Source organism: Taudactylus pleione, unplaced genomic scaffold (genome assembly GCF_031769625.1).
Source record: "Taudactylus pleione unplaced genomic scaffold, aTauple2 ptg001628l, whole genome shotgun sequence".
Lineage (NCBI taxonomy): Eukaryota > Metazoa > Chordata > Amphibia > Anura > Myobatrachidae > Taudactylus > Taudactylus pleione.
The window spans coordinates 1348880-1405074 of NW_028286025.1; the positions used below are offsets into that span (position 1 = coordinate 1348880).

A 56195-nucleotide genomic window follows, 5' to 3' on the forward strand; every position below is an offset into this window, starting at 1 on the left:
CGGTATTTTCTAACAACTAGTTCTGGGAACAGTAAGAAATCGGTGAAATAATTTCCGAAATGAAAGAGAAATAAGCCGCTGCAGCCTTCTATCAACTTGTAGCTTTAGATGAGCATCAGAACCTTTTATTATAGATAAAAAACCAACTACTTAATATACATGATCTGCACCCATTAATCTTCATTGTAACATCTTATCCTGCAACACATCATGTTGTCGCTGCCTTTGGCTGTAATGCAGGGTGGGGGCTTCACTGCTGCTCAGCTCCTCTCAAATGTAACATACACTGAGCTATTGTGCATCATCTCACTGTATTGTATAGGGCCCAATACCAGGAATGTGAAGAACACACCTCCTCCCTCTCCCTGCTGCGGGGCGGAGGGAAGTCAGCTGCTATTGTGCTCTGTGCCAGCCCAGCTGTACAGTAAGTGTCACACGCAGACCAAATATATGGTACCCTGACGTCCACTGTACAAGAAGTCACTATGGAGCTGTGGGGTCTTGTAGCTCAAGCTGCTGTTCTGCTCCTGGCTCTGGCTGTCATCTGTTTCCTCCTGTTCTGCGGATACATACACTACATCCATATGAAGTATGACCACATCCCCGGACCCCCCAGAGACAGGTAAAGGACCCTCTGCATTCTTTGGGATTAGCGTCCTGTGCTGAGGAGCCTGTTATAGATCTGGCTGAAGTACTGTATGTCCCTAGATGTGATATCAGTAATCTATAGCTAGCTCTACCACATTACAGTGAGCAGAACTAGTTCACTTTCTTGATCATCCAATAACAATAGTGCAGGTGTTTTAATCTGATCATTGGACGCAGAGAAAGCCTTTGATAGGCTGTCCTGGCCCTTTATGTTTCAGGTGTTACAGACGTATGGTTTTTGTGGTGGTTTCTTGCAGGCAGTCCGAGTGTTGTATTTTAACCCGACTATGACTGTATCAACTCATAGGCTTCTGTCTCCAACATTCAAAATAAGTAACGGCACCAGACATTGCTGTCCCCTTTCCCCTTTACTCTACGTCATAAGCATCGAACCCCTGGCGGCCAAGATTCGGGAAAATCCGGATATCTAAGGTATCTCTGGAATAAGGAATACAAATTGTCAGTGTTTGCGGAATGTGTATTGCTGACCCTCTCCTCTCTCTTGACCTCACTCCCCAACTTGGAGACTGAAGTAGCCTTGCATGGTACATAATCTGGGTATAAGGTTAATGCAGAGCAGGCCCTAGGCATAGGCAACTAAGCAAATGCCTAGAGGCGTCCAAGCCCACCTAGGGCCGGTGGAGGTTTGGGGCAGCATAGGCAAACGCAGGGGGGGTTTCCGGTTGCCTGGAAACCCCCCTCCCCAGCCCATAACCACAGTAGAAATTGTAATATAATAGAATTTTACTGAATGTTCTTCTCAGAATGACAAATGAAATAAATAGCACCCCTTGTTGATCTTTTAATGTGTCAGCCAGTATTAAATACACCTGTGCACCAAATAGGAGATCTGGAAAACATGCACTGTTAGGGGTGCAATGCTACAGACCATCAATAGGGTAAATTATTAATACAGTATAATACACTATTCAGTGCATAAGAAGACCAATATGTAAATATATGTCCAGGGCAGTGCTAGGCTCTTCTGCTGCACCCCCAGACTCCCAGACTTGATCCAATGCTTCTGAAATAAAAACATTCAGCTCAGGCAGGATGGACCTACTGCCAAATTTAATGGCTTACTGTGATCGCTGGTCTTGGATATGCTGGAATTATGACACACGATATACTTTGTATGATGCATATTAAAGCTGGATAATTCTACCCTCTTCATGGACTGGCCACACTCACTCTAAAATCAAGCATCTGGAAACCCCCCTCTAAAAATCCTGCATTTGCCACTGGGCAGGCATGAGAGAGGCACCTGTTGCTGGATGGCAGCTGTTATTGCCAAAGTGCAGCGTCCACAGTTCAAGCTCAGCTGATAGCTCTGATAGGGCCGAGCAGCAGTTGACATTGAGAGGGCATCGGCGGTTTGTGTGGGTGGGGCACATGGAAGGTGTCTAGTGGTTAGCGCTGGAGCAGCATGCACTTAGACGCGGCCTGCCACCATGAGCCAGGAAAAGTGGGTACCTGGAGTAGGGCAGCTCTGCCGGCTGCAGCCTCTGCACTCAAGTAAAGTAAGTATGGAACTGGGAGAGAGCCGGGGTGCTCTGGTCCTCACTGCTCGGAGACGGGTGCTGTGCTGGGATAGGGGTGCTGGGTCAGGTGAGGGGTGCTAACACCATGCTGTGCTGGGAGAGAGGGCGCTGTGCTGGGTGAGGGCCAGGGTGATGGGTGATGTGCTGGGAGAAGGGTACTGTGATCTGTGCTGTGATGGGAGAAGGGTGCTGTGATCTGTGCTGTGCTGGGAGAAGGGTGCTGTGATCTGTGCTGTGCTGGGAGAAGGGTGCTGTGATCTGTGCTGTGCTGGGAGAAGGGTGCTGTGATTTGTCCTGTGCTGGGAGAAAGGTGCTGTGATCTGTGCTGTGCTGGGAGAAGGGTGCTGTGATCTGTGCTGTGCTGGGAGAAGGGTGCTGTGATCTGTGCTGTGCTGGGAGAAGGGTGCTGTGATTTGTGCTGTGCTGGGAGAAGGGTGCTGTGATCTGTGCTGTGCTGGGAGAAGGGTGCTGTGATCTGTGCTGTGCTGGGAGAAGGGTGCTGTGATCTGTGCTGGGAGAAGGGTGCTGTGATCTGTGCTGGGAGAAGGGTGCTGTGATCTGTGCTGTGCTGGGAGAAGGGTGCTGTGATCTGTGCTGTGCTGGGAGAAGGGTGCTGTGATCTGTGCTGTGCTGGGAGAGCTTAACAAAGGAGAGAGAGGAGGATCTGTATATGGTACACTGTAATTTAAAACATAACTTTTATTAAATCATATTTAATATAAATTGAATTTAAAATAGCGAAATATATGTGACAGAATAAAGTAAGTGAAAAAAGTGCAATTAAATGTGTAAGTGTATATTAAAATACACAGCGTGCCTGTATAAATCTTCTTATTCTAGATCTAAATTTAAGTCCCTAATCTTAATTAAAGGAACAGAACATTTGCCAATGTAAAGAACACATAGGTAGATAAGAATTATATGGATTTGTATTTATACACACACATTCTCTTATTGTCTGTGGATAACTAGCGTCCAAATTCTGGATACAAAATTATCTTATATAAGATACTTTTGCAACAAATGTAGCTATCATACTTTTCTTATCATTATGCAGTCAGCCCACTCTCTTTACATGAGGATGTAACCTCTTTCCTGCCTTATTAGATTTCCATATATTGTGTTGGAATATAAGTATAATCTTAATAAATATACACATCTATCCAGCTAGGTTTATACACTATAATGCGTATGCATCGCAGTGAGTGTGTGCGATCTAGTCATTGCGATCAGGACTGACTGCAGTGACTACGCAGACCCATCGCAGAATGATTGACAGGAAGTGCCGTTTGTGGGTGGTGACGGTAAGTCACGTCTCTTCAGGGTTGATTTGAGCATCTCTGCACTTATAACCCTGGTCATAAAGGTGCTGTTTCTATTATATATTCCCTATTGGCAAGGCCCCCCCCCTCCCCCGAGTTCAAAGAACCATTCAAGCTAGCATGGGAGACTGACCTGGGGAGGAATCTGGATGATGAAGAGTGGTCAGATATTCCACAGATGGTTTCTCTGACCTCCATTAATACCAGCCTTAAGGATAATGCTTGATACTAGATGGTATATGGTCCCTGAAAAACTTCATTCTATCTACCCACTGACATTTAGACCTTTGCTGTGTGGACATAAAGGCTCCTACTTACACATATGGTGGGACTGTCCACTGATTTCTACATATTGGGATGATGTTTTATCATTGTTGGGCAGTATCTTCAGCTTTGCACCTAATAAAGGTCCATTACATGTCTTATGTAAATCATTTCCTGACACTTCTAAACCCTATAACAAACTATGTGGTCATGTGTTTAATGCTGGTAAAATCCTGATTTCCACTAATTGGAAACACCCTAATGCGCCTCCTATTCCTTCACTAATCAATAGAATTTGTTACACTGCTTCCATGGAGTATATCACTGCTCTCCATGACAAAATTCCCAAAATTTCATGAAGTATGGACCTCTCTGTATTCTCACTTTAATAGGCCCCTTCCATACCTGGTTTGACCCTTATCTTAGAATATCAGAACCGAGTGTTACCCTTCTCCACTCTATTAAAATTGTTTTTACTTTTGATATTTTGACTCCGCTGCCTTGTGTCCCCCCTTCCCCACTCCCAACTCACTTTCTCTTATTTTATATCCATTATTGTATTTGCCAGATGTTACTGGTTACTGCACCCTAATTATTATTATTTTTGTCCGAAAAAAAAACAAAAACAAGGTATTTTGACGTCTTTTCTTTGTGTATCGCACATTATAGTTTCTGAGGGGGTGATTAAAAAAAAATTATAGTTGGGAACTAATTGGTTGGTAATTTTTTTTTTTTTTTTATGTTAATACATTCCCCTTGCTGTATGTCATTTTCTTTTTTTATTTTCCTGTCCCTCCTATCTTTTATATATAAAGAGATATATAAAAAAAAAATACAAAAAACGATGTATGATCAGCGAGTTCTTGTTATACACATAAAATTATGGGTAAAGCTGGATTATAGATCGGGTAACCCAGTATTGGTTTTCACAAAATTTGCGGCTTCAGTGTGTTTAGACCTTTTTGTCAGATGTTACTATGGTATACTGAGGTAACATTACAGCATTACATAAGTGTCAGATGTTACTATGGTATACTGAGGTAACATTACAGCATTTCGTAAGTGTCAGATGTTACTATTGTATACTGAGGTAACATTACAGCATTACATAAGTGTCAGATGTTACTATGGTATACTGAGGTAACATTACAGCATTACATAAGTATCAGATGTTACTATGGTATACTGAGGTAACATTACAGCATTACATAAGTGTCAGATGTTACTGTGGTATACTGAGGTAACATTACAGCATGACATAAGTGTCAGATGTTACTATGGTATACTGAAGTAACATTACAGCATTACATAAGTGTCACAGGCTTTTATTGACAGTTACATTAAGTTTGTGCTAAGAGTGAATATTTGCAGTGTTGACCCTTCTTTTTCAAAACCTCTGAATTCGCCCTGGCATGCTGTGAGTCAACTTCTGGGCCACATACTGACTGATGGCCGGCCATTCTTGCCTAATCAATGCTTGGAGTTTGTCAGAATTTGTGGGTTTATGTTGTCCACCCGCCTCTTGAGGATTGACCCCAAGTAATCAATGGGATTAAGGTCTGGGGAGTTGCCTGGCCATGGACCCAAAATTTGGATGTTTTGTTCCCCAAGCCACTTAGTTATCACTTTTGCCTTATGGCAAGGTGCTCCATCATGCTGGAAGAGGCATTGTTCCTCACCAAAATGTTCCTGGATGGTTGGGAGAAGTTGCTCTTGGAGGATGTTTTGGTACCATTCTTTATTCATGGCTGTGTTCTTAGGCAAAATTGTGAGTGAGCCCACTCCCTTGGCTGAGAAGCAACCCCACACATGAATGGTCTCGGGATGCATTACTGTTGGCATTGCACACCCTGCACCCATCCTTTTTTTTTTTTTTTTTTACTTACCTCTCCAAAGTCCAACGGAGTGAAGCTGCACAAAATGCCTGGAATATGGCCCCGGCGCCCGTTGTCCCAGTGTTATGTGCAGTAGGAAATCACCGGGAAAATGGCTGCTGCGCTATTTTCTCAATAACCTGTGCATGCGAAGTAGACTTTGGGCACGCACTAGCGCCCGGAGTCAGTTTGCTGACTGCAGCCTGGGAGGGTGGAGGGGGCCCTGGATGGTGAAGTGGGGGCTCCCTCCTCTCTTAATATGCCCCTGCATAGATGCAAGCAACTCTGCATACGGGCAAATATCTGCATTTTAGCATTGTAAGTGTAATTGTGGACAACTTGTGTGCAACTCTGAACTGACCCACTGTGAGGAGCACTGCCATGCAGGGTAATGAGGATAAAGGCAGAGGCGGTGTGTAAGATTTGTTCTCTAGAGAACCTCTCATCCTGAAGCATTGTGGGTGAATGTCAGACTGACAGGGATATCTGCACATGTAAATGTCTATACAGAAGGTAACCTTCAGGTGTAGACCACGTTTGCCTATGCAAGTGAACTCTAGACCTTGTATTGTGTTTGGAAAACTCGTCCTCCTAGTTACAGCAGCTGCTAAACCTGAAATGCTTCAGCTATTGCAATTATGCAGCCTTATTTGACAGCTTTACCTACAGGCAGCCCGGCTCTGCGCTATATATTTATAAACTCCCTATCAGCAGATGTGAGGTTGCACTACCCTCACACTTAATGAAATAAGTTCATAGGTCGTTCTTTATTTAACTAAAATAACGAAACGTAAATAGTGAGAAATGCCTTTAAATTGGTCAACCACTTTATTAAAATTTAACAATGAAATTCAGTATGGTGGCAGCAAGAAAGACCGGCCAGCTGCTCAGTGACATTACGTCTTAAGCCCAAAGTAATGCCCACGACATTTGGGTAACTGAGCCAATTACCCGTTACCAATAAAAATGATCAGGCTCCAACTCTCCCACCAATACACTATAATGGAGCCAGCCAGTGCCCCTGCCCCCCAGTAAGGAAGCGCAGACTAAATTAATATATTGGTATGGAGAGCGCACCTCAAATACGGCCGCGCAATGCCCACTGGACTGTCGTTCTTTCCCACTGCTTAGAGGATGACAAACCCATCCAGCCAAAGAAAAAGAAAAAATAGCCAATCATTGGGGTGAGCGGGAGGGGATTGATGAAAAAGAGGCAGCACCTATTTACTCTAAGCCACAAAATGTCTGCCACCCCACCCTAAACCCGCCCCTAACTGATCCTATAGGCCACAGGTTCTCAAACTCGGTCCTCGGGACCTCAAACGGTGCATGTTTTGCAGGTCTCCTGACAGAATCACAAGTGAAATTAGCTCCACCTGTGGATCTTTTAAAATGTGTCAGTGAGTAATGAACACACCTGTGCACCTGCTGGGTGACCTGGAAAACGTGACCTGTGTGGGGTCCTGAGGACCGAGTTTGAGAACCACTGCTATAGGCTATTCCCTAAAATAAAACTTAACCCTATTTTCTCCTGTGTGATTGTATGCAACCACACCCTCCTTAAGGGTTTAAGCTTGCTTGCGCTCATTCAAGCACTCGCTTGTCATAAAGCAGAGCTAAGCAACCTGTGGGTCTCCCAGCTGTTGTAGATCTACAAGTCCCAGCATGCCCTGCAACATACTTGCCTACCCTCCCGATTTGGCCAGGAGCCTCCGGAAATTCTGGTGCCACTCCCGGCCCCCCGGAAAGGCAGGCAAACATTCCGGCGACCGCCGTAGGGACACGTTCTGTCAGGACTGCGACTATTTCAGTACATAAAGATTACTTTTTCCAAAGTTCCTTTGTGGTCGTTGGAGTAGCTATCCTGCTTGCTGGCATTCTTCACATACAGGGGATAGTGAGTTAAAGTGATCATCTGTTTCCAAGGTGTCAGGTTGTGGGATTCCTAGATTGCTCATTATTTCTAACCTGATTCCATTTGGGTCACATGTTCTGAACTTCCTATGGATCACAGACCTCTAGTATAAAGCCTGTTACTAACTGTGTCTCAGTGTCTGTGCAACGTTCAGGTCTTTCTTGGACTCCTGCCAGATCCCTGCTGTGCCTGTGGGTTGCTGTGGACTTTGCGACATCTCCGCTCATGTTCCAGCTAAACTTCTGATGCCAGTTACAGCCACACTACAGAGCTCAGCATAGCCAGTGCCTAAGTATTGCTTACTGCTCCATCACTGTGGTCTCCCCTTTTGCTGCACTATTTACTTTGCCTGTTGCTTCTCACTCCTGTGGACATCGTATCCATCTTCGTTACAGTTGTCAACTGCACCATTACAGTTTTCATCACCGCATTGCGGGGCTCAACCCCGTTCCGGATCCTAGTCACACCGCAGGGCTCAAACCTGTTCCGGAAACCACACCGCTTCACAGGGCTCAACCCTGCTTCAACCTTCATTGCATCGTGGGGCTCAACCCCACTCCAGATTCTAGTTACACCGAAGGGCTCAACCCTGTTCCGGAAACCACACCACTTCACAGGGCTCAACCCTGCTTCAACTTTCATTTCATCACGGGGCTCAACCCCGCTCCGGATCTAGTTACATCACAGGGCTCAACCCTGCTCTGACCACACCGCTTCACAGGGCTCAACCCTGCTCTGATCTCATCGCATCACAGGGCTCAACCCTGCTCCGACCTCACCGCATCACAGGGCTCAACCCTGCTCCGACCTCATAGCATCACAGGGCTCAACCCTGCTCCGACCTCATAGCATCACAGGGCTCAACCCTGCTCCGTCTTTCACCGCATCACAGGGCTCAACCCTGCTCCGTCTTTCACCGCATCACAGGGCTCACTCTGCTCCGGATCTCCATCACTACAGGGTTCCACCCTGGTGAAGCTCCTCTATACCATCCTGAGGTGTTAGCATCATACTGGACTCGGGGTTCCTTACCATATTCGCTCTTCTGTGTTAAAGACTATATGGGGGGTTTTCTCCTATACTCATTATTGCTTATGTGAACCTCTGTGTTGTTGAGACTTTATGTGAGATGTTGCCATTATATTTCTCCTGTGAATAAATTCTATTTACTTTTACTTTATGCTATCGAGATTTCATGAAAAGGTAATTCCTAAAGTCACCCCAGTTTATTGTGCCTAGTAGGCCTGCCTCCTCCCAGGAGTCTCAAGTGTCGGCAGCCGTGACACGTCCCATTTGACTTTTTAGACATTTGGACACATGCACAGTAGCAAAAAACCTGGCCAACTACGATTACACGGCTTTTTCATGTGCAGCAGCAAATTCCCACTGTGCACAAGCAATTAATGGGATGGCATTCACAATGTCTCCGTGATGGCAAGGTCCTGAGCAGACCATGAGCGTTCCTGGGTGAAGTCAGGGAGGTGGGCAAAAGTGTTTGCAAAAGGAGACCGGCCCATGGGTGTGTTATAGGAGTTCCAAGGGGGTTGGGTATGGGATGCCGGTGCTCGGCATCCCAGTGGTCGAAACCCAACACTGGCATCCCAACAGAGTTAGGATATCATCACCTATCGGTAGGTATCCTAACCCTTCTCCTACCTCTGCCCCTCCCTCCCCGGTGCCTAAACCTGCCCTTCCCTTCCCCAATGCCTATTCTTCCCAGCACACTAAACCTAACCCTCCCCCCTTAGTGCCTAACTCTAACCCTCTCCCTAACCCCACTACTTACCTTTGGGATACTGGTGCCAGGATTCTGTCAGGTCTTGGGATTCTGGCGTTGGTGTTCTAAGTGGCGGCATCCCCTTTGCAGAGATATTGACCGGATCCCTTCCAAGGGCGTATCTGTGCTCACGGCAGCTTTCCCAATAGCAGAACCACAGTCTCAGAAAAACAGTTGACCTGGAATCTGCACTGCCCAGGACTTTCTTCCGATGTGGCCTCAATGGTGGTGTGTTCTCGCCCCCCGGAGGATCTGCACACATAGATAGGGGAAGAGGGTGTGGCAACATTTGTGCAGTGTGTAGCGCACTGTGTCAGGCAGTCTGTTAGCAGGCATTAGCATATTTTTGCAAATACACTGCAAGCGCGAATGCAATTGAGAATGCAATAGCATAGAGCTCTGAATCGGGGGCCATAGAACCAAGATTCACTGAAAACTGAGGGCCTGATTCATTACGGATCACAGCTGTAACAGCGCACGCAGATCGACTGATGGTGCATGCTGCATGTGCATTGCAGGGGGTTAGTACTGCGATCACCTACGCAGATAGGAATCCATCGCAGAGTGAGTGACAGGTAGTCAGTGTTTGGGGGTGGTGACGGGGGAGTGGTTGGAGAAACGCAGGCGTGCCTGTCCATTTGAACGCTGTTGTTTGGGAGTGCATAAATTAGCCACTGCGACGGCATACGCAGCTTGAGTAGTCGCTGCATACAACGAGGCGAGCAATTTCTGAGACAGGTCAGGGCTGCTGTAATTGTGCGTAAGGGGCCGATGTTACTGATGTATACGCAGGACTGCAAGGTATTACGGATGTGAGTAGTGGGTGTCTCTATGCCGGCATGTGATAGCATAATTATGCAGCAGAACTCCGTGCAGAATCGCAGCTGCGATCACATTAGCGTCCGTAGTAAATCAGGCCACCGAGAACGCCATAGCATAAGAATGGAATCCTGGAAAACTGATTTCACACCTAACCTAAGATCTGCTGTCAATCATAAGGGACCATGTGATGACTAAATTCTATGGCAACTGAAAGATCTGGGCTTGGATTAGAGGTCTCCCTGCGTTCAGCGCATGATAAATGTATATAGTTACTTTGCTTTCATTGCTCAATATCACAATAAAGAAAAAAAACATTATTAATATCTATATTTTGATTTATTTTGCAGCTTTCTGTTTGGACACTCGCCTACAATAATTAAGATAATGAAGACTGATATGGTTATCTACGATAAATTCCTGGAGTGGTACGTTATCACTGGATCACACTATCATGTACAACTGACAGAGAGAGTAAAACTGCTACTGCAGGACCGGCTCCAAGGGTCGGAGCACACTGTGGGCCTGATTCAGAGCCGCTCGTAAGCGGCCGCTCGTTCGCTCCGAGCGATGTTCGCACAACTGCGCATGCGTATGGGTTGTAATACGCATGCGCGAACCAGTCATTGCGGTCGGAAATTGTGTGCTCGCAAAATAGCGAATGCCTGGTAATTTGAGTGACAGGATGAGGCGTTTGTGGGTGGTAACAGGGGAAGGTGCTTGAAAACGAGTGGAGATCCAAACGCAGGCGTGCCAAACGGTCAAAACGGGCGTTTTAAGGGTGTGCATAATTAACAAAGCGGCGTCATCGGCCACGTCAGTTGGGTGTCTTTTATCCTGAACTGTTCGCATGATTGCGGTAGGAAAATGCTACCACAAGCACTGCGAGCAGTTCATACGCCTTTCGATGTACTCGATTAATCTAATAAATAGTGGAGATGACGTAGGATGCGAGCGGCCAGGGGGCGTTTTTTTAAAAATAGCGAGCGCTTGTTTCGTTCGCTCGTTCAGACATAGAGGCGTCAACAGACCGCAAAGAGCGAGCGCTCTATTTAAATATCCGGCCCCTTTTTCTGAACGAGCAAGCGCAAATAGCGTCCGGCTCTGAATCAAATGTCAGTGCAGAGATCTATACGATGGTTCTGCAGATAGAAGTGACTGAACAATGCCCTAAGTGTTGTAAATATCATTTATGTGGTGCGTGGGCTGACCGGTTGTAGTGAGTAACGATGGCGTGCGGTGAGGTCAGTGGCTGGTGAGGCGCTGGCTAGTATCAGATACTCAGGGACCCGAGAGAGGCACATTACATCCACCATTCAGTTGGCAGGTTGCATAATAATATACATTCCCCAGTATCTCCACAGAAGTTACAGCACAGGAATAGTCACACCCAACAGCACAATAACTAGAAATACATTCACCTGTATATGAACAACTCAGGATTTATTGATTCTTGACAGTGGAATAAAATAAAGCAGATACTTATAAGTATCTTCTTTTGTATTATTATTTTCATCATTGATCTGTTTCTTCTGCCTCCCCTGACTGCACGTCCCTGGTGAGTAATATAATATAATTCATTGTAGTTCTACTTATATATACAGATTTACTAAGAAAGGGCATGATGGCTGAGTAGTGATTAACCCAAAGTGCTATGCTGGGAACACATTAAACTGTGTGTACCCAGCGATGCGACCGGCAAACCCCCCCCCGCCGATGGGCCAACATATCAGGCGGCCGGTACACACTAGACAATCTGGTACCCGACCACCCGATATGTCAGCCCCTGACGCATCCTGTTGCATGGATTCATCAGCCGCATGGTCAGGTTGGCCTGCATGTAGGGCCGACCTGACAATACGGCTGATGGCCCCACGGGAGTGCGCACCGCACGACAGAGTGCGTACACACTAGACTATTTGTACGATTTGTCGTTCCGAAGCATTGGAATCGGGCAAATCATTACAAAAAATCATCTAGTGTGTACGCACCCTTACTTAAGGCCGCAAAGTGATCACGAGATCATTCACTGCTCCCTAGCCCTATGTAAGCAGCAGGTAACAGCTGGACAATGGGGCGGTGGATCCCCAAATTTTCCTATATACACTCTGTGTCTTCTTCACTATAAACATGGACGGGAGAAAATTTATAAAACCTGTCAGATCAGAAAGCAATATCGCATCCACAGCAACCATAGCGTTTATGCTCTACAACGCATTTTGGTGTTTTTCTAAAATTGAATAATAATTTGCCTGTAACATTTATATTCAACCCTTGGCTCCCTAGCCATTGTGGAACTGCAAGTCTCAGCATGTACTGCCAGGGAGGGCTTGCTTGGGACTAAAGCACACTTACACGTTATTATTAGGAGGGTCACATAAAGCCACATGTATTTTCTCTTCTTTTGACCTATCAATAACGCTCAGCATTTATTTTCTAGGGTGGAGAAGTACGGTCCAGTGATCCGCATTAATGGACTGCACAGTGTGCTGGTGCTAGTTATTAGTCCTGAAGGAGTGAAGGTAGGTGCCTATACACATATAAATAGAATGGGTATATATCTCAGGGGCGTTTTATGTACTTGGGTGCCCCCTCTCACTATTACCACGGTGGGGAGAAAAAGTAACAAGGAGTTGGAGAAGGAAGCACTGAGGATGCCATCGGCACTATGGAGTGACGGGATCGGTATGAAAGCGTCTGGCGGTTCAAATCCCGACGCCGGAAGACCTGCAACAGAAGATCCCGACAGGTGAGTATTTTTTACTATTACTAACCCTACCTCCCCCCCCAGGTGCCTAAACCTAACACCCCTTCCCGGCAGCCTAAACCTCCCGGGGGGAGTGCCTAACCCTGATCTCCCCCCGGGGGTGCCTAACCCTAAGTGTCCGTTCCGGGGGGTGGGGTGTCTAACCCTAAGTGTGTGTGTCCCCCACTAAGGTTGGGGCCCTCTTTGGGTAAAAAAAAGGTATAGTATTCACCTCATGAAAATCTGAGCAACAAATGAAAACTGTAGGTCTTTTCCTTCCCCCTAACCTCTGCCAACAGAACATCAACAACACCCACAATTAATAAATGAGCCCCCCCCCAATTAGTCAGTTAAATTACTAGCCATCGCATTTTAAAAAAGGAGTGCCCATATTAATCCCACCTGCTGTTACATTACAGGAATAATTCCCATGCCATTCCATTAATACCTACCATTTTGTTTCAATAGCACCACCAGCTCCCAAACTACATTTATAGTCCCCGCATAACATGAATAGCCCCACTGCATTACATTAATAGTCCCCATATTACATAAATACACCATCACCATGATTGGGCCCATGTCCTCACTGATTGTGCACCCAGCAGCCATCTTGCCCTAGGCTGACAGACATTTAGCTAATCAGGAGAAGGGGTGAATCCCTTTTTCTTTAGCAACATGTTATCAAATATAGTGAGTGGTCCTTGGTAAGAAGCCAGTCACAAGTAAGGACCTCAAAGACCAGGACTGACAGCTAGGCCCCCCTTCTCTCAGTGCTAGCACAACTGTATGTGGACTTTGAGCCATTGACCCATGGTGGAAGGGATTTCGGAGTACAGCAACAATTTACTAAAGGTCGATTTTAATCAATCGCATAAATCGATGTTGTGGTTCTTGGGCTAAGTCACACATTTACTAACACTTTAAAAAAAGATAAAAAATAAATAAAAAATAGTTTGTTAATAAATGTGTGATTTATCCCAAGAACCACAACATCGATTGAAATCAAACTTTAGTAAATTTATTGGTTGTGTCCAGATCCCCTTCAGCTAAAGGACCCGGACGTGACGCCGAGTGAGGGCGAAAGTGCGGTACCATGCCCGAGTGAGGGCGAAAGTGCGGTACCAAGTGCGGTTTTCCCGACTGTCATATCCCGGCAAGGGTCTAAAGACAGGCGTCGATATGCCGACGCCTGTCATTAGACATACGCCGGGAGCCCGGCATCCCGATCGAAGGGACGCCGAGTGCGGATAGCCGCGGGGGGGGGGGGGAGGGTTAGGTTTAGGGTTCCCGGGGGGGACTTAGGGTTAGGCACCCCCCCGGGAGGTTAGGTTTAGGCTAGGGGAAGGGAGGGTTAGCGTTTGGCACCCCTGGGGGGGACAAAGGGTTGGGCACCCCCCGGGGGACTTAGGTTTAGGCAGCGGGGAAGGGGGGGTTAGGTTTAGGCACTGGGGGGAAGGTTAGGGTTAGGCACCCGTAAGGGAGGGTTAGGGGGTAGAAATAGGTTAGCATATACTTACCTTTGACGATCGGGATTTCCTCCTCTGCCGGGATGCCGCTGTCGGGATTCCAACCGCCGGGCATGGGTCTGGCGGTAAAACATATGATGCCCTAGCCGATACCTAAATTTACCTAGTTGTATTTAAGAAGCTACACTGAATGGACAGTAGGTGGCGCTGTGTGTTTAGCTGTCACAGTATACAGTACAGTATAGTTTTCTCTATGTACAGTGTGTGTGTTCTTCCAGAATCTTATTTAGAAATCTTCCATGCTATGTTATGAAATTGTAACTGTACTGGTCACATGTTTATCCTATCATCTTTATGTCCAGTAAATCTAATTCTAATGATGTTACAAATGATTGCATAATTCCCACCCACAAATACTTTGGTCTCTCATCGTGCACTGTACAAACTTTAATTTATTTATTTCACAGGAATTCTTGATGTCGCCAAAATACACCAAAGACCGTTTCTATGAGCGTATTAGCACCATGTTTGGAGTAAGGTACAGTATAAAGGGTTTACAAATGTATATAAATCCTGGCTTGTTAAGATGGGATGTAGTTATGAGACCGCCAGCTGCAATGCCGCCGGTCTCAATACTGACATCCAAAGCCCGACAAGGGAATTAAGATAGGCATCGAAATACCTACGCCTATCTTAATACCAACGCCGGAACGCCAAGCCGAACGAGGTAAGTCTGGGCCGCCCTTAGCTTTGTCCGCGGGGGAGGGTTAGGTTCAGGGAGCGTAGCGGGGTTAGGTTTGGAGGGGGTGGGGGGTTAGGGATAGGCACCCCTAGAGGGACGGTTAGGCACCATCGGGGAGATTAGGGTTAGGTACTATGGTGGGAGAATTAGGTTTAGGCACGAAGCAGGGGGTGGGGGGGGAATAGGGTCTGGGATGGGCAGGGTTAGAGTTAGGCTACAAGAAGGGAGGGTTAGGGGGGGAGAAAGGGGGGGAGGGTAAGTATACTTACCCGGCCCTTGTCGGAACACCAACCATCGGGATGCCGCTGTCGGTATTGTGACGGAAGGCATCCCGACAGCCGGCATTTCATACCGATTCTGTTAAGATCTTTCTGTCATTAAACTTTTATGTTACAAAAATATATAATATTGATAAGAAAAATGATAAGCCAAGTTACACCAAAAAAAAGTATTAGTGAAAGCATTTTTCTTAGTTTGTTCAACAGAAAAGTCCTCTTTACTACATACACCCGGCAACATCTCCGATTGGAGAGTCAGGAAAAATTGTACAAGGCCCCAGATCATCCTAACCGCAGTCAGCGGAGGGCCCAAGCCATGCCCACTTCAAGTGAGATCCGAGGGTCTGTTAAATAAGCCTTGGATGGAGATAAAGTAAACGGCGATAAAGTACCAGACAATCAGCTCCTAACTGTCATGTTATAGGCTGTGTTTGAAAAATGACCGTTAGGAGGTGATTGGTTGGTACTTTATCTTTATCCATGTTATCACCCTCCAAGGCTTAGTACATCTCCCCCTAAATTAAAAAAAAAATAGTTATTGGTAAAGGACAAGGATAATTATCTCAACTGCTCTGCCTCAGTGATATCACAAGTGTCTAGTGCACAGTTTCTCAAACTCAGTCCTCAGGACCCCAAACAGTGCATGTTTTCCAGGTCTCCTCACAGAATCACAAGTGAAATAATGAGCTCCACCTATGGAACTTTTAAAATGTGTCAGTGAGTAATGAGCACACCTGTGCACCTGCTGGGTGACCTGGAAAACGTGACCTGTGTGGGGTCCTGAGGACCAAGGTTTGAGAACCACTGGTCTAGTGTATTTGTAGGCTGCCCTGCTGGGACTATTAGTTCAGCCAACAAAACTTCTGCTACCTTAGGAAGATGTATCAAAGCGTGGCGAGAGAGAAAGTAAAGACCAATCAGCTCCTAACTTTTATTTTTCAAACACAGCCGGTAAGATGGCAGTTAGATGCTGATTGGTACTTTATCTCTCTCCATTTAATCTATTTCCAAGGTTTGCTACATCTGCCCCTAAGGCAGTTCAATTTGAGGTGAAAACCCATTATCAGCTATAAATTATCGCCGATGACGTCATTTTCACCTGTTTCAATTATCCCTGTATTCAATTTCAAAGACTTTTTTGCTGGTGTGAAAAGTCTTTGTAAAAAAACGGGGATAAGTTTTCTCCACAGAATAGGTGACGGGTAAAAGTGCAGAATTGGGGTTTAGGGGTGCAGGCTATTTTTTTTTAAGCCTGCACCCCTAAACCCCACTGGGAATGTCCCTTAAAAGTAATGTGTGTCAAAAAAAAGTAAAAAAAAAATTCGGGACACCCCAAAAAATGAAGTTTAATTTTGGGGGTTAAAAAAAAATGGGGGACAAATTTCTAAAGTAGCGAAATTGATTCCAGAGGGGTTGCCAAGTATTCGGCAGGTGTTTTCTTCATTGCGGGTGATAGCGGCAGGTGCATTTTTGAAGAATTTAGAAAAATAATTTTAGGGACTTAAAAATATGCTTGTACCCATTTTCATGTACCCCAAATTTGATGACCATAGTTATTTTTCCCCCAAAAAATTGCTAAATGCTATTCTTCACCACTTCTTCAAAGCCGCGTTTATGCACCTGTCGCGGCTATTTAAAAACCCGACTTCCCTTCAGCAGGCCAAATCGGGGGTACCCATAGTGATCCCCCATGTCTGGACATCTTTAGGGGGGTGCCAGGATGATTTCCCGAAAATTGACAGGACTTTTCGCCTGTTTCAGTTTCGGCGGGTCCCGTTTTCGCGTCCTAAGAAATTGAATATGGGGATAAGCGGGCACGCACGCGATACTTTTCCGCCTGCAAGACAGGCGAAGTAGGCGAAAAGTCTGTGAGACGAGAAGTCCAGACTTTTCGCCTCAAATTGAATACGGGCCTATGTCTTACACTATTTCAATTTTTTGGTGTCTGAGGCAATAGCTGTAGTGTGATATCCTGGCAGTGATTATCTGCTACAATAGAATATTAATATATCAGTCAACATCAGGGTAACCTTGTTGGATGGAAAGAGTATATAAGTTCCTTTGCTGTTTCACCCCAGGATGTGAGAGCATAACAAATCTGTATACTGTTATATTGTTCTGTACATGCAGAATCTGCCCGTGTCTAATAATCGGCTTCTCTTTTTTACCTACAACATCTTTTATACTAATAAAAAGAAAAGGTCCATGTTTTATTGCAACTTGCATTTTACACCTGTGTCACTTTTATTCCTGGATTCCAGATTCTTGGGAAAAGGATTAGTGACGGATCTGGATTATGATCACTGGCACAAACAGAGGAGGATTATGGACCCGGCATTCAGCAGGACGTGAGTGCAAGACGTTAGGCAGCAGTTACAATCCGGCTTCAGTTGTGGCAGAATAGGAAGCATTCCTATGTGGGGCACTCATGAACCTCAAATGATATTATTAACCAGCACACCTCCAGTCATTAGGGAATCTGACCAATTGTTAAAATATAACCTTTAATAAATGTTAAACAAAAATAATGCCAACGAAATATTAAAAACAAAAGACAAGAATGTGACACAAACAGTGAAAGTTAAATAAAAATAAATAAGATGCTTTCAAGACTCTTAGCTGATTAAGCGAAACGCGCGTCAGGGAGACAGCGCATTTAATGTGATTGCTCAGACTCTCTCCGTCTTTTAATATGTTTAAACACATGAATCATAACAATGACTAAATGTCATTAATCGCAGGAGCAATGTATGTGTGGCTACTGTTACTAATATCTGAATGAAATATCAGGATTAGCTCTTGTGACTATATGAATCCACTTTAGACAGTGAATCTATTCTGATAGTTATACTCACAAAGCTGCATGATTGGAGTGTGGGACAATCCTGATTACCAAAAGGAGCTGATGTTACATATTTATAAAAATAGATTCTTTGTTTCAACATAACAAGTAGCAATTGCTACAATAACAAATGAACATCCAAGGCCCTTTATTAACAAGATGTTGAGATTCCTATATCAAGGACGTGTTTATTTAAAAAACAAGTGTATCTGATCGCACAGACCGTGACAGTGATGTAATATCTGACTGAATTAGCATGTCAGATACATTCTAATAGTGAGGTGTTTCACAACCCTATATGATAAGTACGGTAATAGCAGAGTATGTTTGTGATATTCCATAAATACAAATATACTAGATGATATTCATGACATTGCTAATCATATGTAAATGTAATGCAACTATTCCAGTATACATTTGTTTAGGGAATCAAAAGAGAATTATAATAAATAAAATGAAAATGGATCCTATCATGTTATTCATTGTGTCATTGGAATAGTATATAGATAAACCAATGGATTTAACACTGTCATTTTCTGACTTACAAATAGCCACGACCAACAATATTGTGATTAATCGAGTACTATTATCACCGAAGTCACTGTTTCCTAAGATCGTTTGAATCTTAATAGAGGCCCCTCTATAAGAGTATTACATATAACAAAACACTGTGATATATTACATCTGAATTGATATTTGTTTCATGTGTAATTCGAATGAAATATTGAGGAGCTAATATTTACAGCTAAGAGTCTTGAAAGCATCATATTTATTTTGATTTCACTTTCACTGTTTGAGTCACATTCTTGTCTTTTGTTTTTAATATTTCGCTGGCATTGTTAAATAAAAATAATTATTAAAGGTTATATGTTAACAATTGGTCAGATTCCCTAATGACTGGAGGTTTGCCGGGTAATAATATCATTTGAGGTTCCCGAGTTCCTCACATAGAAATACTTTGGTTCAATTTTTCTTCTTTTTTTGGTGTATATCAATTTATTCCTGAGTGCACCTCCCTATCAAGATAATTAAATTATAAAAAATAGAATAGAATAGGAAAGAACCATTTAGATTTTGAATCTGTGCGGGTGTTTTTGCTTCTTTTGCAGAATAGGGTGACTAAGGAAGTGTGGCTGCTACAGGGCCCTTAGGTGAGGGGGAGCCTGGGAATGCCTGCCAACCCGATTCTGCCAAAGGCCTCCCTTTTGCGCCCAAAACGAGTTGGGCGGAAGCCTCTACTGAGCTTGCGCTGGTCTAATTGGGCAGTTCGGAATTGGTATGAAATACGGCCGGCGGTTCGATTCCCGTCAGCGGCAGCCCGACAGGAGCAGAGTGCGACGCAGCGGAAGCCCGACAGCGCTGGAAATCCCGATCGTGGATAGGTAAGTATTTACTAACCTAACCTAACCCCCCTAACCCTAACCCTCCTTAGGGGTGCCTAACCCTAACTTCCCCCCCAAGTGCCTAACCCTAATCCGCCCTCTAAGTGCCTAACCCTAACCACCCCCTTCCCCGCTGCCTAAACCTAAGTCCCCCGGGGGGGTGCCTAACCCTAAGTCCCCCCCGGGGGTGCCTAACCCTATCCCTCCCTCCCCCTAGCCTATCCCTAACCCTCCCGGGGGGGTGCCTAACCCTAAGTCCCCCCCGGGAGCCCTAAACCTAACCCTCCCCCCCCCAGCGGCTGTCCGCTCGCGGCGCCCGGCATCCCTACGATCGGGAAGCCGGCTGACAGTATTTAGGCAGTCGGCTTCCCGATTGCCTCCCCTTCAATTCACATCTGTTCTTCCGAGCTTTCCTATGCAATAATACTTCCAATAACAGCTGTTCTATGCAATAATAATTCCGAGTAGCGCTGCCCTATGCAATAATAATTCCAATAAGGGCTGTCCTATGCAATAATAATTCTGAACTGTCCTTTGCTTGCGAGTATTTCCGGGAGTCCTATTGCTTATACACAGCCATCGGCCTGCGCATTTGCAAGCCATGGGGAGAGGGATCCTTCAGACTCCTCTCAGGGGAATTGCACAGAAGGGAGCCTATAGGCAATGACATCTATAGATGGTGTCTCCTATCGGGCATAAGCTCAGGAAAGTCTCGCTTTTCTGGAGCTTGGTAAATACTGACAGACCACAGCCCCATAGAATTCTATGGATACTGCAGTGTCGGCGGGCAGCAGCGTATATCTGTGATATCGGCTGAAGGACCCCTTTTATTGCATATGTTGATTGCAGCAATCCTCCGAAAACTGCATTTTTTTTTTGAGGTTTGACTGCATTTGTGGCATTAATACATCCCGCCTATAATGTAGATTTACGTCTCCAAGGAGTTATGAGACCATATGCCTAGCTGCAATGGAAATCCAAGGTAACTTCTAATACCTGCAATAATTTATTGAAGGGGGAGCAGTTATTCCTTGTTATAATACACATACTATAATGCAGAGTTTACCTATTACAGTCAGGTGCCTAAATATTGGGACATTGACCGAATTTTCATATTTTGGCCTCTATTCACCACCACAATGGCTTTGAAATGAAACAAACAAGATGTGCTTTAGCTGCAGACTTTCAGATTTAATTTGAGGGTAATTACATCCAAATCAGGTGAACGGTGTAGGAATTACAACGGTTTCTATATGTGCCTCCCACTTTTTAAGGGGCCAAAAGTAATGGGACAAACTAAACAATCCTAAATCTAACTTTCACTTTTTAATACTTTGTTGCAAATCCTTTGCAGGTAATTACAGCCAGAAGTCTGGAACGCATAGACATCACCAGACGCTGGGTTTCATCCCTGGTGATGCTCTGCCAGGCCTCTACTGCAAATGTCTTCAGTTCCTGCTTGTTCTTGGGGCATTTTCCCTTCAGTTTTGTCTTCATCAAGTGAAATGCATGCTCAATCGGATTCAGGTCAGGGGATTGACTTGGCCATTGCATAACATTCCACTTTTTAGCCTTAAAAAACTCTTTGGTTGCTTTTGCAGTATGCTTCGGGTCATTGTCCATCTGCACTGTGAAGCGCCGTCCAATGAGTTCTGAAGCATTTGACTGAATATGAGCATATAATATTGTCCGAAACACTTCAGAATTCATTCTGCTGCTTTTGTCAGCAGTCACATCTTCAATAAATACAAGGGAACCAGTTCCATTGGCAGCCATACCTGCCCACGCCATGACACTACCACCACCATGCTTCACTGATGAGGTGGTATGTTTTGGATCATGAGCAGTTCCTTTCCTTCTCCATACTCTTCTCTTCCCATCACTCTGGTACAAGTTGATCTTTGTCTCATTTGTCCATAGGATGTTGTTCCAGAACTGTAATGGTTTTTTTAGATGTTGTTTGGCAAACTCTAATCTGGTCTTTCTGTTTTTGAGGCTCACCAATGTTTTACATCTTGTGGTGAACCCTCTATATTCACTCTTGTGAAGTCTTCTCTTGATTGTTGACTTTGACACATATACACCTACCTCCTGGAGAGTGTTCTTGATTTGGCCAACTGTTGTGAAGGGGTTTTTCTTCACCAGGGAAATTGTTTAGTTTGTCCCATTACTTTTGGCCCCTTAAAAAGTGGAAGGCACATATAGAAATCGTTGTAATTCCTACACCGTTCACCTGATTTGGATGTAATTACCCTCAAATGAAATCTGAAAGTCTGCAGTTAAAGCACATCTTGTTTGTTTCATTTCAAAGCCATGGTGGTGGTGAATAGAGGCCAAAATATGAAAACTCTGTCAATGTCCCAATATTTATGCACCTGACTGTATAAGTGATAACAGCATTAACTGTTTATATAGAAATCTGGAGGTGGTTTACATCTATGAGCATCACTCGTGTTTTATATATGTCACATCTTCCTTTCCAGCTACCTGATTGGCCTAATGGGGACCTTTAATGAGAAGGCGGAGGACCTGGTGGGGAAGCTGGATGATGTGGCAGATGGGAGATGTCAGGTTGGGATGCACCAGATGCTGAGTGGCGTCACGCTGGACGTAATTGCTAAGGTGACCCTGATATAATCCATGGGGTATTATTCTTCTGGTGAATATACCTACATAGGCAAATGCAGGGGGGGTTTCCATCTGCCTGGAAACCCTCCCTCCCCAGCCCACACCATGACCACAATAGAAATAGTAATGTAATAGAATTTTACTAGTGCTGCATGTTCTTCACAGTATCATAAATGAAATAATTATCACCACCTGTGCAACTTTTAACATGTATCAGTCAGTAATAAATAACCTGTGTACCAACTAGGAGATCTGGAAAACATGCACTGTTAGGGATATGCTGCTATAGAGCCCATATGTACATATATGTCCAGGGCAGTGCTAGGTTATTCTTCTGCTCCCAGACCCCCTGACTTGCTCTAATACTCTGGAATGGTGCCCACATCCAGGGCTGCCATTAGAAATTGTGGGGCCCGGGACTGTCACAACAGGCAGGGCCCCCCTCAACCTTCACAAACCCCCACCACTTCCCACAACCCCTCTTTACCGCTACCTTACCTATACACAATATATATATATATATATATATATATATATACATACACACAGTATGTGTGTGTGTGTGTGTGTATGTATGTATGTATATATATATATATATATATATATATCTATACTCTGCATGTTTTAGTTAAGTCAGGGTACACACACACTTTAACTTACCTTACCTCGCTCGCTCCATACTTTTGTCACTGTTCATGCTCCGGGCGGGTCCTCAGTCCTCACACCACTTGTCCTCTGCAGCTCCTCTGTCATTCAGCGACGCGGCGTGTCGTTGCGCGCACAAGCTTCAGGGGTATTAGAGAAACTTTATTGACAACAGTAGGCACACTGCCGTTTGGCCAATCAAGGAAGGTGGGAGGCGGAGCAGGAGGACGACTGCCGGGCCGGGCTGGGTGAGGTGGCTCACAAGTAATCTGTGTCTAATGTGCGACAGCGGCGGGGCCGGGGGTACAGTAGAGGATGCAGCCAGGCCTGTCACTTACAGCCAGGAGGTTGTAGCGGGCAGGCAGTATGTTGCAGGCGCCGGGCGGGCCCCCCGAGTATCCGGGTCCGGTACTCCAGTACCGGCAGTCCCCCCCCTGATGGCAGCCCTGCCCACATCTAAAATACAAACAGTCAGCTCAGGCAGGATGGTCCTACTGCCACATCTAATGGCTTATTGTGATTGCTGGTTCTGTATATGCTGGAATTATGACACAATATACTTTGTATGATGCATATTAAAGCTGGATAAGTACTAATTCTACCCTCTTCATGGACTGGCCACACTCACTCTAAAATCAAGCATTTGGAAACCCCCCTCTAGAAATCCTGCGTTTGCCACTGACCTATAACACCCCCAAAATGCAACGTATCCCCATTGCGTTCTCCAGTGTGTCTCCATCTAAACCAGAAACTGACTGATACAAAACCTGTATAAGTATTGTGCAGTTGGACAAAACACTTACAAAAAATATACTATACAGCCCCATACATCACAAAAATATACTATACAGCCCCATACATCACAAAAATATACTATACAGCCCCATACATCACAAAAATATACTATACAGCCCCATACATCACAAAAATATACTATACAGCCCCATACATCACAAAAATATACTATACAGCCCCATACACCACAAAAATATACTATACAGCCCCATACATCACAATTGGATCTTCCAGAATGGATTTGATCAGAAAGTTTAAAAAAATCAGTCACCTAGGAGAGCGGTTCCTAGTTTTTTTTTTTTTTTTTTCTCTCTCTCCCCCCCCCCCCCCCTCCCCCCAGTCTCTCTCTCTCTCTCTGCTTTATGCACTTGGTGATTGCACCGAATAACATTATGTTGCCTGAAAATTAACTTGTAAAGGCTTCACTAGAGCTCACCCGGAAATCAGTCCCGTTACGTCTGTGTTTTTCCAACCACCCCCTATTACCGCTCCCCAAACACTGACTTGAGCCTGTCACTCACTTTGCACAATTGTTAATTGGTGAAGACAGACATGGTAGTGGAAACCTTTATTAATAATGTGTGCTATCCATCTCGTGTTATACTGTGTGTAGGTCGCCTTTGGGATGGAGCTAAATTCACTCCGCGACGATCAGACACCGTTTCCTCGCGCTATTTCTTTGGTGATGAGTGGTATGGTGGAAACGAGGAACCCTATGTCAAGGGTTTGTATCACATTGAATGTTTTTATCAATGATATTATTATTGGGGAAGTTTCTGAAGTGGGTTTATGTCCTTTCTCTTTCCATGGGTGGGATGTACTATGCAGCGCCTATTATCGGCTACATGCCAACGATAACAGCGCCAGTATGTACCTAGAAATGTGACTAAAATCGCAAAGGACAGCTCTCCCAGTAATAGCTTTCCTTTGCGATAGAGGGATTTCTGGGTTCAACACAGGATAGAGGGCAGGGTGTCGCTAGGACTACTGAATATAACAGCTACTGTACGTGCTCCTTATAGTTTAATCCCAGGAAGTGGACCTTTATTAGAGACGTTCAAGATAATATCAGGCTCCTCAGGGAAACCGGCAGGAAGTGCATTGATAAAAGGATGAAGGCAATGCAGGATGGAGACGACATCCCAACAGACATCCTGACGCAGATCCTCAAAGGGGCAGGTACGTTAATACATACTACTTCTGGGCTTCTTGTTAGGGTAGGAGGCTTAAAGGGACTAGAAACTGAATCGTGGGGGGGTGACCACACCGCCCAACTGAGAGGTACTCAGCCGCTCTGGCTATACTGGGAAGAGTTATCTCACAGCTTTGTTGGACCAGGTCCAAATATTTGTAGTAAAACTTAAAGAATACATCATTTAGAATTCGGTTCCGTTACTATTTTTAAAAAAAAAAAGAAAAATATTTAAAAATAAATAAAACTTTAGATGTTACCTAGATGTCTTTATTCAAGGAATAGAACATTTTTATTGCTTTTCCCTCTGCGAGATGGGGACTGATAAGTATAGTTGCAGAGATTCTCATTGCAAAAACTAGGGATAGCGGAGAATCTCCACATACTTCCAGGAACATCTATAGTAACCCGCTGAAATATAGCATTTTTAGACATGAAGCATTAAAGGTAAAGTATGCTGTTCATTGTTATTCTGATTTTTCCGCTACGGCTTTACTAAACTTTTTACGTATTCTCCTTCTTCATCATAAATAGCTATAGTTACCCCACAGCTGTTGGGCAGCGCAAAAAAGGTATTTTATTTGAGACCTAAAGTTCAACTATTAACCAAAAGCAGTAACTGGTCACCTTGGCATCAGTGGTCGTACACCAGTGTATAACTGTACATAGCTGCTGTTATGTAAGTCAGTCACACAAGCCCTGAGTGATGTAAGACACAGAAGCACCACCCTATAAAGCGGTGTAAGCATTCTCAAAAGAATATAATGACAGACGGCATGACCATGTGATCGCACGTACTGTAACCGCCCTGGCATGTGGGAGTGTCGGTGGTGTGTATCGTACGGGGAAGGGAAGCCGGTTTCTGACAGATCTGCTGTACCCAGCATGGGGCTGGTGTACGTTCCGATACTAATGATGTTTGTAAAATGACAGGAGCTGATTGATTGGTACTTTATCTCTCTTCAAGGCTTAGTACATCTCTACCTAATCCTAGAGAGAGAGTGTGTGTGTGTGCGGTGTAGGGAATATAGACTGTCATCTCTTATGGGACAGGCCAAGGACTGACGCAAATGATTAAATATTCTCTATAAAGCGCTGTGTAATACGCAGACACTTTGGTAATAAATAGAATATGTCAGCCTGAGCTAAGACCGTTCTGGTCTTGTACTAATATGCCAGCCAGTGTAATACACAATACAGTATTCGCCTCATCTCCTGTCCTTTGCGGTGTCTTTGCAGAGCTAGAAGATGGCTGCAATATGGAGAATTTAATAGACAACTTTGTCACTTTCTTCATTGCGGGTCAGTAATTATTTTTTTCTACAACCCAGAAAACGAATAAGCACTTCCACCCCAGAGATCTGTCCCTGGTTTACCGATGGTGTATCTTTCAGGCCAAGAAACGACAGCCAATCAGTTATCATTCGCGGTGATGGAATTAGCGCGGAACCCTGATGTATTGTCAAAGTGAGTTCAGTCTCATGCAGGGAAAACCACCTTTTATAGTGCAGTGTCTGTATCTTTATATCTCCCCGACCACACACACTGGCATATTTGTGAAAGGGAGACATGCACTATTGCCCGTACAAAATTTCAGTTTTTGCAACAATAAGGCTCATGTAGGTTGTTGGGTAACAGAAGAGGTATTGCAACAGTACAAGATAAATATGCTTCCATGTGGAATCATGGTCAGATTGATAATGGGGTGGGTGGGCTCCAGGCCTCTACATGAAAATAGGCCCATCACCATGACAGCATAATGATAAAGACCAGTCTCCCACCTGCTAAGTATTACAATTCATTCTGATTTTCCCTCACAAAATGATACAGTTCTTCTACTTTTCTGTATGTATGGAGACCTTGGGGCTTAAGCTGGGCACACACTAGACGATGTGTCTACCCAGCAATGGCACGATATATCGGCGGTCTGCACACACTGCATGAGATGGTGTACGACCTGCCGATTATATCGTTCCCCCGCCCCATCCAGAAAAACGGTGTTGTCCGCCGGATCTTCAGATTGGCCAGCACTGCAGGTCGGTCTGGAGATACGAGGAACGACGCATGGGAGCGCTCAATAGTGTGTACACACTGGACGATGTGGACGATTTGCCATTCCAACACGTCCCAAAATGACAAATTGTCCCATATATCGTCTAGTGTGTACCCAGCTTTATAGTGTAGAGGGTGTACACGCCCACATGGCACTGGCCACGCCCACATTGCATTGGCCACTCCCACACCACACTGGTCACACCTCCTCCGCTTCTCACAGTAGGCCCTCTTAATCCGGCCGTGCGGGGAATCAGCTCACCAGTGATAGCTGTGTTAGCACTGGCAGTAAACCTTTGGTGTACAAGGCAAAAGGAGAAAAAGTAATAATGCGCCAGTTATCATCGCATTGTGATCATTATGGCAGCAGCCTGAGGTGCTCATGTTTAACCGTCGGCTGCATCACAATTGGTAGTATTGATTCAGAGTATGCAACTTTACGGGTGCTGGAACCAAGCTGTTAGCAGCGTCTTCTATCAGGAAGTTTATAGTTACATGTTGTGGGGTAATCTGCTGACGCTGTTGGGCTCTAAATTCAGACATGGCATATTCTGTCGACATTTTGAATGTTAACAGCGTAATGTCAACAATCAGTAGGTCAGCATATGTTAAATGTCGACAATGGGATTTCCTACTCACTCATACTTTAAGCCTAACCCTAAAATGGTGTGCTGACATTCTGACAATGTCGGCAGTAACGGCATACCCTACATTTATATTACTTCCTTATTTTTTTCCATTGTATTCTGCAACCGTAACCCCAAACTTCTACTATATCAGATATTCTGAGAATATTTGAAATATTTCAGGGCCCAGTGTGAAGTGGATGAAGTTATTGGTTCCAAGAGAGACATCGAATATGAAGATCTGGGGAGACTTCAATACTTGTCCCAGGTATTCGCACAGTAATGATCTTTCAGTGACGATGACTTTAACACTCAGTATTTAAATGTCCCAATTATCTACAACACAGCCCCCTACCCAATACCGCGTTTAGCACACTTCCCACATAACGCAAATACAAACATTGTTGCTGATTTTTTTTTAAATTGAACTTGAATTAATATCAATGTATGATTCTGGCTGGTTTCATCTTGCAGTCGTATCTTAGTGCTTACCATACCATGGGTAGTCGCACAGACAGATTTTTGGTTGTTTTCAAAAAAATATTACTGCGCAAAGATTTCCCTCAATAAAAAAATCAATGATGCTGGGACTTGTAGTTCCAGAACAGCTGAGACGCCCATTCCTGCGCTATGCAATAGTCTTTCTGACACAACCTGCTTGTACAGCATCTCAGATTGCCGGGGGGGGGTGGTATATATTTAGTTTTGATTGCCATACATGTCCATGACTTCCGTACACATTATGGTTAATTATATAGATTCTGTTGTCGCGCAATCATTTCATTGCATGAGCCAAGGTGTGCGGCTACGTGGGACGCATCTCCTGTTACTGAGCTGACTGCGCATGCGTCTAAATTGCAAAAAATGGTGTGCACATTTCTGGGCGAATATAAAGGCGCACAGAGCGGCTATTTCTGATGGGACTGTAATGGCAGTGTCGCAGTCGTGTATCTAAACCTCCACGCTATTTTGGGTCGTACATACGCAGTAGGGAAGCCGGTCTCTAACTGATCTCTTGCAGCTAGAATGGCGCAGGTGCAATTGCCCCTAGGAGTGATGGCGGTTGTATCTGCGGACACTAGAACAGCGGGCGCCATAGTCTTGCATTTTCAGACATACATACAGTAGATTTGCTTCTTAGTTTAGCCAATTGTCGCATTAGCATATGAAAATGAGTACAATGCCGCGGCCGTGGGGAAAAGCGATTGCCGAAGCTTGCGACTCCCCAGAAAGACACCTAAGCTTTTAAATTTACCGAAACATATTACCATCGCCACTAATGATTCTCGCATCCACATTCACCATACTTACGCTATTGCTGCAAGAGACGTGCATTGCGCAATCTTAGATGTAATTATCGCGTCGTATTTTCTAACAGACAAAACTCATCTGAGCGATTTCTCCACTAGGTCCTAAAGGAAACTTTACGGTTATACCCAACCGCGCCTGGCACGTCAAGGGCGGTGGAAGAGGAAGTGGTCATTGATGGAGTGAGGATTCCACCTAAGACCACTCTGATGGTATGCCTGACACTCTGCGCCATGAATATAATACTAGGCTTAGCATTACTTACTGGAACATGGCAATGAAACCATAGGAAGGTGTGATGGGGATCTGTCATAGAAGTTTTATTAATTGCCGTATTGTGACACATGGGATATAATAAGAGCCCCATGTTTGGCTAACCACGTACAGACTCCGCTTCCCATGCAGGAATATTTATTATTATCCTTTATTTATATATGACGCCACAAGTGTTCCGCAGCGCCATACATAGAACTAATAAGTGAACAAGAAACAAGTAACTTACAGTACATTACAGTGCAGGACAAGGACACAATTTATATACCGTACATTGCTGCAATAGCGATTAAACACTCACAATAAGCAGCCGGGAGTTGGCAGTCCCGTGTTAGGTGCCCTTATGGGGAGTAAAGAGTAGAAGAAATGTAAAGAGAAGCACATGAGGGAAGAGGTCCCTGCTCGTGAGAGCTTACATTCTAAAGGGGAGGGGCAGACAGACAAGCGTGACACAGAAGGGGAGGGGCAGACAGGCGTGACACAGAAGGGGAAGATAGAGAGGAAAGAGCATGAGGTGGGGTAGGATGAGTGCTGGAAGGCCATGATGAAGTAGTGGGTCTTGAGAACCCGTTTGAAGATTTGTAAAGAGGTGGAGAGTCTGATAGGGAGAGGGAGAGAGTTCTAAAGGTAGGGAGCAGCACGGGCTGCTATATTCTGCATGATAATGTGAAGACTGCTGACAATGTGGTTACCTGCTGCCCCATCCTCAGGGGATAAAAATGGAATTGCCGGGCCCCATATAGCACCATATAGGGGGAGTGTATGACAATTCTGATCTTCCGCCAAAGAAACTGCCGCGCACTTTGCCATTTTCTTTTACCCTTCTTTACAAACCTAGGGCCTGATTTAGAGTAGAACGCAAATCCAATGGTTTACGTACAAAGCCGATGTTTGGAGATCTGCCCATGTGCAGGATCTGTACTCTCCCCTGTGCAGGATCTGTACTCTCCCCTGTGCAGGATCTGTACTCCCCGTGTGCAAATCTCCTTCTGTGAGCTCACATGACCTGGATGCTGCAGAGGGATTGACAGGCAGTGGCCATTTGGGAGCAGAGCGGGAGCGTCCCAGAACACTGGGGCGTCTGCCGAATTCCTGGGCATGCTGCAGCCAGTGGTTGCGTCCTGGTACTCCGCTTCACTGGCTTGAGCTGTATGAAACTACCGGCCATCCTAAATAACCTGAAGGTAACTCATATGACCGATGGTCATGCGGAACGATCCGTTGGCTGCATCCTCGGACACCGCTGCAGAACACAGAAGCCGGCAAGAGGCGTTTATCTACACAAGACGCCTCCTGCGGGATTAGCTTTTTATTACTTCCAAAGACACAGCTAGTATGCAATAGCTTCCAGCCCTGGACCGGGTCCCTAATCCGTCCCCACGTCATGTCTGGTAACTTGTCCTGTTTTGCAGTTTAATACGTACATCATGGGGCGGATGGAGCAGTTTTATCCGGATCCCCTCGTCTTTAACCCAGACAGATTCAGCCCCGATGTCCCCAGGTTAGTGTTTACATTCTGTAATAATTATGTCACCAACATGAATACAGCAATGATGTTTATTACTGTGTAGCACGTATTCATTATAGAATTGTTTTACACCAACAGGCCTGCGTATACCTATTTCCCATTCTCTCTTGGGCCACGATCTTGCATTGGACAAGTGTTTGCTCAGGTAAGTTCATGCAAAGCCTGAATGTAGAGGTACAGTGGCATAATTAGTTCTTAGGGACCTGTTTATCAATAGACCCTGTTCTTTGGCCGTAAGACGCAACTTATTGATATGTGTGTGTGTGTGTGTGTATATATATTTATACAAACCACCCTTATCCTGCGCCTATACAGAGAACTAAACCTAGCAGCTACTCCTACAGAGTCCCCTGTTAGTGGGACTGGATAATAGAGATAGAAAAAGGTCTGTGAGAGAGAGCTTAAGTAACTTCTACAGTTTTTACTGGAGAATTAAGAAAAGGCCGTTCTGGGTAAACACTTCAAAATACTACTATTGAAGTATAAAAACATTCACATATAAAAACCTAGTAGCTGTGTCAACCTAAAGCTGTTGACACCCTTATAAAACATAATACAATTTATTACAATAAAAAAAATGTTTTACAGTACCAATACTATTTTAGACGGTGCTGATTAGGTTCCACATTTGAACATGTATTAAGTAGTGGTGTAGTCACCGAATTAGGATCCAAAACAGTTACCCTACGTGTTTCGTCTCCTTGGAGACTTCTTCAGGGGTTAATCTCTGTGCCGTCACATAAAGGAATACATATTGTAAGTTCCAGTTGGTCTCAAATATACTGGAACGATGGATATTCTTAGGTAACACTTGGTTCTCAGTAAAAGACGGCAGATTTAGCACCTCAGAAATTAAAAAAAAGTCCAAATTCTGTATATACTGTATATGATTAATACTGGGTAGTTGAATCCCAACTAGGTAAACAGAGCAGCACATTTACCTGCTCTCCTTAAGGAATATATATATATAATATACACACACAATGGAGCTGATAATTAGTGCCTACAGTGCTTTTCATATACAACAATAAATAAATACATGTGTAGGTAACCCAGTGACTTAATTTCAAAAATAAAGATTAATAGTATATAAAAGATATTTACAACCAATATTAAAACACAGTATCACAATACCTAACTATATAAGTAATTAGTATAAGGTATAAAGTACTTGGTAGTGATTTCACATAAAAAGTGCCTGGTGCATAAATAAACAGTGCAATAAATAATTCTCCTGTATATATCAGTAAAGTGCTAAGTGTATTAATCGACTCAGCACTGCCGACAACTCATTGTATTGATAAGAATAATTTAATTTAATCAGATGTATAAACAAAAAGCTACCATATAATTATCTCTGTTAAAAACATGCCAATATAAACTCATCAAAAATTTAAATGTGCTAAGTCCATATAAAAGAGGGCAAGGGGAATGGATAAAAAGCTTATCTTTAAAAGGATAGACCAAAGTTCATGTAGGTAAGCGGGTGGAGTCTCCCAACGTGTTTCGTCAACTTCAGGACTTCTTCAAAGTCTAGGGGGTAAATTTACTAAAGTGAGAGTTTTTAGAAGTGCGGTTTAAAAGTGATGTTGCCCATAGCAACCAATCAGATTTTACTTAACATTTAAATAGCACCTTCTAGAAGATAATAGCTAGAATCTGATTGGTTGCTATGGGCAACATCACTTTTAAAACTCCCTTCTAAAAACTCTAGGACTTTATCAAGGACCCCTTGATGAAATCCTAGATGGATGAAACGCGTTGGGTAGCAGCTCCTCAGGGCCGGATTAAGATTTGTGGAGGCCCCGGGGCAACTGAGTTGTGGGGGCCCCATCAATAAAATTGCCAGGGGGATTAGGGGAAGGGAGAGAGAGACAGACAGGGAGAGAGAAAGAGAGGGAGGGACAGTGAGATAGAGAGAGAGAGGGACGGAGTGAGATATATAGGGGTCTATTCAACGTCACTTAATTTTTACAAAAGCAGAGGAAAATTAACGTCTTCACCTGGAATTGTAGAAATTAAGTTATCGGGCCATTCATCAAGAAGGTAAAACAGGAGATATCACAGATATCTCCGGCTTACCTTCCTCTTGCGGAATGGCCCTCTGTCCCCATACACTAGTATGGGGGCAGAATTCATCAAGCTCCGAAAATACAATATTTTCAGAGCTTGAGTGCGGGAGCATTTGACATCTTCAGATGGCGATCGCTCCCTCTTGGGGCTCACAACACGCTCCTTCCCTATGAGAGGAGTCCCGGGTTGTGAGGAGGACTCTGGGCCTGATTCAGAGCCGCTCGCTCTAAATCAGGGCAGGTTTTTTTTTTTCTTCAGGCCGCTGGCTAAGCTGTGGGAGATCACCTACAGCTTTTGCGAGCGGCCTGGAGCCCATTGGGCTTGCGAGGAGACCGTGGTAGGGTCTCGGCTCTCGCAAGCCTGAGTGGACTCCCTGCTCTAATAGAGCAGGAAGTCCACTACTGACATCACGAGTGATGTCAGTAGGGCCACCCACAAATGCCAAGTATTCCTAAGGGAACGCCTGCATTTGTGCAGCTACCCCCCCCTCCCCGCCTACCAGTGGGGCGAGCTGTCACTCACCATCGACAGCCGCCCCGTCTTGTAGCGAGACCCGTAGAAACTGAAGTTCAGTCGCTCGGTGGGTCTCGTGCATGTGCACGCCGGAGGCAGCGCATGCACAGTAGGGGACCATTGACATGCTTTCGAGCGCTGTGCACTTGCGAGCGGGTCTGAATCAGGCCCACTGTCTGTCTCCTTCCACCGGACTTTGGGGCTCTAGTGTGCATGCGTGACCCGTAGGTCATGCATGCGCACTTGTCTCACTGCTCCGAAAGGGGAAAGTCTCACTTGAAACACTTTGGGGAGACAGATGATTTTCGGATCAGCTGTCTCCGCATTGGAGCAATGATGAATTGCTCCGGCGCTCGCGTAGAGTTAGAATGCTAATTATCGGGGTCCATTCAGACCCTGATAATTAACATCGTGAATAGACCCCTAAGAGAGGGAAAGAGGGGAGAGATGGAGGGAGGAAGGGACAGGGAGGGAGAAGGGGAGAATAGGAGAGAGAGAGATCGAGATAGATAGAGAGTGAGATAAAGGAAGAGAGAGGGAGGTGGACAGGATTAGGGGACAGAGAGAGCAGTGGAGGTAGTGAGGAAGAGAGAGAGATTGAGAGGGAGTAAAAGGAGTGTGTGCACGCTCTCCGAGGGGGTCTCGGGGTCTCGCACCAAAGGGGGCGTGCTGTCGATGGTGAGTGACAGCACGCCCCCTTTGGTGGGCATTCTGGGGGCGTGGCTGCCAGACGGGGGCGTTCCCATGGGAACGCCTACCGTCTGAGTCCGGCCCCCCTGACATCACTAGTAATGTCAGTGGGAGTGATTTTGGCTCTGATAGAGCCAAAATCACTCCTGGGCTAGCGGCAGCGAGACCCTAGCACAGGGTCTCGTCGCAAGCCCGATGGTCACAATGGTCTTGACCATCGCGACTATCATCATGGACGCTCGCTATAGCTGTGGGTGGTAACCCACAGCTATGCGAGCATCCATGAGGACGCTCCAAAAACAGGTAGGAGGGCCCTGATTCAGAGCGAGCGCTCTGTTCAGAGCGTCCGGCTCTGAATCAGGCCCTCAGTACCAAACTCTTACCTGTTGTAGTACCAGCCGGACACACTACCAGCTTTTCTAAAAGGGGCGGGCACTTTGCGGAATTAGGCCCCGCCCCCTTCCCACCCGCGAATCGCGGCATTAGTTCATCAAAAGGGGTGGGGCTTTACAGTCAGCCACGGTCATCAAGGGTGCTGCTGCACTGACTGTGGCTGCTGTGTGCTGCGTGATGCTGCCAGGAGGCGGGATGCGAGAGCCAGCCAGTGAATTTTTAGAGTGGCCAGTTTCTGGCCATTGTTAGCGGCACTGTGGGGGCCCCTGGACGACCTCCCCGTTCGCCCCTCCAGCTCCTATTGCCTCATGAACTATTTGCATCTTATCCAGATAAGCATTGATTTTTTTTTTTTTTGTAGAAAGATTTATTTCTTCTAAACCTTTTAAAGAAATATCCCTTTTCTACTTCAGGGTCCATAGGGTATCCACAGGATACCTTGGGGTATAGGTGTGACGTCAGTCATCGGGCACCAAAGAGTTAAGCTTTCAGCCTCCCAGGATGCACTAGGTCCCCCTCCTATACCCCGCCCCCGAGCCAAGGCATCTCAGTTTCGTTTGGTGCCCGGCCTGAGTCGGAGGCACCTGCTAGAGGAGGGCTTAGAAGAGCCCCTGAAGCTTTTTCTTCATGCAGCTGTGGCTGCACATCTGGATGAACAGCATGGACAGTCAGTCCTGACGTCCATGCTGTCTTCCCTACACCCCGCCGGTACCAGAACGCCGGTACTGATCCGGGGATGCTGGTGGACATCTGGGGTCACAGCTAGCGGTGACCCCATATGTTCCGGACCATGGCCGGATTCAAGGGGGACAGAGGTAAGCAGCGGGGTCCCGCGGGGGGTCCCCGCTGATCACATGGTCCTAAGTCCCCAGGCAGGGGGCTCCCTGGGGACTGGCTGCAGCGTGGAGCCAGGCGACCAACCTGCGCTTCCACTACCAGGGGTTAAATGCATGCCAGGGGAGCGCGCCTTCCCTGTCTCACAGCCGGCGCCTCCCCCGCTGCACACAGCCCTCTCTGCACTGTGCTGACTGGCCCTGTGTCAGCGGTCCTCCCCCAGGCCAGCCTTCTCTCTGCTCCTCGGTGGCCATCTTTTATGAAGCATGGTGAACGCTGCTGGAAGCCTGCATTGGAAGCATCGTGGTCTGGGTCCCCCCGCATACCTCTCCTCCGCTGTGGTCAGGTCTGTGTATGCAGCGCTGTGTCCTACCAGGCCCTGTGTCTGTGTAGTTGAGTGATCAGTGCTGTTAGTGCAGGAATTGTTATTTCTCTGCATTGTTTGTGACTGTGCAAGCGCTGCTGCCTGTAACTTTTTTTCTAAACTGTCAGCTTTATTACTGTCCCTGTTTTTTCTGCTAAGCCCTTGCGGTGCGGTGCTGCAGGGTGGTCTCTCGCCTCTTAAATATATAATTGGTGAGAGGGGTCACATACGTGGTGCCATCATGTCTGAAAGTGATTTTCCCCTCCGGCTACAGTGTACTACGTGTAAAGTACCGTTAGCGGAGGGGGAGGGTAGCGCGGAGGGCCTCTGCCGGCAGTGTTTGTCTATGGCGCGGCCTCTTACGGTTACTGCACCGGTACAGGAGCTGCCCTGGGCTTGTTTCGCTCAAGCGCTTACAGCCTTAGTGGGCCAGTTAGCTCCGCAGCCCGCGTTTACACCGATGGGTTTGTCCCAGCAGTCAGTGGTGTCGTCACCCATGCAGGGTTTCCCACGACAATTGGTGGTACCCCACAGTCTCCCTATTTCCCCGCTCCCGGTTTCTCAGGAGCCAGCGTGGGTTAACTCCCTGACGAGTTCTGTACAGCACTTGTCGGATGTGTTGCAAGGGGAGTCTGTGATGCGGCCGCATAAACGGCCGGTGGCGTCTCTGTCGGCTCCTTATGAGGATGACGAGGGGACGTCTGATGATGGAGAGATTCTGGATCCTTACGATCAGGAACCTCTCCATACTAAGGACGCTGATGCTAAGTCCAAAGTATATATTCCTGGACTTATTCGGGCGGTCCGCACAGCCTTGGTGATTGAGGACGAAGTTCCCCCAGCGGCTAAATCTAAGTATGCCTTTTTCAAAGATGTGAAGGGCGATGCCACAGTCTTTCCTCTTTCAGGTCAGTTGGTGGACCATTTAGAGGAGGCGTGGAAACAGCCTGGCAAAAGATACCAGCCGCAGAGACGCCTGGCGGTGGCTTATCCGTTCGCGGATAATTATTTTGCAAAGTGGGAATCCCCTCCACAGGTGGATTCTCACGTGACCCGTCTTGTCCGTAGTGCCACATTGCCGATGCCATCCATGTCCTCCCTTAAGGATGCTACGGACCGCAAGGTGGAGATCTGCCTGAAGTCCGCTTATTCCCTTGCGGGGGGGGGCAGCACGGCCGGCTATGGCCATTTGCTGGGTTGCCAGAGCGATGGAGCGCTGGGCGGATTCATTAGAGGCTTCTTTTGATTCCGACTGTCCGGCCGAACAGGCGGAGTTGATTGGCAATCTCCGTGATTCGGCCACCTACATCAACGAGGCGGCCCTAGACATTAGTACTCTGGTGTCTAGGATTTCTTCAGCAGCGGTAGCTGCTCGTCGCACCTTGTGGCTGCGATCCTGGAAGGCGGACGCAGATTCCAAAAAGGGTCTGGAGGCGTTGCCGTTTACCGGAGAAGTTCTCTTCGGTCCGGATCTGGATAAGATTGTGGCCACGCTGGCGGCAGCCAAATCGGCTTGTCTCCCGTCGGCCGCTGCTCCTTCTGGTTCTGGACCATCGTCTTTTCGGTCATCTAGGGCCCAGGGCAGGCCCAAACCACAGTCGTTTCCTCGACAGGCTGGCCCTAAGAAATCGGTCAAGCCGCGGAAGCAGACATGGGGTACCAGACGTCCGGCCCCCAAGCCAGATGACAAGCCTGCGGCCTGACGGTCCGGGCCTCCTTTTGGGGGATCCCAGGGTGGGAGGCCGCCTGCTGCAGTTCGCCCAGTGTTGGTCGACCACTACGACAGACACTTGGGTTCTGGAGGTGGTCTCCCACGGGTACGCCCTCTCCTTCCGACACAGACCCCCGGCTCGATTCTTCACCACGGGTCTACCATCAGACCGGAACAAGGCTACGGAGCTGCGGAAGGTATTGCACACTATGCTCCAGGCTGGAGTTATAGTGCCTGTTCCATTCTCCCAGAGGGGCCAGGGTTTCTATTCAAATCTATTTTTGGTACAGAAACCCAATGGGTCATATCGTCCGATTCTCAACCTCAAAGCACTCAACAGGTCTTTGCGGGTACCGAAGTTTCGGATGGAGACCCTACGGTCCATCATTCTGGCGCTGGAACCTGGGAACTACATGGTGTCATTGGACATACAGGACGCTTACCTGCATGTCCCTATTCTTTTGCGCCATCAACAGTTCCTCAGGTTTGCAATCCGCAGCGACCACTTCCAGTTTCGGGCGTTACCTTTTGGTCTGGCGACAGCACCACGGGTTTTCACCAAGGTGATGGTGGTCATGGCGGCTTCTCTGCCTGCAGGGAGTCCGCATGTTGCCGTACTTGGATGACCTGTTATTGGTGGCAGGATCTCCAGAGCTCCTGTTACGCCACTTGGACCTGACCATTGCACTGCTGCAACGGCACGGCTGGCTAATCAACTGGCAGAAGTCCACTCTAATCCCGTCTCGGAGGATTTTGCATCTTGGAGCCTTATTGGACTCGGGACAGCAAAGGATCTTCGTGACGGAGGACAAGATCTCTGCTTTACAGTCAAGGGTGCGCAGTTGTCTGCACAGCCGCCGGGTGTCCCTACACTCGGCGATGAGGTTACTTGGCTCCATGGTGTCGGTGTTCGACATGGTGGAATATGCCCAGTTTCACTCCAGACCTCTGCAGCACCTGATCCTGTCCAAGTGGAACGGGCTGCCTCAGTCTCTGAAGTCCCAGACGATTGTGCTCACCCCGGAAGTTCGCCTGTCCCTTGCTTGGTGGTTACAGACGACCCACCTCAACAAGGGACGTCCGTTCTGGGTTCCAAATTGGGTCCTGTTGACAACGGACGCCAGTCTTCGGGGCTGGGGAGCGGTTTTGGGTCCACACTTGTTCCAGGGCAGGTGGACGCCGACAGAAGCGGAGCTTCCCATAAATGGAAATCCGTGCGGTCTTCAATGCTCTCCAGCAGGCACATCGGTTTCTCCAGGGTCACCCGGTACAGGTCCAGTCAGACAACGCTACCACCGTGGCCTACATAAACAGGCAAGGAGGAACCCGCAGTCGGGCGGCTCTCGTAGAGGTCTCTCGGATCCTGGTTTGGGCGGAGCGCAATCTTCCGGCCATATCAGCGGTCTTCATCCCGGGAGTGCTAAATTGGGAGGCGGACTTTCTAAGTCGCCAGGACGTTCATCCGGGGGAATGGTCCCTGCACCCGGACATTTTTCAACTGCTGGTGGACAGGTGGGGTCTTCCAGAGATCGACCTCATGGTGTCCTGGCACAACAACAAGTTGCCGGTGTACGGGTCTCGCACAAGAGACGAAGGGGCGTCTCTGGTGGATGCTCTGTTCGTCCGGTGGACGTTCCGTTTCGCATACCTGTTCCCTCCGGTCTCCCTTCTTCCACGGGTAATCCGGAAATTCAAACAGGAATGAGGGACGCTCCTGTTGATAGCTCCCGCGTGGCCCAGACGGCACTGGTTCTCAGACCTTCAGGGTCTGTCCGTGGTCAGTCCTCTGCGGTTGCAGCTATGACCGGACCTTCTGTCTCAGGGTCCTTGTCTTCACCCGGACGTGACTCGGCTGTCTTTGACGGCGTGGCTGTTGAGACGGCCATGCTGAGGTCCCGGGGGTTTTCCAGCTCTGTGGTGCGTACCATGTTGCGAGCTCGGAAACCGTCTTCCGCGAGGATATACCATCGCGTGTGGCATACGTTCTTCCAGTGGTGTCGACCGAGAGGTTATGCACCGCGGGAGTTTTGTCTGTCTCGGATTCTCGCCTTCCTACAAGCGGGACTAGATCATGGGCTTCGCCTTGCTTCTTTGAAGGTACAGGTTTCGGCCCTGCCTGTCTGGTTTCACCGTAGGATTGCTACAATCCCGGATGTGCGCACCTTTATGCAAGGTGTTGTCCGCATTCAGCCGCCCTTTGTTCCACCTGTGGTGCCTTGGGATTTGGCTGTGGTCCTGAGGGCTCTCCAAGGACCGCCGTTTGAACCACTGGGCTCAGTGGATCTTAAATGGCCAACAGCTAAGACTGTTTTCCTTCTGGCTATTGCTTCGGCCAGACGTGTTTCTGAGTTAGGGGCTCTTTCTTGTAGACCCCCTTTCTTGGTTTTTCATGGGAACAGGGCAGTGCTCCGCACTCGGCCCGAGTTTCTTCCCAAAGTTGTTTCCCAGTTTCATGTCAACGAGGAAATCGTTGTTCCTGCCTTTAACTCACCGGGTCTTTCCGTGGGTGAGGCCTCTTTGGATGTTGTGCGGGCCTTAAGGACTTATGTTGACCGCACTTCTTCGTTTAGGAAGTCGGACGCTTTGTTTGTCCTCTATGGCTTCCGTAAAAAGGGTTGGCCTGCTTCAAAGCAAACTTTGGCAGCCTGGATCCGTATGGCTATTTCTGAAGCTTATCTTCATGAAGGCCTACCGGTTCCTCCTTCTCTGTGGGTCCTTCGTGGGCAGCTCGACGTGGTGCCTCTGCAGTTCAGATCTGCAAGGCTGCTACGTGGTCCTCTGTCCATACCTTCGTGAGGTATTACAGGTTTGACACCTTCGCCTCTCAGGATGCTTCCTTCGGGCGGCGGATTCTCCTTTCTGCACAGGAGCGTCCCCACCCTTAAAGGATACTGCTTTGGGACATCCCCAAGGTATCCTGTGGATACCCTATGGACCCTGAAGTAGAAAATATGAGATATGGTAAGAACTTACCCTTGTTATCTCTATTTCTACGAAGTCCATAGGGTTCCACAGGACTCCCGCCCTGTCGCACCTGTGCTGCAGATGGGCTTTGCTCTGGTCACCGGTTTTCCGTCTCCCTCTGGTGAGAATGTGATTCTTGTATGTGTCCAGATCTTTGTTCTCTCTCTTCCTTCTCCTCCTCCGGCCTATGGCTTGGTAACTAACTGAGATGCCTTGGCTCGGGGCGGGGTATAGGAGGGGGACCTAGTGCATCCTGGGAGGCTGAAAGCTTAACTCTTTGGTGCCCTGCGACTGACGTCACACCTATACCCCAAGGTATCCTGTGGAACCCTATGGACTTCGTAGAAATAGAGATAACAAGGGTAAGTTCTTACCATATCTCATATTTTTTTGGTTTTATTTTGCTATAAATCTGTGATCATTGATTGCTGCTTACCAAATAGATTGGTTACCTTACAGTTGTATGTGACAGTATATGATAACTGTATACGTTTTTTGCATAGCACATCTCACTTTTTGCATTCTTTGTACAGATTAAGGGATCATCTGAGGTTAACTAAACCTCTAAACCTCACTGTGAATATTTATTATTGTTTGTCTCTACATCAACTCTGTCTATTATATAATAAATTGTTTAACATTTGTTTAACATTTTTTTATATATTTTGACATCTGATCTTATTTATTCATTTATTACACTAGTAGATTTGTAATATTTTATGTATTGGTATCATATAAAATAACACATAATTGGACACTGTTGCACTTTACAATACACACACACAGGGTGGTTGTATTATTATACATAGTTATATACAAAAATAGGCCAGTGGCTTGAACCAATCACATTTATTTGAATTAAATTATTGGCATGCAACCCTAAGCTCTATTTCCATTGGTTTAGCTGACACTCACAAACTTGAGGGAGTGCGTTTGGATAATCATATATATGTAGTTTGTATTTTCTTACATTTGGGAGTCTCCTGTGGATTGGCGCCGCTTCATATATATATGAAGAAAAAGGGGGACAAAGACAAGCGCCTGATACTGTAGTAGTTAGTATTAACTTAAATTAGATACAAATATATTAATATGCGCGTACCATGAATATGCTTGTATATTAAGCATATAAGGAACCAATCCTCAGATTATACACGACCTGTTTCCACAGCAGTCTTAACCTTCAGCCAGATTTCACCCAGGGAATAGCTAACCAGATAGCTACAACCTTTTTGGAGCAGAAAAATGTGCTTCCATAGTGTGGTATGTTTTAATATACACAAATATACATGTCACAGACAAAAACAAACATAAGAACGTAGCTTATTTTATAGGTCGCAGTGGTCAGTTCCAGTAGTAGTACCTCCAGGTACATCTAATAAAAGTCCATATAAGTCCCTTTTAGGGTAGGTCTGGATGGTTTCTAGAGTTGGTGTAGCATTTCCAACGTGTTTCGCCTTTAACAAGGCTTCCTCAGGGGTCTTACATGACAAATTCACAGGGGGCTTTTTATACCTGTATGTCCTCCAAGATTTGGCCGTATTTGGTGCCAAAAACGGCAAAAAACGTGACTTCTCGTGCGCAGGCACCCGGAACCGGAAGTGTGTGCCCGCTCAGGGTGATGAGGTGAAGATTAGAAAAACCATCACAAAGCATTGGAGTTTTTTAAAGATGGACACAGTTTTGGGAGAGCTCTTGCCGGATAGACCAGCAGTGGTGTTTAGAAAAGCAAAGAATTTGAAGGAAATCCTGGCTCCTAGCCAATTGAAACACAGAAACGAACCGAAACAAATCATGCCTAAATGTGTTGGCTCCTACAAATGTGGACACTGCAATGTGTGCAAGTATGTGAATCTGTTAGAAGAACTTTCACCAATTCTGACCAGACTAAGGAATATAAATTGAAACAATTCACCAATTGCATGACTACCTCTGTAATATATATGATTGAATGCGGATGTAAGTGAAAATACATTGGGAAAACTAAGAGACTTCTTAAGCTAAGGATCCAAGAACATCTGCGTAATATCAAGAACAAAGTTGAAAGCCACCCGCTCTCTAGACACTTTTCAGAGATACATAAGTCATCTGTAGACAGTTTCTCATTTAAAGCGATAGAACATGTAACCTTGGGCCCAAGAGGAGGTGATTTAATGAAACTATTGGCTCAGAGAGAGATGTTTTGGATTCATGAACTCAATACACTGGTACCACATGGTCATAACGAGGGATATGAAATAGCTTATTTTATGGAGTCATTAAAGAAATGGGGCTAACTCATTAATTTTTAATGTAGTTATAAATTCATGTATTTTACTATGTATCCCTGAATTATGTACAAGTAAGATTGTTACTGGTGTTGTACATTTTATATGTTGGTTGAAATCTGGATTTTTTTTAATTATTTTTATATATATATATATATATATATATATATATATATATTTATATATATATATATATATAAACATTTTAATGTATTTTTATACAGTTTTACGTGAATTTTTAACATTAATGGTTTTATTATTAATTTGTACTGTAGTCCTCTTCCCCCTCCTTTTTTGTCCTTTATCCTAGTCTGAAAGATTTGGTGTTGTGTTTTGTCCCCTAGACTCCTGAAAGTACTGTACTCGGGCAAGTGCAATCAATACCAAAAGAATCCTCTTATATAGGAGGTTGAGCTCCAACAAAATGGCGTCTGGAGCTACTATAAGGACTCCAAGAGAATGGAGTTGATTACACATGGACTAGCAGGCAGTCCTATGCTAGTGTAGGGGATCCCCCAGTTGGAGTTGTCTTGATCACCTCTGGCAGCAGCCACGAACCGGAAGTGATGTACACTTCTAGGAAAGGTTGTGGATACAATATAGAGAGAAAAAAAAATTTATCTTTTTTTGGAGGGGGACACCTGAGCGGGCACATACTTCCGGTTCCGGGTGCCTGCGCACCGTAAGTGATGTTTTTGGCACCAGAAACGGTCAAATCTTGGAGGACATACAGGTATAAAAAGCCCCCTGTGAATTTATCATTTAAGACCCCTGAGGAAGCCTTGTTAAAGGCGAAACGCATTTGAAAAATTACACCAACTCTACAAACCATCCAGACATACCCTAAAGGGACTTATATGGACTTTTATTAGATGTACCTGGAGGTACTACTACTGGAACTGACCACTGCGACCTATAAGATAAGCTACGTTCTTATGTTTGTTTTTGTGTGTGACATGTATATTTGTGTATATTAAAAATCATATACTTATAAAACATACCACACTATGGAAGCAAATTTTTCTGCTCCAAAAAGGTTGTAGCTGTCTGGTCAGCTATTCCCTGGGTGAAATCTGGCTGAAGGTTAAGATTGCTGTGGAAACCGGTCCTGTATAATCTGAGGATTGGTTCCTTATATGCTTAATATACAAGCATATTCATGGTAAGCGCATATTAATATATTTGTATCTAATTTAAGTTAATACTAACTACTACACTATCAGGTGCTTGTCCTTGTCCCCCTTTTTCTTCCTAGATTACCCGATTTACCAGTCGGTATTTTCAAGGACTAAAGTGACCACCTGATTTATATCTATAAAAGGAGCATAGTGGGAGTAACCATTTAAAGAAGATAAAGATTTTCTTACCAGTACCGATCACCATTAAGACTGAACTAATCTGAGGAGCAGAGCCATAGATCTACTTTCTTTATATATATATATATATATATATATATATATATATATACACGCATGTATGTTCAGGCATGTCAGGGAAAAGGAAGAATGTTTATAGCGACATGGTACCTCGGCTCTCTATAGATTATAGATCACATAAGGGGCAGGGACTAGGTAAGGGAAGGTTCAACAATACCTTTATTACACATTAAAACAATAGTAACATAGTAAACCGCTATTTAATAAATATATAATTAAATTGACTATACAACCATAATAAAGACTAGTTGGCATCAGCAAGAGTGGAGTGCCCTCCATCCTCTAACCGATGAATGGAATGGCTGGCAGAAGCTGCGACTTTAGCGCCAGTACAATCAGCAAACTTTTAGGGCGGGATGTACTAAGTAAAATGTGGTGAAAACTCTGAAGGGCGGGATGTATCCAGCATCACATTTTGGATGTGATCCACCCCACCACTAATTGATAACTGCATGTACAATTGCATTAAAATTGCAAGGGAAAGTTTTTCCGAAAAGAGGTTTATGACCCGGGAGTCCTTCTGCACTTGGACGAGCTGTGGAGGACCCTGGGAAGGATCCTATTTGATCCCTCATTCAGAAAATTGTGATAAGAAACCCCAAGGCTTTCCAGAGGTTTGTGTATATGGGAAATGCGGTGAAAACTGTTGTTTTTGGAGCTTTGACTGTATTTTAGCATTAGTTCATCCTGCACTTATACTTCCGGTTCCCCTGTCCTGTTCCTTCTGTTGACATCCCAGGGGCGTAAATGTCCAAAACTCAGGTAAGGAATGGATTGGGTCCTTTGAATATAAAAAGTGTTGATGAGGAAGGGTACCCCCCTGCTTGCCCCCATGGTTGGGGTTCCTACAAGTCTAGTGATGTCACAATGTTATAACAAAAGGCCATTCATTAGTCAAAGACAGGCTTGTAATTACACCACTTGATTTATTGGTATACTTGTATCAGGTGACCTGCAAGGGAGGAGGCCAGGAGGGATTTACTGTACTATGCAGCCAACACCACTTTTTGTGCCAAAGAATGTAAACATAAGTTATTGTCACCTGACTGCTCCAGTTTTTATAGACCAATGGTGGCTGTAGCTCTGTTGTTGGGCGATCGTAGAATAATTAATGATTAATACTTATCAAGGCCTGTGATCATCACAGTGATGATAAAATATCACTAATCACCTCAATTTGTCAGAAAATTATCACTGAGACAATTGAGCCTTAGGGGTAAATTTACTAAAGGTCGATTTGGCATTTTGAGTGATTTGAGGTGCGATTTTCATTCGATTTTGCTTTTGGGTATTTACTAAAGGCCAAATTAAATGTAAAATCGAACTTAAAATAGAATTTTTAGTTGAATCGACCACCGGAAAAACATAGGTACTTTTACATAGCCCAACACACAAAACCCTTATTTACTATCATTCAATTTGAAATCGACCTCAAAATCGGACTTCAAATCGCCATATGAATAGACCTGCTTCATGCTTCGATTTGAGCATGAGCAGGTCGGATTGACACAGACACATGCAGACATCAGTGAGATGCCTGCATGTATCTGACTGTAAAAAGTAATTAAACAGTTAAAAGTAAAAAAAAAAAAAAAATTGACGTGAGGTCCCCCCCAAATCAGAACCAGTCCTGGACTGTTCAAACCCAGGTCTGGTTGACTAAGTACAGGGAATAAATTATGTAGGGTCTCCCTGTACTCAGTACAACCAGCACTGGGCTATGGGAACCAGGGCTGGTTCTGGATTTACAGGGAAAAATTTGCGTAGGGTCTCCCTGTAAATCACAGAACCAGCCCTGGACCCTTTCTAACGGGGGACTGATGCCACAGCCAGGGGAGCCCTATCACCGGGCCCCCCAGCCGCAGCATCAGCCCTGACCACTAGTCAGCCCAGGCCAGGGATCCCTGGGGAGTTGGAGAACCCTCCAATAAAGGGGTCTCCCTCTCCAGGGCACCCCTAGCCTAGGCTGATAGCTCGGGGTTATCCATGCCACCGCTGGGCAGTGGGTGGCGGGTTGATTGTGTGAATGTTGTATAAAAATAGAATTAAAACATTGGGCCTGATTCAGAGCCGTTCGCTATTTGTGGTCGTTCGTTCAAAAACAAGGGGTGGCTATTCAAATGATCCGTTCGCAAATTGCAGTCTGTTCCCACCTCTAAGTCTGAACGAGCGAGCAAAACATACGCTCGTTTTTTTGATAAAAACGCCCCCTGGCCGCACGCACCATACGTCATGTCCGTTATTTATTAGATTAATCGAGTACATCGTACAGCGTATGAACTGCTTGCTATTCTTGTGGTTGGTGTTTTCAACCGCTATTTTGCGAGCAGTTCTGAGTTTAAAAAAACCAAGTGACGTGGTCAATGACGCTGCTGTATTAATTATGCACTCCCTTAAAACGCCCGTTTTGACCTTTAAGCACTCCTGCGTTCGGATCTCCACTCCCCGTTTTCAAGCACCTTCCCCTGTTACCACCCACATATGCCTCATTCTGTCACTCAAAATAGCAGGCCCTCGCTATATTGCGTACCAACGATTTTCGGCCGCACTGACTGGTTCGCGCATGCGTACTAAAAACCGTACGCATGCGCAGATGTGCGAACATCGCTCGGAACGAGCGTACTGCCGCTAGCGAGTGGCTCTGAATGAGGGCCATTGTCTTTCCATTAGATATGCAGGTTCCAGCAAGCCTCCCCCGCATGCTGGTACTTGGAGAACCACAAGTACCAGCATGCTGGGCATTAAGGGCCCACTGGGACCTGTAGTTCACCTGTAAAGATATGTTTAAAGAAAAAAACACACACACACACCTTACACAGTATAAGTTTAATACATACATACACACTCACACATACTCACCTATATTACCTCGAGTGGTCCCCTTGTCCAGTAGGCATCCATGGGTTAAAATAACAAAACGAGACACCCGACCATCGCACTAAGGAATAATCATTCTAACCAGAATGACTATTCCTTCCCGAATGAAGGGCACAGACGCGGCTTCCTCCTGAAGCTCTGTGTCTGTGCGTTCATTGGCTGAGAGGTCAGGGCCCACCTCTCAGCCAATGAACGGCTCCTCCATTGAACTCAATGGTGGGAGTACCAGGATAAACTTTAGTTACCCTGCGGCTCCCACCATTGGGTTCCCATAGCCCAGTGCTGGTTGTATTGAGTACATGGAGACCCTACGTAAACTTTTCCCTCTACTGTGGGCCTGATTCAGAGACGGACGCTCTGAAAGAGCGCTAGCTCTGAATCATGGCATTTTTTATTTTTTTTGGAGCGGCCTCCTGGCCGCTCGCATAGCTGTGGGTGACCACCCATAGCTATAGCGAGCGGCCAGGTTGATGGTCGCGATGGTCAAGACCATCGCAACCATTGGGCTTGCGATGAGACCCTTGTGGTATGGTCTTGTGGCCGCAAGCCCCAGAGAGCTTTCGGCTGTAACATAGACGGAAGCTCTCCCACTGACATCACTTTTTTTTTTTTAATTATAACTCTTTAGTCACTTTTTCAAGGCAGATACATGCAGACATCTCACTGATGTCTGCATGTATCATGTGAGAACGAACTGCTCATGCTGACAGATGAAGCAGTTCTATGCTGTCGGCTATTTGCAGTTCATTTTGAAGTGTGATTTGCCGTTCGATTTGGACATGAACATGCCAAATCGAACAGCAAATCACTGTTCAAAACCGATTCAAATCAAATTTGTTTTGCAAATCGCAAAACAAAATCGAATAATAGTAAATGCAGTGAAAAAACAGTTTGCACTGCATTCGATTTGAGAAGAGCTAAATCACTCCTGCAAATCGACCTTTAGTAAATTTACCCCTTAAGCTGCATACACACGGAACGATAACGTTCAACGATAAATTGTTCATATCGTTAATTTTTATGCAGTGAACGATCGACCAACGCCGCGCATTGAACGATATCGATATCTTTCATCGTCCATGCATGCAAGCCAACTTGGACGATATCGTCAACTTTGACTGTTCAGAGATGTGGCAGGATGATTTCACTGAACGATATCTTTCAAGTCATTGGTGGTACCGTGTGTATGCAGCTATACTCAACGGCCTCAGTGGTCCTCTGACCAGTAAGGTCCATATTCTGGCTTTCAGTTCCACTTGCTATAAATAAATTATATATATATATATATATTTTTTTAAATAGACTAATAGTAATGGGATTTGGTCCTCCCACTTACTTACCTTAAGATCCATTTGTGATGACCACCCCCTTTCCCCTGCCTCCGATTTCCTTGTTCTCATTCTTTTTAAAATAATTTTCCACCCTGGCCACCTACCTAAGCTAATATAGCGACGGTTCTGGTTGACAACTCCTATATTAAAAACCTATTGGAGAAAGGACAGACCTGCACCTTTGTGATTAAAGATTTTGCTCTCTTGCTCCTATTATTGGCTGAAGCTGGAATAATAAAAATTGTGATTATAGAATAAAGTTTAATTGGCTATAAGGGTAGGTATGATGAAGCGGAGATACACTTTTTGGGGATGGATACGGGGCAGTCAGAATCCCAATGCCGGCAACTTGACAGGGTTAGGATACCAACACCTGTCAGTAGGTACCCTAACCCTCCCCCATAGTGCCAGAACATAACCTCCACCTCCCCACACCGTTAAACCTAACCTCCCTTTGCTACTTACCTTTGGAATACCGGCAGTTGGGATACCGGTGCCGGGATTGTGACAAGTGTCGGGATTCCAGCGCAAGCATTCTGACCGCCAGCATCCCCATGGTCGGGATATTGACCGCATCCCCACTTTTTTTTTTGTTTCCCATGCCTGTCCCCCAGTTATTGATGAGACTGCGTTCCAGCTTTGCTTAACAGTTGAAAAAATTTTGGGGCCTAATTCAGAGGTGCGCGCTAACGGCACGCAATGCCCATAGCAATTGGCAAATGTTGAGAGCACTACACATGCGTCCCGATGGTAACCGCGGGGAGACGCAGAGCAATTCTGGATGCAAGAGCTGTGGATTTTAGTGCGCGTTCCTGTGAGGTAACACGAGGGTGGCTAGCCAGACGCGGGCGTGTAGCTGACAGCAACTGCGTCTAAAGAGGCACTAGCGCTGACACAGGACGCCATGTAGGACGGATAAATTGCACCAGCCATAGGGCCTGTACAAGTTTCGATGGTCTAAAGACGCCTCACAATGCTTTAGATGCACTGCAAGTGGGCGTCTCGCTATGCTCAGAATTGGCCATGGCGTGGACGCGGCTCCAGAATCAGCCCCTTTGGCTTATCGGCTTCTCTGTGGCACAATGGGTTAAGGGTTTTGCAGAGAACTGAAACTTGTCAAATTAAAAAAATTTAAACTACACAGTAGCGGAAAAGGGAAGGGGGAGTGCAGACTGGATACGTTTCAGCTGAAAAACTCAATAGTCCCATTTACACACATTGTTATATATGTATAATTATATAAACTAATAGCTTTGTTCTTTAATTGTACCAGAAAGCCTGTGAACTGTGTTCCTGAGCTGAATCATATAACAAACATGATGGGGGGGTGTTATGCTAACTAAACATATCCACCATGCTCCCTCTCACTCACTGGTCTCGAGCCGGAATCGGTATGTCACACCGACAGTCGGAATGCCTCCTGTCAAAATACAGACGTCGGCATCCAGATAGTCTGTATCCCGACAGGGGTCAGGTAAGTATACTAACCTCCCCTCTTACTCCTACTAACCCTCGCTTCTTGTAGCCTAACTCCATCCCTCCCCACCCTCACCCTCACTCTCCCAGTTAGTACCTAAGCCTAAGTCTCCCCCCTTCGTGCCTAAATCTAAACCCTAACCCCCCCTCGAGTGGTGCTTAACCCTCCCCCCCCAAAAAAACCTAACCCTAACCCCGTCTAAACCTAACACTCCCCCACTTCCCCCCCTGTGGGTAACAGCTAAGACACCGCAGACTTACCTCGTTCGGGATGGCGTGCTTCGGGATTCTGGGGTCAGGATTAAGATAAGTGTCAGTAGTTCCACGCCTATTTAAAGTCCAGTGTCGGGCTTCTCCCGCCTAAATTTAGACAGACGGCATCCCGGCCGCTAACTACTTAGGAGAAATGCACTATGTGGATTGGTGGGTTCATGCAAAGGGGTGGTTTGAGTGATGTCACAGTGGCTCAAATGTCTGTAGTCTCACCTTTTGAGCCTGTATTAGATCCCATTAGGCCACTGTCCTAAAGAGGTGGGAGGGGCTTCACAAAGTGGGGAGAGGGGATATTTCTACTTTTTGACAGACCTGCAATAGAATTTCAGGGTAACACTGAGCAGAGCATTTTACCTTCATGATCCATATCTGGAAGCCAAGTGATACTGACCTCTTTTCACAGGTAAAGCTGGACACTCCCTCCCATATAAACGTGTGCTTTATCTCCGTACAGATGGAGGCAAAGGTGGTGATGGCCAAACTCCTGCAGAGATTTGAGTTTGAGCTGGTGGAAGGACAGAGCTTCAAGATTTTGGATACAGGGACTCTACGTCCCCTGGACGGGGTGATCTGCAGGCTGAGACAGCGAACAGGAAAGAAATAGACTATTGCATCAACGAAAGTGATATAACGGCGTAAGGCCACACACGGTGGGGCTTCTACGTATGTCACAGAGCCCCAGGGAGAGAACTGTTCTGTCTCTTTGATGCACAAGAAGACATTTTTGACAATGAAATAACATTTTAGTATTTTTGTTAGCAACTTATTAAAATTTGTCTTAGTATACTTTTAACTGTTTTTGTATTTTCTTATTCATTTAGGGGAAGGTGTACTAAGCTGCGGAGAGAGAAAAAGTACCAACCAGCCAGCTTCTAACTGCCAGTTTACAGACTGAAACAAACTTTGTGGGGCCCATTTATCAATGCGTTTTATCATACGCAATGTATGATAAAACTCGTTGATAAATGGGCCCCACAAAGTTTGTTGCATATGATAATAGTGCTCCAGCCAATCAGCTCCCAACTGTCATCTGTTTGAAAAGTGACAGTTGGGAGCTGATTGGCTGGAGCACCATTTATCATACGTAACAAATTTTAACACTCGTTGCATATGATAAAACACATTGATAAATTGCCCCTCTATCTATCTCCACTTTGTCTCTCACCAAAGCTTAGTACATGAGGAGACAAAGGAACGCTGTCTGCCTGCCTTGCAGCTGTGTGTTATGGGAAGATTTTTATTTTACAAGTTGTGCATGCAACACTACTCAGAGACTCTCTTCACATTCACATCACTCTCTGCCCCACTGGGGCTTACAATCTACATTTGGCACCACATGGATATATATGGATATATATATATGCGCTAGGGTTCATTTTTTATTTATTTTCTGGTCAGCAGTCAGTTAACCTACCAGTATGTTTCTGGGGTGTGGGAGGTAACCAGAGCACCCGTAGTAAACCCACACAATAGGGGAAGAGCATACAAACTCCACACAGATCCGCCATGAATGGGAATTGAATTCATGACCTCAGGGCAGTAATGCTAGCCACCATGCTGTTCATTGTAATGTAAGTGTTCTAATCTTTTTGCCATCCAGGACTCAGATTATGCCTCTGAATCAGATGCAATACACAGTTTTGATGCACACACACAGGCAAGTAATAATGTTACTATCTGCTATCAATTTATGTTATAGCTATGATATAGATAGATCTAGATCTTAAATAAATAGAGCTATCTGATATCAACTGATGCAATATTGATCGTCTATCGATCTGTAGCTCACATCTATATATCTGATATAAATTGAGATGTGTTAAGCCTTGGAGAGAGATAAAGAGGAGTAGTTGCCCCTAGCAACCTATCAGCATCTAACTATCACTTTATAGACTGTACTATATAAATAACACTTAAAATCTGATAGGTTGCTTTGAGCAACTTCTCCACTTTGGGGCATATTCAATAACCCGTTTTCAGGGGTTAACGCGGGAAAACGCAACTTAAGGCGGCCGGCTATGAGTTTTATGCTATCCATTTAGCTGTGTAAATTAACCAGCACTCACTTACCATAGGTTTTAATGCAGCTTTTTTTCTCGCAGCCCCAAAGCAGGTGAAAAGTTTGGGAAAATCAAACTTTTAAAAGGTAGAAATGTCGAGACTTGGTTCAGGACCCCTGGGACAACTCCTCCCCCCTAATGATTACTTAGTCACTTAAATGTTTTTAATTAGCTTAATTTGGTCAATAATTACATGTCGTTTTTGGGGTGATTCTCCAAAATGCCAAATAATGGGTTAATTGATATGGGACAGATATATTGGGGTGCTGGATGGAAGGCACAGGTGTTTTTAGGCTTGCAGGTGGGAGTAAGCGTTTTTATTTAAACTGATTTTTAGGTAGCTTCAAATTTTAAAAAAATAGACATTTTATCCACTCTAAATTAATCTAGAGCATTTAATTTGCTGAAAAACTTCTCTATAATAATTTTTCAGTGTTATTAAAAAAATAAATCCTAAAATATATATATTATATACATATGTGTATACACACACACACCACCATACTGTTCTCCAATGTTAACTTGCACTTTTTGGGGTACTGACTGATTTCTCCAGGAGATAGGCAGCAGGAAACCAAAAAATTGCTGCTGCTAATTGAATACTCTCCTTAGTCTCTCTACAAGGCTTGATACATCTCCCTCAGAAGAGGATAGATTGTCATATCTATCAGCTAGGATTTTGCCATGAAGGTACAACGACCTACCTGTGCATCGCTGTCTACTGGAAGGAGGATCCAGGGCCATGGTCAGGTCTGTAAGGGCTTGAAGGGCCCCCCTAACTCTCCAGGGTCCAGCCCCAATCTTAAATATGCTGATGCTGTCAGTGTGAACTTGTAGCTGCCCTGAATGACTTCCGCCGGGTCGGTTAGCCAAGGCCAGGAAGCTTAGTCTGACAGGAGCCAGTGAGGGGGCTGATCTAGCTGTCAGGCACTACCTTCAAGCTCTGCAGATCAGGTACGTGTGGTGGTGGTGGTGGTGGAGTGTTAATGTAATGCATTAAGAAGTATATTATGTAGAGTAGGGTGCGGCTTTACTGTGATGTAGTGTGGTGTGGTCTATGATGGCTTGGTAGTGGGACTATTAATGAAATATGGGAATTATTAATGCATGGTGGGTTGATTGAATACATTGTATGGGTTATTGAGGCCTATGTAAGCTCTTGCAGGCAGGGCCCTCCTCCTGCCAGTTCACCTCCCCAGCACTATCCCTCTCACCATTGCTCTACCCTCTCGTCAGCTACCCACCTTTGGTGACCTCGATGCTATTTTCCTGCCAATACATTGAATACAGGTTCATTGAGAAGTGAATTGACTCCACCCCTCCAGTGACTCACCGCAGCTTCTCCGGATGTTCCTTCTTGCTACAATGAGTTGCCCGTCTCTTGCCCATTACTTGTCCTACCCCATGTGGTGTTGTGTCAGCACTGTTGTGCCTATGCAATAGTTAGCTGTTGTGTATTGTAGACATGCTTGTATATGCCTTTATTTTGCAATGTTTGTAGGTTTATCCCCAGAACGGCGCTGTGGACACAATGTTGCGCATTATAAATAAGAGGATAATAAGAATGGGCAGACTGTCTTATATGTGAGGACTAATACAGTAATGACTAGACTCTTGGACGCTGTGCACAATTCGCACAAGTTTTATAATTGATGGTGGATCAATATTTTCAATGTTATGCTTCAGAGAGGTAATAATTCCCAGCAGGGGTGGCAGGTACTGGTTACCATGGCCTGGGCTTATCTGGGGGGCAAAGGCCGGCCATGAAGGCAGAGGGAGTGCAGTCCCCCCTTGGCAAGCGCCCTAGCCCGCAATATGTTTTGGCGGCCCTGATTGGCAGGACTCCAGTTGTTCCTCACTGACATCTCTCTGGTATTTCCTAGTCGACCGAGCGCTCCATATGGATTTGTTTATCCGCTCCACTGTCTGTTTAAAAATGTAAAGATACCGAGTATTGTTCTAGCTACTCCTGGGACTTTGAACTGGTTACCGTGGAAACTTCCTGTAGATCTATAAGCTCTCTGTCTTTAGTCTTAACACTGTCTTGAGTAGTGATTGTTCATCATCCTTAATGACCTTATGCATAGTATTTTTTTTTTTTTTTTAAATAAAAATGTTTTTAAGAACATTGGTTTCTGAGATGAAATAACTTCATATATTCATTCTGTAGCAGCAGTGTGTGTTTAGCATTGTTAATCGTAGTCATAAATTGAGACAACTGGGTGGTATTAATGACAGTGTAGGGACTGTATAGAAAGGAGGGGAGGCCTGGAGTGTTCACTAGTTAGGTACTATTCACCAAAGTTGAGTAACTGTCTCTTTTCCAAACAGAGCCCAACATTCCAAGATCAGGACAAGCAAATCCAGATCTCATGACACTAGAAGCAAGAACGAGATGCGGTCAGTATCCCAAACACAGAGACTCCGGCGCATGAATCCCAACACCGACATCCTGACCGCTGGAATCATGACGGTAAGTGGTAGGGTTGGGGGATGGTTAGGGGTAGGCACTATGGAGGGGGGGGGGGGAGGGTTAGAATATGGACTGACAAATGTCTGTATTCTAACCGTCAGGATGCTGACCATCGGCTTCCCGTACCCATACAGAACTGGTATAAAGGAGCTGCTCAGGGTGGCACCTACCCAGATTCTGGCAGTCACAAATTTGGGATACATGGGGGGAACATTCCCCTGCAGCTTATGCTCCCAATTCACCCCCTGGCAGCAGCTCTTCTCCTCCGCTGCACACTGCAGTAGGGTAAGCTCCATGATGGGAGTAGAGCACCAGTAATATCGGTGGGAGCCTCTATTTGTAAACTTTACATATGGGGTGGCAAAGCTGCTATGAAGAGAGAGCCCTCTTTTGCCAGCCACTGTGACAATGGGAAATATCTCCTCCCACCATTCTTCCCTTGCCGCAAATCAGGGACTAAGGCCCACTATATTACTAAGTCACCTTCCCTGATATACTCTTGTTTGTAGAAATACCATGGATACATTGTGAGAACAGGTACTGTTATATCCAGTGTAAATATGATCTAGTTGTGGAGGAACTACATATCGCAGCATGACATACCAGGGAGTGTTAAGGGATGCCTGTGACGTGAGTCAAAGCTATAATGGAAAGGATGGTTTACCAAGATATGTTTATACAGATTAATGGTATAAAACCAGTTTGATCCAGAACAATACATTTATTTATGTTCTTTAATGAAAGGGATAGTAATTTATCCAAGATGTTGACATTAATGCAATATGGGTCAATAGTATTTTTCAAGAAGCAGAACTGTGTGCCCCCAATGCTAGAGAGACCCCCACTCTCTGTAGCGGTTGTTCATTTAGTAACTAATTTTAGTTCCCCTAGTAGTGCCCTAGTTCCCATTATGCCACACGCTGCCTCCAGTTCATATTATGCCACATTGTAGTGCCCCAGTTCTCTTTATACAATACCACACAGTGCCACAGTTCACATTATGCCTTATTGTAATGTCCCAAGTTCACATTTGCAGAGTCCTGCTTACCGTACTCCTCGACTTTAGCCAGTTTCTTCTTCTTGCACTATGATGCACGCTGCATGAAATACACTGTGAAGCAACCAGTATGATAAGTGTGTAGTTTGTAGACTGAGGGGTCTATTTACTAAGCAGTGTTGGGAGATAGTGAAAAGTGATAAGAAAGTGATAAGGTGCCAGGCAATCAGCTCCCAACTGTCATTTTTCAAACACAGCCTGTGAGATGACAGTTAGGAGCTGATTGGCTGGCACCTTATCACTTAGTCTCCTAACACTGCTTAGTAACTAGACCCCCTGTACCTTTTTGTATTTAAAACAGTGTCACCTATTCTTACCCCTATGTTCTGCACTGATACCAACGTGAGCTGGGTGCAGGGGAGATGGGTACCATAGCAACAGCCACCTGGTGAGGGTTAAGCTGGGCATCCACTATACAATTATCTGTCGGTTATCTGTCTGGTTGGAATGAAAACCTGGTAATGTATGGGAGCAAATGACAGTCATCCATTTGCTCACAAACACTGGAAAATAGCCAAAAATGGTTGTTCAGACAAATTGGTTAAAACACACAAATTTAACAAAAAAAAAATTGTCCTTTTTTTCAGTGTTTAAAACCATATGATCGACTGTCATTTGCTCCCATACATTACCAGGTTTACATACACACCTGAAGGAAAGGAGACGCCTTCAGCCTGGACGAGCACCCTTCCCTCATTGGTGTAAAAGCATGGAGTCTGGTATTGTATATGCACACT

The 56195-nt window shown here is 45.5% G+C and overlaps 1 protein-coding gene across 1 annotated transcript; it reads left to right on the top strand.

Moving 5' to 3' along the window:
* The first annotated feature begins 412 nt into the window (after positions 1-412).
* LOC148442063 (cholesterol 24-hydroxylase-like) lies at positions 413-50654 on the top strand. Its single transcript, XM_088464305.1, has 15 exons — positions 413-622; positions 10511-10588; positions 12601-12682; positions 14843-14913; positions 17657-17743; positions 22103-22241; positions 24301-24411; positions 24710-24866; positions 26119-26181; positions 26274-26346; positions 27741-27825; positions 28967-29077; positions 30551-30639; positions 30745-30811; positions 50323-50654. Exons 1-15 carry the CDS (start codon positions 486-488, stop codon positions 50470-50472), a joined length of 1500 nt encoding a protein of 499 aa, XP_088320431.1. The 5' UTR covers positions 413-485; the 3' UTR covers positions 50473-50654.
* Positions 50655-56195: the final 5541 nt, after the last annotated feature.

Coding starts and splice junctions, on each gene's coding strand:
- LOC148442063 (XM_088464305.1), top strand. CDS start 486: ATGGAGCTGTGGGGTCTTGTAGCTCAAGCTGCTGTTCTGCTCCTGGCT. Junction 623..10,510: donor CCCGGACCCCCCAGAGACAG/GTAAAGGACCCT, acceptor TTTATTTTGCAG/CTTTCTGTTTGGACACTCGC. Junction 17,744..22,102: donor GACCCGGCATTCAGCAGGAC/GTGAGTGCAAGA, acceptor CTTCCTTTCCAG/CTACCTGATTGGCCTAATGG.